The sequence below is a fragment of the Neltuma alba genome, unplaced genomic scaffold (genome assembly GCF_004799145.2).
Source record: "Neltuma alba isolate B1F8T4 unplaced genomic scaffold, ASM479914v2 tig00011563_pilon, whole genome shotgun sequence".
NCBI lineage: Eukaryota > Viridiplantae > Streptophyta > Magnoliopsida > Fabales > Fabaceae > Neltuma > Neltuma alba.
The window spans coordinates 103,302-175,390 of NW_021636221.1; the positions used below are offsets into that span (position 1 = coordinate 103,302).

Here is a 72,089-nt window from a genome sequence, read left to right on the forward strand (position 1 = left end):
CAATGTGCACTGTTCATGTGGTCAATTTTCAAATTTCTAGTATTTTAACCCAATTTTGGAAGGGCATAACTCTTAGCACACTCTCCAATTTTAATGGCTTATGACTTGTTTTAAAGTTAAAAATGAGATCTACTTTCCTAAGAAATTTTAGGTCCAGATTCCATCATTTGCTTATTATTTTATGTGTCACAAAATTAGCCTCTTTTAGGGTATTTTTATCCCTTAATCCCATTCTTTTTTAATTTATTTCCCTTTTCCCTCCTTCCAAATCCTTTTGATATTGCACCATCCAATATTTCAACCCTTGGACATGTCATACAAATATAATTTAATGCATATCATCATTCATAATTTATTACAAACTTGGCATAAAGTTTGGTAACACATTACATGACATTCTAAAGTAATAAAACATTCACAAAACTCTCTTATCCTAGCACTAATTCCTTGTCTTGATCCATAGATAAGCCACTTCGTAAATGATAAATAAATTGACATAGGAGGAATGAGATTTCATAGAAATCTCAGTAGCAATTAAACTATAATTATCATGTAAATCAAGCAAGCTACAATATGACATGCTATAAACTTCAACACATCCTCAAGCCACATAAAATCATGCTCAACATCATGCTAGGAGAGGAACATTAACACTTTGACAATAACATAATTCAGCACATTTGGCCAAAGCATAACCCAAAGTCATCCAATCAACCAAGATCACAATACAAGTTTCTCAATCCAAACAAACAACATAATCACATTAAACAAGCAAGATAAATAATCAAATTATAATTCAATGCTACCTTTTTAACACTTGATAGTTTCAGTCTCCTTAAGGGATAATGATTCTCCTTGATTCCTCCTTACAAAGGCTATAAATTCAAGCATAAATATAAACTATATTAATAACCAAACCACTTAAATATAATACTTTATCTTTAACTTAACATTTTCCTACTTTTTCTTTGATTTTTAACAAAATAATTTCTCCATTAGAATCAATGATCTCTTAGCTCAATCCTACACAATTTTTCATGAGAAATCCAAATATCCAATCATTTTTTCAAAAATCAAACTCCTTTCCCATGAAACTGGTTTAGCCGAATAGGGTGTTCAAGCTCCCAAAAATTCTATTTTTGATTTCAATGATTTTAAACACTTCCCAATAGTATATCTCTACACAAAAACACATTTTAAACCCATTGGAACCATGAAATCAATGCAAAACAGACTTCTCCAGCAAGAACATCCCTTGGCCGAAATGACTCATATATAGCCTTAGATTGATTTTCTTCCAAAATCAATCCATACACCACTTAAACAAGCTTGTTCCATGTTATATTTAAGGTTTCTATCCTTCCCTAATAGCCAAGCATGTCAACTGAATTTGTGCAGCATTTTTTCTTAATTTTTCAAGGCAAAAACTCTAACTAACTAGCTTGAAACTTAAGGATAAGAAGGCTTAAGCATACCTTGATGTTTTCTTAATATAAAATGAATGATTCCTTGCTCAAAACCTCCTCAAATTCAGTCTCCTCAAGTTTGGACACAAAGTGGTAGCACCTCTCCCTCTTTTTCCAATTTTCCAACATTTTCTTGTATTTTAGGGAGGGGTATTTATAGACAAAATAACCAGCCCTTCTCCCCTAATTTTGGAGGCACAAAATGGAAGAAAATAAGGTGAGTTGCCAGCCATCAAGTGCATCATAACTTCAGATTTAACCAAGTGTCCAAACTCTAGATTTTTCCAAGTTTTATCCAGAAATTTTGCATTTTATTTAATTAAAAATAGTGCTATCCAAAAGCTGCATGAAATTGGGCTTGGATTACACCTAATGTGGGTCCCACAAATGGCCTAGGCTAGCCCAAAAATATGGCCCACAATCTAAATTAAAATCCCAAACCAATTTGAAACTTTATCAGTTACTATTTACTAGTAACATTTCATAATTTTTTTAGACCTCAAAAAATTTATTTCTCCCCATGAAAATTCACTTTTTAATATGAGAACATGATCTAAAAATTTTCAGAATTTATTTCCACCTCTAGGTATTTATTTTGAATTTTCTCTGATTAGGCCTTTATCGATATCACTGTAGGAAAATAAATCCCCTAAAATTGATTCTGGAGCTACCAAGGCCTAAAACCAATTTTATAAATTCAAATAAATATTTATATAATTTATCCATATTTTTTTAAAATTTATTGAGGTCTTTAAATAATTAAAATAATTATTTTCCTTTGATTTTTTGATATTTTTTCAAAAAACCTTCGTTTACGGGAAATTCCATAACAATTTATTTTCACAATAATTCCACCTTTCGGGCCTCAACTGAGTTTTCAAAATCTCTAATTTATATTTTCCCTATTTTTTAAGAATTTTCTAGATTTTTTCTCAAATTTTCCCGTTTTGCCTTTCCTAGGCCAATAATTACAAAAATGCCAATCCAGACCTTATTGGGGTTTCTATATTGGCTCCTATCCCAATTTTTAACTCCCTATATCTAGATGAAATTTTTGAGGATGTGACACTGAATCTTCACCTTAGGATGTGATTTTATGAGTTTTGATACTTCCATTAGGTTTAAAATGAAAAATGGTGTAGGATAAACCTAAAGAACAAGCTTTAGAAGCATTGGAATTAAAGTTAAAAATTTAAGACTTTTGTATCATACCATTCAGTCAACACTGTTTGGGAAGGAACGAATTTTCTTTTCATGAATCCAAGCTTATATTTGGATTCTGCATGAAAAATTATGTAAGATTGACCTAAAAAGATAATTTTTAGGTTACAGGAATTAAAGCTCCAAAATTCAAAGAATTAAGGGTTAAGGGTTTACTTAAGAATTGTCAACAAGTCTTGTGTAGTTTGAGTTGTGATATGGTTGCTCCTTTCTAATGTGATGTTTAGGACTTAACATTTACAGACAAAAAGGACAAGACCAAAGACCAAAAGAGCACTTGGATCAAGGTAACAAGATTTAATTATTGATGCATGGATGATTGCCATTATGTGGTTGAGCTATAATGAATGTTTATGTAGCTACTCCTTGCATTGGAATGTCTTGGCTGTTTCATGTTAGAGATTGCCTTATGTATGAGGAAGAATTGGTTCCCTAATGATAGCAAATGTTGAAATGCTTGGTGATGATGCATGTTTGATTTTATTGTTGATTTTATTTTGCTATTGGGATTTCAATGAAATCTCATTTCTTCCAAATGTAATTAATTTTTCTAGGGCTAAACCATTTAGGAGGAAGGAGAAAATGTTGAAAGAATGATGTATATTTGTGAAACTTTCTTGACTTTTGTCAATGTAAATAAATGTATGCATAGATGTTATAACCGTTTAAGCTGTTATTTTAGAGCTGTAATTTGACTAAGCTTTTGTCTGTGTTAAGTTCTTAAATTTGGCATGATTATAGTTCACATCTTAAGCTTTAATCAATAGGTAGAATGTTCAATTTGGATATATGTACGAATTATGGATATTTTTCAAAGTTAGGGTTTGAAATTTGAAAACAAAGTTTTGACCAATAGAACAGTAGAAAGTTTCATACAAATCTGGCATTGTTCCACACCAAATTGTTCCTAAGATTATTTTTCTTTTAAAGAGCAATTGAAGAGCTTTTAGTAAGACTTGGAACCACTCTGTTTCAATATTTTTAGAATTAATTATGAATTTTCAAAGTTCGACAGAAATTCTGGATCTACATAATAAACAGTAAATCCTTAGTAATGTTTCAGATCTTTTTTTTTTACAAAAAAAAGTTTAAGGCCACCCAAAGTGGTCTGAATTAACATAAAATGGACTCTAATGTATTATAGAAGTAAGATGTAATAAAGCCAAACTAGGGGCAAAATCGTAATTTTATGAAGTTTCATGAAAAAAGACAATGACGGAAAATAGGCCTAAATGCCTCAAAAATTTTTTAGAAAAATCCCAAAAATATGGGAAATGACATGTTAAGACTTGTATGTGAAGAAAAATTACAAAAATACCCTTGAATTGACATTAATGGAATTTCTAAAATTATGGCTCATTTTAAGGTATATAGTCAGACTTAATTATTTGAGCCATAAGGAAATCTTAGAAAAGTAAATGAAAATAGAAATTCATGAGCTACAGAAAATTATAAAATTAGTCTTATCCACAGAAGGCTAGCAGAATGGCTTTGAAAATATTTAAAAGCCAATTATGCCATTTAGGGGCATTTTATAGGAAATTCAAAAAGAAATACCTACGAGTCGAGTTATGGTCTAAGAAAATTCACATATTTTCTCCAAATTTAAAGAAATTTTATGGTATGGATAGATAAATTTTTGGAGCTCTGGATTGAGTAAAACGCTCCAATCAAATATTAAATAAATTTTATCCCCTAAATAGGAGACAAAATCAAGGAAAATATTTAAAGGCAATAATAAGGGCCCTGAGTCAGCGTGCTAAGTCACCAAAGGGCATTTATGATACTATTGACTCATCTAATGAGTCACCAAAAGATATTTATGGATAATAAAAAAATCAGAATGCGGTACAGATACATGTTAAATAGTCTTTGTCCACCCAATACAGCAAAATCGCTACTATGTGACTCAATATGGCTAAATAGCTTGTCAGTAGAGCTAACTATTTTCTTCTATACTCCTCTTAGATAGCGCCATATGTGGGCTAATTTATTGGTTAGAAATTGCAAGAAAGCATGTGGAAAAAGAAAAGAGATTGGTAAAAGGCGAATGAGATCGGTAGATTGGAATCTTGTTGGAGAAGCTTTCCAATTCTCTTTTCTTCCTGTCTTTCACACCACATGTAAGGCTTCTCATTGGTGAAAATGTTACAAGAAGACACTTGGCAAGTTAAAAGAGACATGTGGCAAAATCATAAGCTTGATGCCTTAATCACAAAACATATGGCATACTTGATGTAGGCATGATGTAAGCAATGTGATGTCATAAGGAGTAAACAATCTAGAATCCTAGACATATGGCTTGATAAAGATGGAAGATAAGAGATAAGGGACACATGGCAAGATCATAAGGAAGGATTAAATGAATGGCCAAGATTTAGCTACCCATTTACAAGATCAATGGCCAAAATTTAAGCTTGCTTATTATAAATACCCTCCCATTTATGTGAGGATTTTTGGCCAAGAAGAGAATCAAGGGGGGAGCATGAAATTTCTCAAGGGAAAAGGAAGAAGAAGAAGTTCATGAAATTTAAGACAAATCCAAGCTCCAAGACAAGGTAAGATCATGGTTTTTGACGTAGTTTCACTTGCTTTATGTCTTGTTGAGGTTGGTTAAGGGTTTGAATGGTTTTTGGGAGCTTGAAACCCTAGGGTATGATACTGCACAAAATTGTTAAGTTAAGAAAAATATGAAATTGATGTTAGAATAATGTTTAAAGGCTTGAAAGGAATGAGAATTAAGTGGTTCTGTGATGAGTTTCAAAGAAATCCAACTTTTCCTAATCTGTGTATTTTTTGGCCACACCTAGGGTTCTTAATAGGGTTGAATTTTGATGATTTTGATGCTTCCAATGTGTTTAGAATGAAACATTATGTGGGGTAAAGGTGAAAAAAACAAGTTTGGAAACATTATGTTAGAATTCAATGTGTTGATGTTAGTTAAGGCCATGAGACACTAAGAGAGATGAATGACAATGTTGATCAAGCAATTTTGATGGTTGGAAGCAACTAAAACAAGAGGAAAACTTAAAGGTTACAAGGTAGTGAACTTACCCTTTTGAATGCTTGATATGTATGCTCGTGTGTTGATGATGTTTGATAATGATTTGAAAGCATGATTGCTTAGAATGAGAAAGATTTCATGATTATGTAACTTAAGTAAGGGTTTTGACCAAGCTGGGATTTATGGCTTAGGGTTAGATTTTGATGATTTTGATACTTTCAAGGAGTTTAGAATGAGAAATTATGTAGGGTTACATAGAAGAAACAAGTTAGGAAGCATTAGAATTGAAAATAGAATTTTTGAAACTTAAGGGCATACCTTTCGGCCAAATGGGATTCAAAGGGAAGGGTTGAATTTTTAAATCTAAACTCATATTTGGATTTCTCATGAAAAATTGAGTGAAAAATGATCAAGAGAATGATTTTAGAAATTAAGAATAAAAAAGTGAAAAGTTAGGATTAAAGAGGAATCAAGTTTGAAAGTAAGAGTTATTAGGGATTACCATGGTCCTATTTAGTTGGCTATTGATATGTTGATGCATTTAGGGCCATGAGACATCAAGGAAGAGAAATGGTGAAGGTTGAGCAAGCAACCTTAATGGTTGGAAGCAAAGGAAGCAAAGAAACCTAAAGAAAGTGTAACATCCCAAATTTTAGGCTTAGAAGTATCGGAATTAACCTGAAATGGGTAAACTACCAGACCCTTTTTGGCAGAGGTCTCAGAGATTCCCTGGAAGGACAGAGATTCCTAGGGACTGAATCACAAAGGGAAAGTTTTCTAGGACTGAGAAAAGAGGAAGTTAGATACTTGAACGAAGTCTCGAGGTCCAAGAATAAGAAATAGAGATAAATGTAGGCCAAAGGTTATGTTGGAGGCCTCAATGATTTGAATTTTGATGTTAAGCCAAATCAGGGGCAAAATTGTAATTTTGTAAAGTTTCAAGCTGACAAGGGCAAAAATGAAAATTATGCCAAAAAAATCTTAGAAAAATCCCAGAAAATAGGAAATGGTAGGTTAAGGCCTGAATACCTCAAAAAAATTCTAGAAAAATAGGAATAAGGTTTAGAGGCCTGTATGAGGCTAAAAATGATGAAACTACCCCTAGAAAGAATTTGCGAAATTCCTAAGGTTTTGACTGATTTGGAATATTTTTAAAAATGAATTATTTAAAGTATAGGGAGGCATCAGATAATCAGACAAAGTGGGGGAAAAAATACTTGAGGAATTATCACAGGTTTTAAAAATAATTCTATCCCCAGAAAGCAAAGAGGTTGGCTTTAATGGAATTTAAAGCCTATTTATACACTATCCGAGAAAATTCAAAGTCAAAGGTCTAGAGGTTGACTTTGGACTTAAGAAAAATTAGAAGAATTCTCTGTGATGAATAAATAGTATTGGTACCTAGAGACAAATTCTCGGAGTCATAGACCGGTAGAAAGAATTTAGTCAAGTTCACTCCAAAATAAATATGATTAATTATTTTAATTATTTTAATGGAAAAACAAGGGAAGAGCATCACTCTCTCTTTGGGCATGTTATATAATGCCATGTGGATGTATTTGAGGTGAGAAAATGGTGCCATAACATGTCCTAGTGATCCTGGGAAAGTCAGGACCCGAAAAAGTACTCTATACGGTACAGAATGGCAAGATAGGTAGAGGAATGCCTAAGGGTTGTATTTTATACGAATTTTATATTAATTTTCTCCCTATTTTAATTCTAAAATGATGAAGGAATATAGAGGAGACAAGCGTACGGTTAGATGGTAAAAGAAGGATTTACGTGTATGGCTGGATGTAAGACACGTGTACGGTCAGATACAAGACACATGTACGGTGGGATTAAAAGCATGTGAATTGATGATGTAAGCATGATGTCATCATGATGACGTAAGCATGATGTCATAGGATACTTGTCACTATAAGATTAAAAGATAAAATGGACGGTCCAGATCAAGCCACACATTTTTAAGATCAACGGCCCAAATTCAGTCTTATTTTCTATAAATACCCCTCTTCTCCCTCATTGTCGTCCAACCTAGAGGAAACCTTAAGGAACCTTTGGGAAAATGGTTTCTAGAGAGAGAAAGAAGAGGGAGAAAGAAAGGCCAAGTGGTCATAAGCAAGATCGAGCTCTAAAACAAGGTATGTCCATGGTTTTTGATGTAATTTTCACTACTCTTGTTGTTATTGAGCTTGGTTATGGATTTTAATGATTTTTGGGAGCTTAAAACCCTAAGGGAGCATGCTGCATGAAATTGTTAAGGATAGGGGAAGATGAAATTGATATTAGAATAATATTTAAAGGCTTGAAAGGAACACGAATCAAGTAGTTTTATGCTGAAATTGGTTGAATTTCATGATTGTGTAACTTGAGAAAATATTTCATCCAGACCTGGTTCTTATGCCTAGGATGTGATTTTGATGATTTTGATGCTTCCACTGTGTTTAAAATGAAAAATCGTGTAGGGATAAGATGAAAGAATGAAGTTGGAAGCATTGGAATCAAAATTAAAAATTAAGTGGAAGATTTTGGTTTTGGCCTAGAACTAGGGGAAGGAGCTAGATTTTGATGGATCTAAGCTTATATTTGGATTCTTGGACAGAATTGTGTAGGATTGGCCTAAGGGAATAATTTTTACAAAGCTAGAACACTACATTATAAATTAAGAAAAAAGGGATTAAGTTTAAGGATATTAGTCTTCCATGTTGTGTAATTTTTGGTCATAATGAGTAATGTGACCCTTGTGCTTGTGATTAGGATCTTGAGGCATCCAAGAGAAGGTTTGGATGTGGTTGAGCAAGCTACCTTAACGGTTAGAAGCAAAAGGGAGTAAGAAGAAAGCTTAAGAACACAAGGCAGCAAACTTTACCTTACTCTTATGTGCTTGGTATTTGCTTGCATGTATGACATGTTTTGTGTTTATATGATTTTACGAACTCATGTATTATGATTGTGAATATGTTTGAAATGTGTCATAGGCCTATGTGTTTTATGGTTAATGCATGATGGTTACCAAACATGTCACTATATTATAGAAATGTTAAGTTGCAAGCATGTTATAAATGCCAAGCTTGCCATGTATGTTTGGGTGGTTATTGTTTGCTACTGAGATTCTCTTGAATCTCACCCCTCCCTAACAAACCATTTAGGTCAATCAATGATGCACAATAATTGCATAAAAGAAAGCATGAGAAGGAAGGAGAAGAAAGTGGAGAATTATTGATGTTAATGATTAGTTAAGGATTTATGTATAATTCTCCTATTATGTAAATTATGTATATGAATGCAATTGCAAATGTATAGAAAAACAAGATATTTGGTTCTATTTCTCAAAAATTTTGATACTATGAAATGCAAGATTTAAGTTCAAAAACTAAGATCTACGAGAATCGACCCAAATCATAATGGTGAGGAAAACCAATTACTGGGGAACCAATTCAATGGCTTCCCAGCAACAGCACCATTGATCAAGGCCGGACTGTCGCCTTTCGGATTGTCAAGAAAGTGAGTTGCACCAGAAAAAATGCAGTATAGGATACAACCAATCATTCTTCTCGAGGAGCTTGTTATTGGAAATCTAGTCTAAGTTGGTTTTCAAAAACATTGTAAATTTGGGTGAGTAAAACGGGGGTTTTAGTTGTTTTAAAGGTGGTGCAACAAATGTAAAATGCAGAAAGTTAAAATTTTAAATGAATGATGAAGAAATGTTTTGGATTAAAAGGGAATTATGGTTAAACAGTCTCTTGATAATGAAAACTCAGCTATCACTTCTCTTTAGAATGATTGGGAGTTTTAGGAAACCCCTAAGTCTGAAGAAAATCCCAAGTAATCACTTGGGTCTAATATCTTAATTAATGAAAACTCACTTTAATCAAAGTTAATTAACATCTCTTAAGACACTACTGAAACCCACTTAGAGTGTAGATGAACAGATGATACAAATGCCCTCTGAATGTCAATCGACAAACATAGAATACCAAGCATGCAGATTAATCACAATAATCACTAAAAATCAAACTGAACACAAGGATTCAAACTGAAATATTATATAGATTAATCAACATTAACATCATCCAATCTAAATACAATAGAATAGTCTAAACACCAAATTTACAATCATAAACCAAGTTTGATACAAGTGCAGAAAGCTCTAAATCTAGAAATATTCAACACAGTATTAACCAAAGATTTAGACTATAGAAAAACTCCCCGATTAGGTCATTGAACTCGAGCTTCATTCTCCATCACCGAGAGGCTAAGGGGTTTAGCCTCTCATGCCTTCAAACCAATCGCAATCGCTCTAGGAATGAACAGCCATGGTTAAAGCTAAGAAAAAAAGTTGGAAAAATGGAGAAGAAGGGTGTTGGAGTGGTTTGATTGGTCCAGTAATGCAGAAAATGATGAAGAGATGAAGAAAAATGGAATTTTTGGGTACAGGATCAATGGAGACTTGAGAGGAAATAATGGTGGCTCAACCTCGTGCAAATCTGCAGAATAGAACAGTGACTTTTCGTGGTGGCTACCCCCTTAGGTATAGAAGCTCAGAAATCTATTCCAAAACACATAGCTTCACTTACGCACTCAGGTCGTGACCTCAAGAATGTAAGGTCATGACTCAGTGGGGTCAGGTCGTGACTTGATAAGTTCCATGTCGCGACCTAGGGAGACAAAGAGCTTTCATCTTGACTCGGGTCCAAAACACATAATTTCACTAAGAGGCATCCAAGTTGCGACCTTAGGAGTCCATGTTGTGACCTGGGGAGGCAGAACACTCCTAACTCTCGTGTTTTGGTCCTTGTAACATTTTGGCTCCATCTATGCTCCATCGTGGTTCTTGGGTCCTTCTCCAATTGCCTGAAAATCACAACAAAGAGCTTTGTAAAGACCAACTGATTACAGATCAAGGTAATTAAAATTGAGAAGAGAAAAATAACCCTTTTTACCTCTTAAACAGAAAAATGCAATGCATGATTCAATGTAATCAAATGGATATAAATGCACGCATAATGAGGGTAAACTTGTTGCAAAACATTAGGAAACACTTGAGAAAGCCATATAAAGACTAGGTTCTGTCAAATGCCAATGATACCATGTATTTGTTTAGAATGGTTATGACATGAATGGAAATGTATGAGAATGAATAGGAAGGGATAAGGCCAAGTTATTCATGCCAAAACAATAAAAAGAATTAAAGTAAGAATTGTTTAGTGGATAAAACGTGGGTCTTGGAGCAGCCAACTTTCAGCTCCAGTTTGACTATCAAATGAATGAGTTAAGCTATGAAATTTGGTAGACATGTTTTACACATCCCAAGCTTTAAAGTGATAGGTAGGTCACCTTAATTGGATGTATACACAAGGAGATATGAATTTCCAAAATTGAGGCATGAAATTTGGAAGTTTCATATTTTACCAAATGAACAATAATCTTTATTGATTAAATTATATGAATTGGGTAACGATAAGTCCAATTGGATATTTTTCCCTTAAAGAACAAACAAAGAGCTTTCTGTAAAATTTTAGAACACCTAAATACAATATTTATAGATTTAGTTATGATTTTTCGAAGCTGGACCTGTAATCTGAAATTTGAACAGTGAATAGTAACCTGAGTAATTATGTTGGAATTTTAAATCCATGGGCTTGTGTCATGATCCGTTTGAACCATAATGCTTACGAATGCATACTCTGAGGAGTAAAAGGAAGTATGTTTCAGAAAGGCTCAAAGACACAAGATGGTAAACTTATCCTATTTGTGTGCTTGAGATAGATGCTTGTATGTTGATGTTGCTTGATGATGTTTGATATATGCATGATGAAATATTGCTTTGTTTCTTGCATATTCTATGGCCATGTGTGTATGAAATATTGAGCATGAAAACATGTCATTTTAAGGCCAAGTATGTCATCCATCAAGCAATTCTCTTACATGTATAATGGGTGTAGTTTGCTACTAAGATTTCCCCTAAAATCTCACCCCTTCCATATTTAAATACACCACATAGGGGCTACAATATCAAGAGGCAAGGTAAAGGAATGGAGATGCAAAAGAGAAGCTTATGTATTTCTTAGAACTATGAATATATGTGCCTTGAGTTTTATGGCTTGTAATTATTGTGAATGGATATAATATTAAATGATAATGATAGCATGTACAGTTGGCGATGACGATGTATGGAAATGGTTAATGTATTGATGGGATAAGATTATGCATGGAAATAATTAATTATAAATTATTAATGCAAGTAAAAGGGATAAGCTACCCCTAAATGAGCCACGAAATTGTCACAGAGTGGAAGTCAGGCAAATGAATGAATCTGCCCATGCAATTTGGTGAGCATGTAAAAAAACATCCTAAGGTTAAAAACAAATAGTAGATCACTTAAATCGGATGTGTGTGCTAAAAGCTATGGTCGCTCAAATGTAGGGCAAAGAATCTTTAAAATATTGTTTTGACCAAATGAACAGTAAAATTCACATAATTAACTGTACGAATTGGCAAAGGTTAATTCCATATTTATATTTTTTTCCTATAGAGAATTGAAAGATATTCAAATAAAATTTTGAACCACCTTAATACGATTTTTCTAATTAGTTATGAATTTTTAAATTTAGACCAAAAACATGAAATTTCCTAGTAAATAGTAACCTAAATAATTAAATGCAAATTTTCAATTTACGGGTTTGTTTTGTGATTCGCTTAAACCATAATGCTTCCAAACTAGGCTCTAATATCACTTGATATAAGGGTACAGTAATGAATCGGCTAAAAACAAGTATAGGATGGAAAGAAGAAGAAATGAAAACTAAATAAGAAAATGGGAGCAACAACTATAGAAGCAATAAAATAAAAAACAAAACATAAACATATAGAACTTGAAATCTACCAAACCAGGCTTTGATACCACTTGATATGAGAGGATATACATAATAGAATGAGATGTCAAGAGAATCTGCCTCTTGCAACCCTAAACCAAAAAAACCGAATAGACGATCAAGGTAGGACCTTAAGAGAGCATGTCTCTTACAACCCTAGCCATGAAGACACCACAAGATTGATCACTCACTTGATATTATCGAGTATTCTCATGAGAATATGAGGATGCAAGTAAGGCTCATACAAAGAGAAATAAAATTCTCATATTATTAATTATTTAATCATCTCTCCTCGAAAAGAGTACACATGGAATTATTTATAAACTAAGACTCTTGAAAACCCTAAAATAAAAACCCTAATTGATAACCTAAGCCTTAAAAGCTCAATATAAGCTATTAAAAACATAAAACACTAACTAAATAAAATGCATAAAAAATAGATGCAAAAATACAATAAAAATAGGAAAAATCGAAAGACTTTTTAGAATATCTAACTTGCTAGTTGAGATAGAATAATCTAGATCACTCATTACCTAAAAAGATCCCATCAGTAATGAGAAGGATATTATTTGACTCTACTAATTAATGAAATATAGACTAGGCAAGTCTTTGCCTTCAAGAAGCAATCAATACAAAATAAAAAACTAATTAAAACAAACAGAATCCTAATTAATATCATATAAGATCATCCTTGATGCTTCTTAAATCTTTTTAGACCTTCCAAATAGATCTTCATAATTGCAGTTCACGTCCATAAGCATGTATAGGCCTTTTAGACATCTATTTAGGCTTAAATATGGTTGAATCACATTCTGAAACTCCCATAGTCTATAACACAATGCATTTGGACCCCAATTTAAAAGATTATAGCTCCAATAGACTCTTCCATGCACATATAATCATGTTAGGCTTTCAACAATATGGGAAATGGGTTTAAATGCTTCCTTTAGGCTCCTAGAACATACTCTTATCTTTCTCAAGATTGAAGTATTGATATTCTAATAACTCACATGCCATGGTGGCTTTTAGGGTGGCCTTTGATATGTTATGTCAAGCTCTGCATATGTCCACATCCTCTATGCAATGATCCATGTTATCTTCCATGTAAGTATTCTCAATCTAGAGATTCATTGAACACTTTGGATGGCTTGTTGGATTTTAGGACCTCTGTATGGAATGCCTCCTGCTATGCTATCAATGTTTCACCGAACATCCTTTCTTGGTGTTTTCCTATACCATTTCATCATTTAAACACAATGGAAGTATCAAATCAATTTGAATCAAAATCTAACCCTTATTTTTTGTTTTGGTCGAAATGTATATATATAATTAGGGGGTTAAATTTTCTTCTGAAAATCAATCATAATCATCAATATCAACTCATTTCTATTGCTTACACATTATTCAAATTTCCTAGCATTCTTTTTTTTTAAAAAAAAAAATTTGGGCAGCATTTTCCCTTAAGAAAAAGCCACTATACCTTCATGAAATCATCTCAAAATAGTCCCAAATAATTCCAATTCACAAGTCCTAATCAACGCTAAATAATTCACAAAGGGAATAGAAGCTTACCTTGATGGGAGGTCAGTCTGGTTTGAACTTTCTCTCACTAGAATTCCCTTTCTCTCTCTTATGATTTAAGAACAAAACATTCCTCCTCAAGTACTCCTCTTGGCCGAAATATAAAGGGGAAGGAGGAGTATTTATAGTGTTTCAATTAACTCTTAACCCTTGAAGTTTCATGAAATTACAAGGGGTATACGGCTAAATTTTAACTCCATTTTTCTATGAACAGTTAGAAGCATTCAAATTTTTTTTTCATTTAGAGCTTGAAAATAGATTCTATATACAAAATTATGAATAGCATGTGAATTAATTTTAAAAGATTGGAAATCAGTTTAAAGTTAGTTATGGCTATAAACTAAGAATGAATGACAAGGTTGATCAAGCAATTTTAATTGTTAGAAGCAACAGGAGCAAGAGGAAAACTTAAAGGTTATAAGGTAGGGAACTTACACTCTAGAATGCTTGCCATGTATGCTTGTGTGTTGAAGATGTTTGATGATGATTTGACAGCATGATTGCTTAAATGTTGCTTTATGTTTTGCTTAATTCATGGCCATGCATGTATGTAATATAGAGCATATGAATATGTTACTTTTAGAGCATGAAAGTATGTGAAACCAAACAGGTCATACACTTGCATTTGTCTTGCATGCATTTGGGTAATATTTACTATTGAGATTCTCCCGATCTCACCCTCCCTTAACCAAACATAATAGGTTTATGCTCAAGGGAAAGCAACGCTTGGAAGAGAACAAAGAAAGAAAAGAATAAATGTAAGATAATGCATTAAATTATGTTATGTAATGATACATGATTATGAGATTATATGTGCCAATTAGTGATATGTATTGGAAATAACGTTATTAGCATGTATGATAGACTATAATGATAAATAAGAATGATTAATGCAATGTTGTGTTGGTATTGCATATGTATTGAATTTATTATGAAATGTTATTGCAAGTTAGAGGATAAAGTGTCCCTAAATATGTAGTAAATTTGGTGATCACGTGAATTTCGGCAAATAGAGGAGTTTGGCCATAAAATCTAGCAAACTTATAGATCTTATTTTAAGAATTAAAATGAGTAGCAGATCACTCAAATTGAAATTTTGTACGAAAAGTTATGCCTATCCTAAGTTAGGTAAAAATCCTGAAAATTGGAAAAATTTACCAAATGAACAGTAAACATCGCAGAATAAACTATACGAATTGGCAAGGGTTAAGTCCAATTTGATTTTTTTTTTCCTCCTTGAAAAAGCTTCAAATAAAATTTTCAACCACCTCAATACGATCTTTTTTATAATTAATTATAATTTTTCAAAGTTGGATTGAAAATATGGAATTAACCAATGAACAGTAATCTGAGAAACAAGTTGCAAATTTTTAATCTATGCGGTTATTTCATAAATTGCTTGAATTGTAATGCTTCCAAATGTATACTAAAAGGGGTTTAAGGAAGGATGTTTCATGTAACATCCCAGATTTTTTGCCTAGAAGTATTAGAATTAGCCTAAAATAGGTAAGCTATTAGACTTCTTTTGGCAACAAATCCATAAGTTCTCTAGAAGGGTAAAAGGATTTTTAGGGACCAAACTGCAAAGTCAAAATATCGAAGGCTTGAGTTTGGAAATTGGAGATGGTTAAGGACCAAAGATTATACTGGGAACCTCAGTGAGACGATTTATGAGGCTAAACCAGAGTAAGGACCTAATTGTACATTCAGAAAGTTTCAAGCCAGAAAGGGTAGTAATGAAAAGTATGTCCAAAAATTCCAAAAAAATGGGAAATAAGGTTCTAAGGCTCGTAGAGGCTAAAAATAACAAAAATACCCCTCGAGTAAATTGATAAAATTCTTAGGTTTTGGCTTATTATGAATATTAATTGAAATTGAATTATTGAAAACATGAGAAGGCCTTAGATAATTGGAGATAAATGGAAAATAAATACTTGAGAAATTATTATAGGTTTTTAAAATGATTTCTTTCTTAGAAAGTGAAGATGTTGACTTTAACAGAATTTAAAGCCTATTTGTATAATATCCGAGAAAAATCAAAATATGCAGTCTATGGGTTGACTTTTGATCAGAGAAAAATTAGAGAAGTTCCTTGTGATGAAAAGACAGTATTGGTGCCCGAAGATAGATATTTAGAGTTTGGACTAATAGAAAGAATTCAGTCAAGTTTACTCCAAAATAAATATTATTAAATATTTTAATGAAGGAACAAAGGGAAGAGCATCCCTTCCTTCGTATATATGTTATATAAGATGTTAAGTTGCAAGCATGATATAAATACCAAGCTTGTCATATATATTTGGGTAGTTATTGGTTGTTACTGAGATTCTCCTAAATCTCACCCTCCCTTAACCAATCATAATAGGTTTATGAGCAAGGAAAAATGGATGCAAGGTATAGAATCAAGAAGAAGAGAAGAATTTAAGAAATGTCATGTTGTATTATGTTATTTTATGTTATGTGATTTCTTATGATGATGTATGTAATGAACATGCTTATGTTATGTAAAGATGAATAATGATATTGCAATGTATAAATAAGTTTTTTAATGCATGGAATCATAGCATGCAAGGTAAAGAAAGTTTATAGCATGTTAATACAAGTAAAGGGATAAACTTTCCTATTTTGAGCAATAAATTTATGACATAGTAAAGGTAAAGTAAATAGATAAATATGCCCATGAAATTAGTTGAGCAGTTAGTACACATCCTAAACTTTAAAACAAGTGGTAGATCATCTAAAATTGTTGTGTGTGCTTTAGAGATATGATTGCTCAAAGTTAAGGCAGAGAATCTAGAAATATACTATTTAACCAAATGAATAGTGCTACTTCATGTATAATTCTGGAATGAATGAGTAGGCAAATGAACTAATCAATTTTTTTTTCTATAGAGAATTAAAAAATATTTAAATAGAGATTTGAATCACCTCAATATGCTTTTTTTTTAATTGTTGGTTATGAATTTTCAAAATTGAACTAAAAATACGGAATTTAATAATAAATAGTAACCCAAGAATCAAATTTTAAATTTTTAATCTACAGGCTTATTTCATGATCCGTATAAACCATAACACTTTTGGATGCATACTAAAAAAGATAAATAAAAATATTTTTCCCCTCTGAACCTTGGTTTACTTTTGATAACCTTCCTTCTCACAAATGGATATAGGAATGTAGTGTTTAACCAAATGAACAGTTTTACTTCACACGTAATTTTGGAATGAATAACAAAATGAATTAATGAATTTTTTTTCTATAGAGTATTAAAAGATATTTAAAAGGAGACTTAAATCTCTTCAATACGATTTTTTTTAATAGTTAGCTACGGATTTTCAAAATTGGACCAAATCTGGAATTTAATAATGAATAGTAACCTAAGAATCAAATTTCAAAATTTCAATCTACAAGCTTATTTTGTGATCCGCTTGAACTGTAATGCTTTCAAACACATACTAAAAGGAATAAATAAAAGGATTTTTCCCCTATGAACTTTGTTGACTTTTGATGACCTTCCTCCTTACAAACAGAGATAGGATTCATGAGCTTAGTCCTTGGATTGATTTGCAAATGTCAAAACATGATATAACTCTTCAAGAAGTTTTGATAGAATTCCTTTTGAAGATGACAATGAACTTAAGAGAATGGTTCCAAAGCTTTAGTGAATATTAGAAGTTACAGGCTACTCATCTCCCTGATGCTACTTCATTATTGGGAATGAAACATAACGAATTCATTAATGACTTTAATCTCATGGGTAGAAGGAGTCGCCAAGAATACTTTGAAACGAAGTGTTGTTCTCTTGATCATAGAGGTTTACAGAGGCATTTTCAAAGAATGTTTGAAAAATATTATATACTGAGTAGACTTAACAATGTTAAACTCACGCATGCCTCCATTTTTTCCTTATGAAATTTTTTAAATTGTCATTTTTAATTCTTAGATTGGATTGATATTTGCATTATATTTGTACTGAGATACTTACTATAATTTATGTTTATGAATCTTTACATTGTTAATTGAATTTATAATTGAGTTTTTGTTATAGATTTAATTATCAATGTAGTTTGAATTGCAAATTTGAGTTCTTTTGCCTCTCGATTATTTAATTGAGTTGGTAAATTATCTAATTATTTGATTGGATCATTTTAAGCATAATTTTCAGAATTAATTTGAAGTATTTGTCATTGGTTTTAATGAGTTTAATTAACCAACTTTATGCCAGTATGAGTTCTCTAATAGTTTAAAGGTTTTTGAAATTAAGGGTTTCTTTTGTTTCAAGTAGATAATTAAACTTATTAATTCCACTTTCTTATAACTTTCCTTTGGTCTAATTAATTGATTTGGGCTATGAAAGTTAATTTCATGCAAATCCTAAGTTGTTCCCTCTATTGTACCTAAAGAAAAACCTTTCACTTTCACTTGTTAATTTTGTTTGCTCTCTAATTAATTTTCTTTACTTATCATTTTAATTTTTCCTTCTAAAAAACCCCCCTAAAAATTGCATTTGCATTCATTTATTTTAATTTAACTTTCATGTAGATTTGGGGTATTTGCATATTGCATTTAGATTTAGTATTTTGCATTTTAGTTTAAGTCAATTTTACTGCATTTTTTATCACATAATTTTTTATCTAAAGAAAACCATAACTTGCTTCTTGGAAGTAATGACTTAGGCTGATCCTAAACTACGAATTAATTAGGACCTAGTTTAGTTAAGTGCTTTAATGACAGAGGCATCATCAATTTTGGTACTATTGCCGAGGAGCAATGGTTAGACTTTAGGTTTGAGTTCGAGGTGATTTCTCTTATCTTTCCTCCATTTTTTTCTTTGCATTTTATTTTCTCTTTATTACTGATAGAACCGATTTGTTCTATATTATTTCATATCATTTTCAGGGTTTTTATTATTGATTTTGGCTCTTTTTGATGATAATTGTGCTTAATTTAGATTAAGAGTCTTTGCTGTGAGTTAGTGTTTTTTTAGGGTAAAATTGTCATAATTGGTTATTAATTGCATTCAATTGATTTTTAGGACAATTGATACTTCAAACCATTGTTTTTCATTGTAGGATACTCAAAAGCTAGAGCCAAGATTAAAGACCAAGAGATTGAAACACACAAGATCAAGAGTATCAACATTAGAAGAGTTCACCGAGGTGAATGCTATACTTTGTCGCAACGCAACATGTCAATTTCACCAGCGATCTCTTGGGAATGTTCATTTCATTGTGACAAATACATTCATTCGTCACAATGAAATTCCTCATATCAATCACGTTAGATTCGGGTCAAACGGGAAAATGGAGCATCTACTCAAATGATCTGACCCAGATTGACCCCCAAAACCCTTAGGAACCCTACTTTCGTCCCATAACTCCATTCTATCATCTCCAACACCTCTATTCTCTCATCTTCTTGCCTCTCCATCTCCAACTCCTTCCCCATCCATTTCCTTTGCTTTTTCTTCATCCCACCTCATCTCCTTCATCTCCTAGCTGCTATGGCTGAAGATTCCACTCTGGTTGGGGCTGTTTCCAAGGTTATGTTAGGCTAGGGTTTCTAACTCTTGAAAGACGGTGGAGTGGCATGAGTTTCCATACACTAGTGTATTAGTGCTTTGCAGGATAAAAGTAATATTTCTTATGATTCTACTTATATTATATTACTTGTGCTCTTGACATAACAGTTATCAATGAGTATGCTATTGAGAATAAGTATGGGGGAATCTTGAGTTAGATGTGCACTTAAATGGTAAAGAAACGTTGCATAATGAGACTTCACATGTAAAAGTTATGTTGTGTAATGATGGTGGTAAGCATAGGAAGACCATTTTGAGTAATCACTTGTCACTCTATTCTCTAACAAACTTGACTCTTGCTAAGAAGAGTCATATTGAATTTGTGGGTTGTTCAAAATATTTGAGAGGTTCCAACTCTTTATTTTGATAAATTATTTTGAGATCTTCCTTAATTGCTAAAAAGTTTGTTGAGTTTATTGATTATATTTTTGTGAGACAAGATATTGCTTGGATTTATGGTTTTGTGCAAGTATATAGATTGATTCCTCCCATTCAGACACCCTATGTACTTGAGTTAAAGCGTTTTTTTGAGGATCTTAAAGAAGGAGATTATCTATTTTGAACATCGAAAACAAATACCGATGTTGCTTTCATGTGACTTGCCACCAAAGAAAGGAGAGATGCCAACTCCACTGCTTCATTTGGGTCTTTAAACTTCTGCTCATTCGGTCATATTCCTTCCTTCCTCTTTCACTTGCATTGCTTGTTGTTATTGGTTAGATGTGCTTTTCGTATTGAGGACAATATGTGGTTTAACTATGGGGGAGGGATTCTATTCTTACTTTTGGTTTTTGTCTTTTGTTTTGAAAATGAGGAAAAGAAAAATATTTTGGTTTTTTACTTTGGTTTTTGTTTCTTATTTTCAAGAAAAGAAAGAAATTTTTTGTTTAGAAATTTTTTTTTGTTTTATTTTGAATGGAAGGATTGCAAGTTTTAAGTGACTTAAGTATGATGCATTCTTAATTTGAAAAGTGATTAATCATGTGTTAAGTAAGTAACGTAAGTGGCAATGGATTTGATTTAGGTGAATTTATGCTAGTAATCATATACCTAGTGAGGTTTTGAGCCTAAAGCATATTTTCTTTTTATGTGTGTATATCCTTATCTCTTTTCTTGCTCTAGAACTTGAATCTTGTTTGAGACCATATTTGTGCTTTGCATTCATAAAGATGATAAAGGCATTTATTTTATTCTTTCAGCTAGATAAGCCAAACAGCCTGCCATTTTCATGCATTTACCCTTTGCTTAACCCCTTTTGAGCCTTTATCATTTTTTGTCCTTCCTTCATCATTTAGATGGAAGAACATATTTGGATTCATGATTTGGGTCATTTTGAGGGGAAAAAAGAGATAGTATGTAATAAGTTTTTGCTTCTCTAGTTTAAGCCGTGCTTAGTAATCAGGGATCATCATCACCAATGTTGTTCTTCGCATCAAACAGCCAATAAAAGCTATAAGCGTGCTAGTAGCATCTTGGTGCCAATGAGTTATCCATGCTTAAGTAACCAAGCCTTTATATCACCAAGATGAAGGTTCACGTCAAAAGAGCATATGCATAATGGCCTAAGAAAGTTTTTTTAAAAAAGTTTGAAAACAAAAAAAAAAGAAATAGAGAAATGGAAAAAGAAGAATAATAATAATGACCCAAGTTAGTTTAATTTAGTTTCTTTCATTCTATTATGTCTGTTCATTGATTCTCTTTATCTTCCAAGATATTCAATTTTGTTTTCTCAAATACTAAACCCTTTCTTTTTTAACCTTAGCCCCATTACAACCTAATAAAAGTCTTTTGATTTATGCTTGTAATTGCTTTACTAATGGTGAAGAATTTAAATTCTCGTCAAGCCTATGGAAAGAGGATTGGATATGATGGTTTGGAGTGCAAACACAAGCCAATACACTTTTGAGTGATGAGTGGCATACACATTATCCTTGGTGAGAGATTTTTGGCTTAGATTCCCTTTTGTCAAGTAAATTGCCATGATGTTTGTTTTCTTGATTCATGAGAAGATTACTTAGATAAGAAAGGTCTTAAATTCTTTGAGTTGCTTTTTACTTGTAATTGGAACATTCACTTTTGTTTGGTTATCTTTCGTTCTTTTACTAATTGTTGGTCTTCATTTACTTGCCCAGGAATGCAAAGGCTAAGTGTAAGGGAATTGATAGAACTAAAGTTTTTTATATGATTTAGCCCACATTAATCTAGGATTTAAATGATAATTTTGAGCTTAAATGGATTTTTATACATTATTAGATTAATTGATTGATTTTTGGATTTTTATAAAAAATGAGATTTTGGATTGAAAATATAGATATTTTGTGATTTCTTATTTTTGGTTTGAAATTAATACTTTCTATTTCTTTGAAGTCAATTCTCATATTTTTGGAAAGTTGATTTTTGAAAAATTTTTCAACACCTTGCCTTATTTTTGGTGTATATCTAATCTTTAATTTTGGTATAGATTAGATTATATTATATTTGAATATAATCTACATTAATAGATGTACTCAAATTCTTGTAGGTCAAGAAAGAGTAAAAGAGGAAATCCAATGATATAAAATTATTTCTTAGAGTTCAAGCACAATTCAATGGCTAAATTTGGGCTTAATCTTATATCTAAAAGCCCTTATTGCTCCTATAAAAAGAAGCATTCTCTCATGAGAAGGGCAGCCACCTCCCTCTCCATTCATCAAGTTTCATTCCATTTATTCACCTATCACCATCCTCCATTATTCCCTGAGTTTCACGTCATCCATGGGAGCTTGAACTTAGTTAGGAGACAATTTGAGAAGAGCATGGAGGAAGCTGAAGCCTTGGGCTAACACTTTAAGATCCTAAGGAGTGATATTCCATTTATCTTTTTAATTTAAAGACTTAAATTTTTTAGTTTTAAATGATTTTGAATTGTATTTTTGTGAGACAATTTAGTTTTAGACTGTCATTTTTATTCTTGGCTTAGATTAATATTTGAATTATATTTGTACTGAGACACTTATTGAAATTTATGTTTATGAACTTTTACATTGTTAATTGAATTTATAATTGAGTTTTTATTATAGATTTAGTTATCAATGTGGTTTGAATTTGAGTTCTTTTACCTCTTGATTGTTTAATTGAGTTGGCAAATTATCTAATTGTTTGATTGGATAATTTTAAGTATAATTTTCGGAATTAATTTGAATTATTTGTCATTGGTTTTAATAAGTTTAATTAACCAACTTTATACCGTTATGAGTTCTCTAATGGTTTAAGGATTTTTGAAATTGAAGGTTCCTTTTGTTTTAAGTGGGTAATTAAAATTATTAATTTCACTCTCTTATCACTTCTCTTTGATCTAATTAATTGATTTGGGCTATGAAAGTCAATTTCATACAAATCCTAAATTATTCCCTCTACTGTGCTTGGAGAGAAATCTCTCACTTTTACTTGTTAATTTTCTTTGCTCTGTAGTTAATTTTCTTATCATTTAGTTTAATTTAATTTTCACATAAATTGTAGGGTATTTGCGTATTGCATTTAGATTTAGTATTTTGTATTTTAGTTTAAGTCCATTTTATTGCATTTTTTATTATCTAAATTTTTATCTAAAGAAACCTATAACTTGCTCCTTAAAAATAATAACTTATCTTAAACTACAAATTAATTGGGACATAATTTAACTAAGTGCTTTAATGACAAAAACATCATCACTTACTTTCTTTATAACATTATCAAGTACTTGTCTACGTGATTATCAACTCGAGCTCTATGATTCCTTCTCTTTATCTAATATTTCAACTCCATAAACTTTTCAAAAACTATATTTGCAATTCTATTGTATAACAAGGATTTTGAACATTTCACAATAATGCTTTTGAGTAATCTGTTTTTCGATAATCTACTTGAGTTTTGGTCCTAAAATTTCAAACATCATTTTAGTTATCAATAATATTCTCAAATACTACGTTTTAAGACTCTTATATTTAAAACAAGCTTTTCAAGTGTTTCTCCATAACCTTATCGAGTAATCTTCTTCTTGACTAAGAACTCGAGTAAAGCCTTTTTGTTTTTGAACCTTAAATTCTCTATGAAAAAGCTTTATTCAGTATGTTCTTGAGAACATTTTCAAATAAGCACTTACCTGAGTTAGAGTCCATAGCTTTCATATTCTATTCTAACCTTACTCAAAGAGCAAAAAAATTGTATCAAATGTTTATCTCATGCTTTAACTAACTATTATATTTAATGAGAATATCTTGTGCAGATTGGTCAAGCAAGGAAAGGAGGTATCATGTTGAATTTTACAATGTTGGATGATCAAGAAGAAGAAGAAATGAAAGCGCTCCACTAAGGAGCATACTCGATCATGTCCTTGACTAAAAGTAGCTAAGAATGGAAAAACTAAAATCAAGTCATCTTTGCAACATTACTTGATAAAGTAATTGAATAATATCTGACTAGACAAAGTTCTTGACTAAAAGCATGAACAAGAAAAAAAAAAACTTGCAAAATCAAATGAGAATATCGAGATTCAAATTCTTAAATTTGATATTGGAGGTTGCCATGCTCAATTAGAAGTTAGAGTGTCTCAATTGGAAGTTAAAATGCTCAAGCTAGAAGTTAGATCATCATACATTGATTCATACTCCATCAAAATTCAAATATAAACTTTAGAGATGATTTTTACATGTTTTACTCAAGTATATCTTTGAGTTGCATGTTACTCCGACGCTTATTCTAGTAAACACATACTTTGTATGCTCTATTCTCCATTCAACTCTAACTCATATTTGGTTTTTCTATAATATCTTCTAAACTACAAATCTGTTTGATGTGAAATTTAATTCATATGAAACTAGACTCAGAACATGATTTATGGACACTAAGTTCAATTTCAAAAAGTTTCATATGAAGGAAATATACTGCTCAAAATATGCTACTGAGATTTCATGCCTTGTCTTTGACCTTTAGTGATGAAGTTGAACATATCTTCATATTACAAAGAATTTTGGAATGGGACTTCTTGCATTAGAAAGTAAACTTGAAGATCTTTTTGTTAATAAGTCATTTGCCAAATTTGAAGTTAAAATGAGCGACTTATGACTACTTAAAATTGACCTTTGTTTTGCTTGCTTCAGACTCAAAGATACTCAAACATCTCCTCGTGTTAGACCAAAAGTTGTGTTTTCTAGTTCTTACATGAGCACATACTCGAGTAACTTCGAAATGGAAAAGTGAATTTACTCAAACACTTATTTGAGTCATCCCTCATTTCCTACATGATTCCCAATCTCACTCAAACAAATAATCGAGTCAGAGATAGTCTCTTTGTACTCTATTTCTCTAATGGGTTTAAATAAAAGTTTAAATATTTTAATACTCCATCTAAACATGGTTGATGCTTATGAAATGTCTTAAATCATCTAACAACATTTTTAGCAAGAGATTAAGCAGATTAAGTCACAACATATTGATGACATTGCTAATTAACTTTTTGTTAGAAACTTCCAATAGCTAGTTTCAATAGTCATATTCTTCAGGCCAAACAGGAAGATGTTCAACTGTCAAATCCTCAATATCATCTATAAATAGAAGAGCATTCAATTTGGAAAAGAAGAGAGAGCAAGTGCATACACAATGTCAAAATTATGAGATTCTTACTTCTACATTCAAAGCTCCGTAATTATGTTCTCATCATGCTTTCATGTTTGAGAAAATCTACAAAAGAATGCTTTCATTGTAAACATTAATCTTTGAGAGAGTTGCTCAAGATAGAGGGATCTTGAGTGGGAAACAAATTTTAGCCTTACAAGTTATAAAAATGAGTGGTTCTCAAGTACCCGCAGAAAACTTGAGGGAATTGTAGTGGTTCTCAAGTACCCAATTTAAACTTGAGAGATATAGTAAATTAAAAATCTCAGAAGTGTTTTGAAAACTGAACGTAGGTCTATGGAGAAATCTAACCAAGATAAATTATAATTTGCATCTTCTCGTCCCTTACCTCTTTATATTTCTAGCTAAACTATTTTACTTCTCTGATTGTGCTTCTATTGTTCATTATTTTTTTGCTTTGAGTTTTTTATGGTTCTCACTATATTGTGAAAAAGGTTTTTGATTTTAATCAATACTCAATTTACTTACCTCTTAGGTGATAAACCATTCTAACACCTAGGATGTTAGAACCAAAACAAAAAGACCTTCCAGATAGCTAGCTACTTCAATAGAAAAACTTGTTCTCTTCGTATAAATTCACAATTTGGCACATCAAAGGCAACAACAACTCCTTTGCAGATTTTCTCTCAAGACCCTAAAAACAAATATAACTCATTACTCCTTCTCATACTACTCCTTCCCAACCTCTTTATCTGTTAGCCATAACTAAAATGTCTGCCAAGGCAAGAGTCAAAACCATTTTACCCCAGGCTCTCATCCAAAAACCATAAAGAAGTTCATCAACTAGCTAAAGGAAGCTTATTCTATTGGTTTTACCATCTCTTTAACAAGACACAGATTTAGCCATATCCTGATCATTTTAATATTCAACTAGTCACCTGACTCTTCTTTTTATCTAGGGTCCTATTCCTGATGAGTCAATGAGGTATTTATTGACCTTCTATGCCTATGTCTTTGCTCTTCCTCCTCTTTGAATTTATCATTTTAATTTCTTTACTAAGATCTGAAAAAATGAGTGCTCCAATCTGTGGACACTCCTTGGGTGGTTCTCACCATTACCATAATAGAGAAAAGATCTTTATCAAGTCCTTGAGATGCATAGCCTGCGGATGATCCCTTTACAAAAGCTAAAAAAGTCATTGCGTTTTTACAGTACACAAGCCTTAAAATATTGACTCACGTGGTCAATTTTATATGGCTAGTTAAAATACCATGGTCACTCTTAAAATGTTCTTATGAGACCTTAATAATCAACAAGGTAATGATCCTGAATTGAAGTGTACTTCTCTTAGTCCTATACCATTTGAGTATTCTATCCCAAGAGAACCTAGAATGCTAAAGATAGACACCTCTAATGAATAGTGGTTAGAAATGTCTCAACTACAAGTCACAAAAGCACAATCATCAACTATCCATAATCAGGAAGCACTACGACTCTTCCATCCAGATTCTCAAGACCCATATAAGCTAGATATACGATATACATAAAATTATCCTGCTTGTTATAACTAAGAAGCTAAATGATCAAATCCTAGATGAATAGGAAGCAAAAAGAGCGATGGGACTTTAACACAAGTTTCGGAATAATGAAAAAAAGAAGTACTCTAATATCTCACATGACTAGAAACCTATCTGCAAGACTGAGTGGCGATTTGATTCCCAGCCTCCGCATGACTTATCGCATAAAAAGTTGCCTTCATTACTATTTACCTTTCAGCATCTTCATTTGTCCCCTTGTGAAGACACAAGTGTCATAAAACTATGTTGCATGTATTTTTTAGTAGTTATTTGTATTTTGTCTTTTAGTGTTGTCTTGATTATAGGGTATGCATGAACCTTGTAACTTGGAGTTTCTTGTGCATAGGATGCACATGCATGCATTGGATGTAGATGCCATAAAAGAAAAAGTTGTGGCAAGAATGAATAGTGTAAAATAGGCTGTCTAAGGGAAAAGAAGTGATCTGAAAACCGAACGACTTGCACATTCTCATATAAAAGATGTTCTAGTGTGTTTCCATGAAATCTATTTAAATCTTCTCTTTTATGAAAACTTGAAATTGTAATATCTTACTTTTGTCTTCAGAGATTCAAGTATGCTCTACTTATGCCAAAGAGATTGATGTCCTAATGTGGCCTAGCATTTGATTTATTAATGAGGCCTTACTTTGGACTCAGATCTCTAAGCACTTGGACTGTGTTGTCTTAAGTCTAGATGACTAATTTGATTTAGACCATATAAACAAACATCCAACAAGTAAGACACCAGTAGTTAAAAAATTAAAAAAAACATAGTTCAGTCCAGAAATCGTATGAGAACTAAATTGGGTTTTACATAAGAGAAGTGGACATTAACAGAGCACAAAAGAAGTACACATGATAACTATCTTCAGTTTCTAACTTTTCAAATTATGCGTTAGATTAAAAAGAGGGTCTTAAACCAATTGATGGAGATTCAACATGGTTGAAGTGATTTTTACGTGCCTTGTTAAATAGATTAGCTTCGGCTTGGTTCCATCTCGGCCAGCCCATTTACAAGTCACATTACTTCACCTTAGAGGCACCCTCTAGTGGTCTTGAAATTTTTCAACCGAGGTTGAAGTTTACTTCTTACCCCTAATATGAACATGATAAATTTATGCATTATGCATGGCAATCTAAAGAGCAAGTCCTGAATGCATATAGTCACTCCAACATTTTAGTACAGATTATGGAAAATTTTCCATTGTTATATAGCACATGTTGTTTTAATGTCCTGAAGTAATCCCTCCCCGCCCCCCCGGGGCCCCCAAATCCCCTCCCAACCCCAACCCCAACCCCAACCCCAAAAATTAAAAAAAGGCTAGTTCATTAGCAAAAACCAACATCTTATGGCCCAAAATCATAAGAGAATATCCAATTTGCCCCTAGTCAGTTCATCATCCAAAAACATTTACAAGTCAACATTTCTTTTAGAGCTTGATCATAGACTAGGGGTGCCAATTCGTTTAATGCATTCGAAATAAATCTCCCAATGACGCTTCCATTGTAATCTGATCGTAGGACAATAGTATATTGGTCACTTTTTCAAGTCCAATGGAGTCAAGTTCTCCAAAATAAGCAAAAATCACAAAATCAGATTATGTGAACTTATTTTCTTCATCTTCCTAATTTCGAAAGGGCTTTATAAACTTACAAATTGAAAATTCAAATTCAACATTCATCAACTTTCAAGTTGTTACATGCATATAAAATTGAGCTTCCAGCAACAATTACAGGACGATTTGCACTAACCATGACATACGAACAAACTAATACTTAGCTCATTTGACAAGGACAAAGACCAATTTGACAAAATGAAAACCTCGAACCAAATTAACAGCTTGGAACGTTCAAGGACAAATAGTAAGTAAACATCGCAGAAACAACCTCCCATCCACCCAACCTCTTCAAAGAACAAAAAAGGTTGCTATTGACGAACGAGATATCTGAGGTGAATAGAAGAGAGGGAAAAGGGGGGAAGGGGGGACATTACTTCAGGATGCAGTGGGTTCAGCCCCATCATGTAGAGCACAACAAATTGTAGCTTTATGATGACCTTGGTAAACCCTAATATCTTCCCCAGTTGACATAGACCAAAGCCTGGCTGTTGTATCAGATGAAGCTGCAATAACAAGATAATGTTGGCTTAAAATAATTCAGAATATCTTTGATTGGAAGAGGATGAAATGAAAGGGAAAGGGAAAGGGAAAGGGAAAGGGAAGGGAAAGAAAAATAGTTGGTAGGTGGGATGTGAAATGGCACTTGCCTCCTTGCTTTAAAAAAATCATACACTTATTTGCTGTGTGCGCGCATAGTTCATTAATGATAACACAAATATAAAGGACACTACCTCCAGTCTTTAAAATAAAAGCTAGTTTGATATTTCATTTGGTCCTAAATATAAGATCTCAATCCATTATCTTTTATATTTATACATTTTTTCCAATATAATTCTTGTAATAATTGTACATGTTAAAAATTCCATCAAATGATAGTTTTAACTAATACACATGATTAGTAAAGGTATTTAAAAAAAAAAACAACACATTTATTACAAATAACTAAAAACATTTCTTAATCTACTCAAATTAGTCAACTGCCTCTTATATTTAAGACTGGAAGTAGTATTACACAATAGAAGTTTTCCTCTTTTCTTATCTCACTCTTCCTTTCAAGGGTCCCAAAAGTGCCTTCATACATTCTACTTCGTACAAAAATTCTCAATATCGAAATTGACAATTTGACGGTCCAAGGAGGAAAGGCAAGGAATCAAGGAAAAAGAATAGACAGAATTAATAATTATCAACCCCTGTTTTAAAACATCTCATTAAGCTCTATTATAGTTTGTTTCATTACCACCTAACTAATGATTTTAATAAAAAAAATCAAGTCAAAGTTAAATCGATAAACAGTCTCATTATTGGAAGCATGTATTGTTTCCATCCTTTAAAACTAGTACATGGAGAAAAATGATATTTTGCCATGGAAGCTATCCATTTTAGCACTGTAACATCGTGAAGATGTTCAACGTATATATGAACCAGATGTTTAATGATGAAAATGTTGATCCATTTAAATATTTCATAGGGTGGTTATTTGACAGTAAAACAAACTACTCATCCCGCCCTTAATGTAAAATCTATTTGTTGAGCTGACTTTGATTTTGAATATAAAACCTATTTCTCACATTTATCAATTTTTCTTAAATTACTCCTATTGATACTCTTTCAAACATAATCAAGTAGGAGAGGGAGGGAGGATATTAAGGAAGATGATTATGGTGTTTTAAAAAAAATCATGTTTTTTATAATTAACTAACTTACTTAACTTCCTCAATCTAACCAAATTAATTAAATAGGTCTTATATTAAGGACCAGAAGAGTAATATTTTTGAGTCTCAACCACGAGGATATTAAATAACACACTTTGGACTTTAAACTGCCCTAGGGCAGACTCATAAGTGCAACTGGATAAGCTATAAGTTGCACAAAGTAATATTTATAGTTGACTGAAGTATTTAGTCTTCGCAACTTATTGAGGCCGCGAAGCAATATTCCTAGTCGACTGAAGCATTTAATTTTGGCAACTTATTGAGGCCACAAAGTCGCTGTACTGTTCAAAAACTACCATGTACCTGTAATTAGGTAGGCACCATCCACAGAGAAGACACAATCCCACACCCAGCGCTGGTGACCTGCAATGCACAAATTATTGAAGGCAGTTAAAATGCTTCGGAGAACACGTGAAGCAAAGAAGCACTAAATGTGCAATTGACTTGATGAACTACCAATCAGAGTCTTCTCTAATGTGAAACCGTCAACATTCCATATCTTGACAGTATGATCAGAAGATGCAGTAGCCAAATACCTAGCAAAAATGAAGTCAGCCAAAAATTTCAATAACAGTAACACTATACCGGATCTCTCCAATAAGGATCTCACTCAATAAATCTCAGTAGCCAAGGATAAATTCCATCACGAATGAATGAAGTAAGAATCTCACCCTACACACCCTCAACAGCCAAGTCAATGGAGAACCTCCAATTAATGCAAATGATATTTTATTTCTCAATTCTAATCCATAGGAAATAGCTGGGTTATTTATAAAAGATAAATATAACGGAAACACAATCTGAAAATCCCTAGGACATAGAAAACAATCTCTCCTAAAACATAATTGACGCTGGTGGACCTTCTAACTGCATAATGGTCCGTTTATTTCTCAACAAACTCTAAAAGTAATTTAAAATAAAATATCCCAGTAATTCATTAATAATAAATTTTGACTCAGTCAGCCCACAGAATCAGTTTCATCCACTTTCATCTTTTTTTGCATCTGATGAGTCCTTAGATGATAGCTTGGGATCGTATCAGAGATCATGACACGTTCTTAATAATGGACTCAAAAGTCTTGTGCGTAGAAACTCGATATAAGCAAAAAAGAAAATCATTATAAAGTCTACCGAAACAGAAACTTATTATAAGCAATTATACAATCCCAAACCTGCCTTAAAAGAAAGAAGGAAAAAATTACGTCGTAGAAAAATTGAAGTTTCATTTGTTAGAATTCATTTAACAAAAGATTTTGTACATGACAAACTTTTAATCAGTAATCATTTGCACATTTTTTCTTTTGGGACAGAGTATGTAGACCATTTACTAGACCCTGACTCTTATTGATGACCAAAAGATTCTCATAATATTTTAGTCATAAGTTTGTCATGAAAGTGTCTCACTGATTATATCTTAACAAGTAGTTATTGTATTGATGACAAGTGGTCAATCAATCACAAAAGATTACCAGGTCTTGATAGGTTTGGCAAGGAACAAAAAGAAAACCCATCAAAGTATTAATATGCACAACCTGTGGGGTTCACAGAACTCAGGTGAAAGGAGACATTTGAGAATGTAGCCCCTGTGTGCTTGCAGCTTATGAAGTGGCTCAAAGTTTGTCATTGTCTGCACGAAACTCCAAAAGAAAAAATGAGTTAAGTTAAAGGCAAGACAATGTGGATAGCTTCAATGTGTAAAAGGGCACAACCTGAGTTCCACGCAAAAGACGCCATACATAACACGTCCCATGATTATTTGCCGCAACTACTAAGCTTCCATCCCACATTACTGTTAAAGAGCGCACGGCTGTGTCCACTTCTGGCACCTACATTTCCTCAGGAGGTTGATGATAATGTTTCATCCATATATCACAGAAAGAGAGAAGATACAACAGAATGCATTGAAGACAATATACCAAAATTAAAGAGATTGTTCCATGACTTCCCAATTTCCAGCCAGGAATATAACTATATTCCGACACAAAAAGACATCCTGTTGGCGTAACATAATTTTATATATATATATTATATGTGAAGTCAAAGTTATGGCAACATGTGCCTGAAACACTCACACTTATAAAGCAGCATGGTTTAATGTCAATATATTTCTTTCACTCCATCTATATGATAACAAAGAATGGATCTAATATTTTAGAACGAACATTCTACAAGACAAAACATCCAACAAGATATGTCATACCAATTCACAGCTGCATGAGTTAGCTGTCAAATCCCACACACGTATGTTACCATTTTGGTCACCAGATATTAGTTCAGTCTGCCATATCAAAATGCCAAATGAATGATAATTGCGAAGGAATTGAGATTAAAAGCCTAATTGGAGAAAGATAAAACAAGAGACCATAATGAACGGAGAACATTTAAGACATAAAAGTTGGCAGAAAACAAATGACACTAAAGCATGACCGCAATGTAACCATGTTAATGCAGGCCTCGGAAGCGTAGACATTGGTACAGACAGGGACTCAAAACTGACAGAGACAGAGCAACACCACAACATCTCAAGTGTCTGTATGCAATTTAAATTCTTGCAATTTCTCTAATACAAGTGTAAAACATGTATTGGACATGGACCCAGCTCCCTTTTGAAGTGTACGTGCTTCATACACTGGTCACAATCCATTGCATACAAAGCCAAGTAAAAATCCACAAATGAGGATCAATCATCTTAACAAAAGTCGGTTTCACAGTCTCAAGGTAGCTCAAAGGATCTTTTAAATCTAGAGAGACACAATAGGCTATTTTGTCATTTTTTTTTAAAAATCAAACTATATCAGCCAAAGCCATCCCCCAAAAAGCTAATAGCAAATTATTTTAGCATTAATTAGACTATGCTTTCTCAAACTTCCCATCGTGTTCAAATGACAGTCCAACTACTAAGTTCTAATATGAATCGCCATTATTTGCAGCTCGATATCTTGCAAAGACAAGCCACCAAACCACACTTATGGTGAGCTATTGCAAGAAGTAATTAACCAACATGCCAAAAAGTGGCAAGTAAATTAAATAAAACAAAGAAAAAAGTCATAAAAACCTAATAGGCAATATGTAGAAAGATCCCTTTAGCCAAAGCTATTATGAAATTCACATCGTAATTATCACGCATTATCTCTCCTCAATATTTGTGTAGTCAATAATATAATTCGAACCCAGAAGCACCTTCAACTTCCCCAGATAGACGGTCAAACATAACCTGATTTGGATGTAGCACAACAGTATTCACTGCTGCACGACTTTCATATTCTCTCTGACAACCTGGTGCCCTGCATTTTTCATCGAATTAAGCCTACCACTAGCAGATTTTAAGAGCATGAACTGATACTTCAGAAATGCATTGGAAGAGATCAGATTCACCTTAAATCCCAAATCTTAACTGTGCCATCCTCTGAACCTGAATACATCCAATTTCCATCGCATTGGAACCCAACTGCCATTACATTATTAGTATGTGAATCATAGCTCATTACCTGCCACACAATTGGGAACAGAATGCTCAGGAGCCAGAAAGGATGTTGATTCTGAAATTATCATATTAGTAGAAAAACATACTGGTTGAGTGGTATTTGAGTTAACATCAAATAATCGTATGTGAGGATTACCCGCTGCTGCCAGGTAACGTTTATCTGGGGTTATTTCAAGGCGATTGACTTGCTACATGAATCAGATAAAGAAAAGTCAGTAGCAATATGTGGATCTTAAAAGCATCATAAACAGTTCCTCATCATAAAGCAGAAACATCCTAAAAGTACTGTATCAACATGGAAGCAAAACATGACACAATAAGAATTCTGCAACACAATAGAAAATGCAGTTTCTAGTTGCAACTCAAAGTTTTGTCATGCATTTGATACAAGTTTCAGATGCGAGACAGAATATGTGCTTTTCAGGCATTGGCACTTCAAAGGTAACAACATTCAACAATAAGAATACATCAAAACAGATAGTTTTTTCACATCAAAATTTAACATTAAACATACAAGTTTAACTCATTCAAGTTATTCATTTCCCTAAAAAAATGTGGAAATCCTCCACGATATTAGGAGATACCGAATTGGGCTTAATACCCAGATTTGGTATTATAGGCACTTAAATGTAAATATTTTATTCTTTATTTCATTGTATATTCCCCGATTTGCTCCCTCAAATCTCGGCCTCTCACTAATCGGCCAAACCCCTCTCTAGTTGTATAGATCTCAGCCTCAATATGTGAATGACATGTAGTTGAATCAGACTACCTCATTCTTTTTCATGGTATCAGAGCAACCGAAGAACACATCCTCTATTTCATCCAATTTTTCTTCCTCTAATACGGAGTTGAACCTTCGTTCAGACATGTCACATTCAATGTCGTTTGGACTTGAGGGTTCCTCAAATTTGAATGAGTCTTCATGACTTGCCTCAATGAGTCTGGAGACTTTGTTCGTGATGATCATGCCCGAGAAGCTCACCAGCGACAATTACAGAGATTGGGCCCAATCCATAACTCTGGCTCTCAACGGCACAAGTAAGCTCAGCTACATCATAGGTGATAATAAGGCACCACCATCGTCGGACACAAGAATTTCAACTATGGAAGTCTGAAAACTCAATGGTCTCCTCGTGGCTGGTGAACACAATGATCCCATCGATCAAGAAAAGCTTTATGTTCTCCCCTCCACACGTGATATGTGGGAAGCTGTGCGTGAGTCATATGGAGAGAACGGAAACATCTCACAAATTTTTTATATTCAGTATCAGCTATGGCAGGTCAAACAGAATGATAAATCCTTAAATGATTACTATCTTGAAAAAACCTCTCTCTAGCAGGAATTAGACTCTCTTACAAGTAAAGTCCACCATTGTCCTGCGGATGCTGCGACAGATCATAAAGAAAAAGAGACAAAACGGCTATTCAAGCTTCTTGTCGGGCTTAACTCGACTTATGATGATATCCAGGCCCGCATCATTAGTCAAGAGCCTTTACCATCCATCCGTGTAGCCTTTGCTATGCTACGAAAGGAAGAGTCTAGGTGTAAAACGATGTTGAGAGAAGAGTCTGTCCCTCGGGTTGATGCCCTTGAACCCTCTGCTTTTGCTGTTCGCTCAACTAAGCCACGCAACAATAAAAGTCGTCCTATGTGTGATCATTGCAAGAAACAAGGACATACCAAGGACACCTGTTGGGATCTCCAGGGTAAGCCTCCTGATTGGAAACCACAGAACAGACGAGGCTATGGTTACGTTAATGAGAAGAATGAAGATGTGACCACCTCACAGGTTACGCTTCTCAAAGTGACCTGTTAAACAAAATCCTCGAGATGCTCACTGCACTTTAGAATACCCAATAGCCTCGTAAGCAACCAATTGCTATAGTTGTCAAATGAGGTAATTTTCTAACAACTCTCACCACTATTAAGAGTAAATGCACAAGAAATTGGTGGATTGTCGACTCTGGTGCATCTGATCATATGACTGATGACAAAACCCTATTCACATCCTATGAGCCTACTACTAAGCGCCTTACAGTTAAAATTGCTAATGACTTTGATTCTGTTGTGGCTGGTATTGGTACTATTAGAGTTTCCACTGCACTTACTCTTCATTATGTTTTACATGTACCAAACCTTAAGTGCAATCTGCTATCTGAGAGTCAATTGGCTAGAGAAGAACGTTGCCATATTGACTTCTTTGCCATTTATTATTTCAGGATCTGCTGACAAGGACAACAATTGGCAATGCAAATGAGTTTGATGGCCTCTATTACCTAGATGAAAGTAAAGTAAGACATGTCCAATCCTGTAATAAAATGTCTCTTCCTAGGACTGGTGGATTGGAGCTATAGCACAAAGGGTTAGGTCATCCAAATTTTAATCATATGTCTCAAATGTTTCCTTCCATTTGCTCTAATAAAAATTCTTCTGAGTTTTATTGTGATTCATCTGAGAAAGCTAAACATCATAGAACTACTTTCTCTCGTATCCCATATCAAGAATCCAAACCGTTTAGCACTATTCACAGTGACTTACGGGATCCATCACACATTCCAAATCGAACAAAATCAAAATCGTTTATCACTTTTATTGATGACCACACACGAGTAAGCTGAGTTTACTTAATGAAGAGAAAACTGAGGTCCCACAGATTTTCATCAATGTTTATAACATGGTTCATACCCTATTTCAAACAAAAATCCAAATCCTTTACACTTTCTGCTTTCCTCACCTCTCATGGCATTATCCACAAAAGCACGTTTCCAGACAGCCCTCAACAAATGGCATTGCTGAGAGAGAAAATCGCCACATTGTTGAAACTGCAAGAGCAATCATGTTTAGATTTTCCGCCTCTTTTCGGTTCTGTTCAAAGGAACTCAGCAAATATGAGAATCCACCCAACAGCCCTCATGTCTGGCACTAACTCCCAAACACAAAACAATAGTTCTTCAACCTCTTCCACCTCAAAAACACCTGAAATAGTGTCTGATTTGTCATCTACCACTGAAACTCAAATTATGGTAATTAACCATAAACTCAATGGCAGCAACTACCTTCAATGGTCACAGAGTGTATTGATGTATTTGCGGGGAAGGAGAAAGGAGAAATACATTAATGGACAGGCCCCTCAACCTCTTCCTAATGATCCTACTTTTGACACATGGTTTGCTGAAAATAATCAGGTAATGACTTGGTTATGTAATTCTATGACTCTTGAAATTAGTGAAGGATATCTTCTTGCCAGGACTACCAAAGAGATATGGGATGCAGCTAAGCGCACATATTCCACCTTTGACAATACCGCAGCCTTGATCCAACTGAGAAAACAACTCAGAGATTTGAAGCAAGGTAACTTAACTGTGACCCAATATTATAGTAATCTTATGCAGATTTGGCAGCAACTTGATCTCTTTGAAGTTCACCCATGGAAGAATGTTGAAGATGCTCAGTACTATAGGCAACTGGTTGAAAAAGAACGAACCATTGAGTTCCTATTGGGGCTTACTGATGCATTTGAGGAAGTAAGAGGGAAAATTATGGCATTAAAACCCCTACCTTCCTTGTTTGAAGTCTTCAATATGGTTAAGTTTGAGAAAAGTCGAAGACAATTTACTCAAGGCAGTCAGATTCCTGGGGAAGGATCGGCCTTAATCACAAAAGGTCCACCATCAGCAGAACAAAATGAAAGGAAAAGCAACAAGTGGTGTAACCATTGCAACAAGAAAGGCCACACCAGAGATGAATGCTGGGAATTGCATGGAAAACCACCTAATGAAAAGCAGAAACAGCAACAAGATGGAAGACGCTATCAAGCATCCTCGGAGGGGAAAGGAGAAGAGGACGATCGCTTGACCAAGGAAGAACTGCAAGCACTGCGCAGAATCCTTGAAAAGCAGAACAAATCAAAAGCAATTCCTAATGTCAACTTGGTGCAATCAGGTAATTCCATTATAGCCCTTAATGCTATGGTGACTAGTGAAGACACTTGGATTGTTGACTCTGGAGTTACCGATCACATGTCTGGTAACAAATCCTTATTCACAAAAATTAAATATTATCATGAAAACCTTAGGGTGAAAGTGGCTAATGGCATATTTACAAAGGTAGAGGGAATTAGAATTGTTGTTTTATCTGATGATTTGGAAATATACAATGTGTTGTTCGTTCCTGCCCTCACATGTAACCTAATATCTGTGAGCAAATTGACTCACAGTCACAATTGTCGAGCCATTTTTTATGCTAATCACTGTATTTTTCAGGATTTGACATTGGGGAAGAGGATTGGGATTGCTGCTAAAGAATGGGATAGACTCTATTACCTTGAAGGCACGAGCATCAAGAATAAAGGAGCTGGAAAGGCGCTGGTTAGCTCTAAGTCTCATAATACTGATATACTCTTGTGGCACAATAGGTTATGCCACCCTAGTTTTAATTATATGAAGCATGTGTTTCCTCATTTCTTCAATAAAGATTCTATTCCATTTCAGTGTGAAACTTGCCAAATTGCAAAACAAACTCGATCCTCCTATCCTAAACAAACCTATAAATCGACTACCCCCTTCACAATAATCCACAGCGATATATGGGGACAAGCAAAGATTAAAACTTTGAGTCATACGAGATAGTTTGTTACGTTTATAGATGATCATACCCGAGTTACATGGGTTTACATGATGAAGGAAAAATCCAAAATCCTACAAATATTCAAAACTTTACATTCCTTTATAAAAAACCAATTTCAAAGCTCTATTAAAGTATTCCGAAGTGACAATGCCAAAGAATACCTTAGTGGATTATTTCGGGAGTTCCTTGATCAGCACACTCCCTTGATCAGTAGGGGATTCATCATCAAACCTCCTGTGTTTATACACCTCAACAAAATGGTGTGGTTGAGAGGAAGAACAGACACTTATAGCCCTTATGATGGAACGAAACATTCCGGATGTGTTTTTGGGAGATGCCGTGTTAACCGCAGCCTACCTTATTAACAGAATGCCATCCAAAATTCTTAACTTCCGTACCCCTATTCAACAACTTCTCGAAACCTATCCCAACTCACCTCTCATAACTTCTCTTCCCTAAAAGGTTTTTGGATGTGTTGTCTATGTATAAGCACGATGGAGGAAAATTAAGTGCAAAGGCCGACAGGTGTATCTTTCTCGGATACTCCTCTACTCAAAAAGGCTATAAATGCTATTGTCCCACTACCAGAAAACTCACCATCTCCAAAGATATTGTCTTCTACAAAGACGATGCTCATTACCCCAAATTACCCATTCAGGGGGAGAACATGAGCATAGAATGGCTAAATGTGGATTCTACACCCAATACACTCACTCAACCCCTCAACCTCCAGCTCAACCTACACTCACTCAACCACCTCAACCTCCAGCCCAACCTACACTCACTTAACCACCAGCCCAACCAGAAGTTCCAGAACCAGAACCAGTACATAACCCACCTACCTGCGACCACTACAAATCCACAAAACGCACCCCAAACTGAGGAGACTAACGCTGAGATTGAACTAGGGAAACTGAAGAGTTGAATCCTAGAACAGATAGAGAAGATGTTCAGCAGGATCAGGAAGACAACAACAATAGTAGAGTCCCTCTCATTCCAAGGCAACACCATGACTCCAACCCAATATCAGATCCTGAAAGTTGGCATGGCCTATTGCACTCAAAAGGGGGTAAGGGCTTGTACTCAACATCCTATTCAAAGATTTGTCTCATATGGCAATTTATCAACTAGAATGCAGAATTTTGTGGTGAAAGCTCACAGATCAAAGTACCAGATACATTTCAACAGGCCATGGCTAACCCTAACTGGAAACTAGCAGCAGCAGAAAAAGAGTTGAGAGCCTTAAAAGAAAACAACACATGGGAAATCACAGCTCTTCCCAAAGGCAAGAAACCAATAGGGTGCAGGTGGATTTTCACTCCCAAGTTTAATCCTGATAGAAGCATAAACAAATACAAAGCCAGGTTGGTTGCAAAAAGGTACACCTAGACTTACGGAATTGATTACTGAGAAACTTTCACACCAGTGGCAAAATTCAACACTATCAAAGTACTCTTGTCGATTGCTGCCAACTTAGATTAGTCTCTACATCAACTAGATGTGAAGAACGCATTCCTAAATGGAGACTTAGAGAAGTAAGTGTACATGGAAATCCCAAAAGGAGTATTAGCTCCACACAATTCAGTTTGCAAGCTCAAGAAATCTCTATATGGGTTGAAGCAATCTCTGCGAGCTTGGTTTGATAGATTCACTAAAGCTGTCAGAGAGTTAGGCTACAACCAAGGACAAGCTGATCATACTCTTTTTGTCAAGCATGATAATGGAGGAGTAACTGTCCTAATTGTGTATGTAGATGACATAGTCATTTCAGGGAATGATGAGGAATCTATCGTCCAACTAAAGAAGGCCTTGGCGAAAGAATTCCAGGTGAAGGATCTAGGACAAATGAGGTATTTCCTCGGAATGGAAGTAGCAAGAACTAGAAAAGGTATCAATGTGTCTCAGCGAAAGTATACATTGGATTTGCTCCAAGAGACAGGAATGCTTGGCGCAAAACCAAATGAAACTCCCATGAAGATTCATGTAATCTTGAAGTCAAACCAGAAGGAGTACCAGTTGATTCTGAAAGGTACAGAAGACTTGTGGGAAAGCTGATAAACTTGACTCATACTTGACCGGACATCAGTCATTCGGTTGGAGTAGTAAGCCAGTTCATGCACCAGCCTCAGGAAGAGCACATGGAAGCAGTGTACAAAATCCTAAACTACCTCAAACTCAACCCCAGAAGAGGAATCTACTTCAAAAAGGGAAGCGTAAGGAATATAGAAATCTACACAGATGCCAATCATGGGAGGTCTATAGATAATAGAAGATCAATTACAGGGCATTGTACCCATGTTTGGGGAAATCTTGTTACCTGGAGAAGCAAGAAACAAACAGTGGTGTCCAGAAGTAGTGTTGAGGCAGAGTTAAGAGCAGTGGCCCTTGGGGTGTGCGAGGGAATCTAGCTAATCAAACTTTTGAAAGAGCTAAAGATTCCATATGAAGGACCACTAAACCTGTGGTGCGACAACAAAGCAAGTATTGAGATGACAAGAAATCCAGTGTATTACGATCGGACGAAGCATGTGGAGATTGACAGGCACTTTATTAAAGAAAAGACAGAGGGTGGCATCATTAATTTGGGCTATGTACGTTCAGCAGATCAGATAGCAGACATCATGACCAAACCTCTGGCCAGAATTAAGTTTGAAGGGCTTCGAAGCAAGATGGGAATGATTGACATATACTCTCCAGCTTGAGGGGGAGTGTTAGATAAAAGCCCATGATCCTATCCTGATTGTTAGCCTTGATTATAGGAGATTTTAAAAGGATACTTTCCCATCTTATCTACCTAGATTATCTTCTTTGATTTTGGTTCATTAATATTGATTGTGATCACCGGATTATTCTCCTCTTAGTGAGATAACCGGATGCCTATATATTGTAACACTTTCTTATCAATAAGACACACGAGTGAATCATTCAGCATAGCAAACAGTGATAATACTTCTACAATCAAAATTATAAAAAATCTTGTACACAATGACAGGATGAAGCATGCTAAATTAGATTGTCATTTTATTAATGAAACTATTGAAGACAAGAAAGTCAAGGTCATGTATACACCATCAAAGCGACAATGTGCTGATGTATTGACAAAAGCGTTATTTGCAGCCAAGTTCAAAGATCTCACTAGCAAGCTAGGATTGATGAACATCTATTTTCCAACTTGAGGGGGAGTGTTGAATGATGATATTCAAAGGCCCAAGCCCATTAGGGCTCATTAATCCAGTAATTTATTTAAGCTGTTTGTTACTATTGTTATTATTCTTAAGAGATTTAGGAGATAAAATCAGAGCAAATATAATCTGATTTTATATATAAGATTACTTTTTTATACAGAATTAAGTAGATTAGATATTTTGAACTATTTTCTTTTCCGATATGTATGGACGAAGTACCTCAGTAAAGTTTTCAAGCTGAGAAATCAATTGCTCACTCGATCCTAATATCTTCAGATAGTATCCTCACTAGCTCAATAGTTATTCATGAAAAGGTACGATCAGCATCGCAATGTTAAACATGGGAGTTATGAACCCACCATTTGTATTAATCTGAAAATTGAAAAAGCAAATCTATTCATAATCCCCACAGCCATGAGATTAGTCCAGCAATAATGCTTCATTTATTAATAAACCACAAAAAAGTTGCAAATAAGAAAATTAATTTTTAAGCCTCATTGTTATCAAGCCACGACCTAATTCAGTATAAGGTTTATATTTAGATGCTCATTATATGACTACCCTTCAAGTTTAGTATTGCCAAGAAAAAAATTGTATTTTGCCCAATCAATACAAACAACACAAGCTTGTAAGTGGAGAAAGTTTAGAATTATGTCAAACCGAATCTGGATATTGAATAGTTCGATAGCAGCGCCCACTTTTGGCTTCCCAAAAACGAATAGTGTGATCATAACTTGCTGTTGCAAGTATCACCGTTGGCTGGGTCATTGTACTCTCCCAACCAACATTTAGCAACCTAATAGAGAAAATACCAAACAAATAAAAGCAGTAAATTTTGGCCCAAGAAAGAAACCAATCAAGATAACATCTCCAAGAATAAGTCAGAAATTCTGGTGAGTACGAGCATAGGATTGAATAAAAATTAGCTTGCATATTAAGTTTGCAATAGCAATAAAATTAGGAATATGGTTCCAGGGAAAAAAAATTACTAGCTCTGGCCTATAATATAATAGCAAGATAACTAATTTGGAAATATTAAGGAAATTAGTTAAGTTGGTTAATTGTAACAAATGTGTGTTGACTTCCCTAAAGTACCCTCTTTTATCATGTGCATTGAATTTATTCCTTGGTGGGAATTCCTTACCATCAATAGGGATAACTTTAGAGAAAATATTATAGATTTGAGAGACAAAATTGATTGAAGTCTCATATTTAAGACAAAATCAAACTCCCTAACTAGCTCTTATATTAATTAAAGACTAGAGGTAGTATAAGTACTGTACTGTGCAAAGATAATTCTTTGAAGGTTATCATATTGGCTCAGAGACAAAGCTTGAAAAACCTACACTTGCTCCCTATTATCAAAAACTTGGTTTCTTCTATCTGTAAAATTTTAAATTTCTCAAGGTCATGCCAATGTAGAATGATACATATGCGGTGACAAAATCTGCAAGTGACCAAAAAAATATTTAACTCCATTGGCCTGCTGCCATGTTATAGAATGTCTAACCAAACCCCAGACCAACCCAGAAAGCCAGGCTCACCAGGGGTTTTAGTGACCGTCTTTCAAATAGAATGGAACAGGTTATTTAAGAAATAAGGACTAGGAAGCAAATTATCAACTCAAGACTCAAGATCAATTTGCTAGGCATGTCATCGTCAGTATCACCATATGTTGCCATTTGGATGCTAGCCATATCACATTGCATGAGTAAGAAAGAGATTTCATCAACCACAAGATTTATATATATATTTTTCCCGGTAGCTACTAATTATATTTGGACATGTTTTACTTACAGTTTGCTAACCCTGACCTGGAGTTCCTAGGAAGACAGATCATTATAGTTCATCAAAGCCAAACCGCCTTCCTTCCCATTAATAGAAATCGATAGAGATTTATTCCTAGACAAAGTTATGTAGGATACACAGAAATCACTGTGTGTGTGTGTATATATATATATATATATATATCTCATTAAATACCTAAACTTGGACAAATGAGCTTCAGCTTAATCGTATTGCATCGTAAATTCCGGTCACCAAATTAAGAGGGGATTTAAAAAACTAAAAATGGAAGTATCAAACTCACTTCAAACATTAAGGCTTCAGAAAGGTCCAATTTTCTATTATTCTTGTATTCTTTCTTCTTCCTCTTGTACTACAAACTTATGGAAGATCAAGAATCCTCCTAAAATACTCACCTGAAAATTTAGCCTACTAAAAGAAACAAAAAAAAAAAAAGATAAATTTTGGCCATTGCTTTCACGGTGACAAACTTGTAACATTCATCCCTCTTAAGCTTTGACTCAATTCCCATAAAAATATATGCATAAACCCGCCCGCTGAGACTAACTAATGCACTTCAATCTTTAAGTTAATTCCTTGTTCGGCATCCGCTGTTCATAAGTATAATTGAATGATAAACTATACAGCCATTTGAAATTCCAATTAAGATATACCTGACAACGCACCTTGGAGCTGCGATCCTTTTTGACGAAGGCCGACGGGAGAAGGGTCCAGCAAAAAAGCCTAATGCTGTGGCGGCGAATCAGGATTACTACACAAGTCTGCAACTTATGAAGTTCGAAGGAGAAGAAGCAGATGGAGGGCGGGATCAGCCCCTGCAGCGGAATCCGTCCGCCATCAACGCGCTGGTGGTGGCGGCACTGCCCTTCTTTTTCTCCGTGAGTATTAAGGAACGCGCCGTTTTATGATTTTGGGAGAATTAAAGCCACGGCCGAAACCCGTCTTCCAGTGCAAACAGTAAAAATAGAGGCAAATTTGGGGGGGGGGGGAGAAAATCCCATAAACAAACCATTAAAATGTATAAATGACAAATTAGGTGCTCAATCTGCATAATACCATATCAGGTTAGGTGACCCAATTTGAAATATTAAAATATTATGAAAAGACAAGAGTGCCCCAAACTTAAATAGAAAAGAGGTTGCAGTGCGCACAAAAACTTTAGCACACTCGCAAGGGAGAGAACATGATGGGAGCGACTAGTGGGAAATAAAGCAAGAGTTCGGTAAGTGAATATTCAACATTAATCTTCCTCTCTTAATCTTGTGATCCCTATGTCACTATTTTTATGGGTTTTCATCGGTCTGTTTGATGGTTTTGGTTGGTTGGTAAGGATTTTAGGTTGAGAAAGAGGTGAAACGAGTAACATTAAATTGATGGGAGGACATATATCTTTTCTATTGGTTTTGCATTATTTTGATTTGGGCAAACTGAAACCTTTATATATACTTGTTGTTTATTGTCTGATATAGGGCTTAGGTAGATTATTCATGAGGAATCTTCTATCGAATTTGCGTGGTAGTAAAATTTCATATTATTAGTGAGGATAGGGAATAGGGGAAGTGTGTTCACAACAGGTAGTGTGTTGTGCTCAATACCTAATTTGAAGTTGTTAACGAGCATGGGTGGGGAACTGACATTTTGATAAATGGTGTCGCGCCTGAATCCTAGTCATCCCACAAAAAAGAAAGAATGAGGAGTCGCCGTCAAAATTTTAAAAGATTAATTTTGAAAACCTAAAAAATATGGTCTATAAAAACCAAATAGGATTCAGGAGTTGATTATGTGTGGGAAAAGTGTTAGGCACCCCACAACACTCATTCAAAAAAACGGTTACCCTAAGTCAATTACTCAAAATTAATATGACTTTTTTATTATATTTTAATGACCCTAAAAAAATAAAGATAGAAACAAAGAAAAAAATTTTATTTACAAAAAGGGAAAAAAATAAATTTTTTATAAAGTTGGACTTGACCCAGCCTAAAAACCTAGGGTCTACGTACCCTTTAGAGGGATCAAAACCCATATAGTTCATGGATAAAAATACGTGTCACTTGATTGGTATTTTTTAAAAAATATTTATTCAATTAAAAAAAGATGTTTTTTATGGGTTGGTATTTTTTTATATATGAAAACAGTTTTTGTATTTTTATTTAGAAACTATTTTTTAAAAGAAATTTTGGATTACTCTCCCTGCAGAGGGTCCCATAACCTCATATAGGAGAATAATTATTCAAGCCTGTGAAGGTTCTAAAACCCTCACACAAAAAACATTTTGAGATTATATATATATATTTAAAAAGGGACTTTTCATTTTATTGTTTATTTATAAACATGGGCCAAATTTATTTTCTTTCTTTTTATTTCAAAAAGTAAATTTGTACAACCACATTAGTATTCCTGCAGAGACTCCCATATTCTCACACGGTTTATCAATGAATCTAGATACCTGCGAAGGTTCTAAAACCCTCACATAGTATGGATTTGAAAAAGAAAGCACTTTCGAAAATAAAAAGAAAGAACACTCAAAAGTAATTCAACATGAAACTTAAGTTAAACATAATAGATAAGAATGAAAATTCATATTTGATGCTCCACTTATCAATTGGCTAAAAAAAGAAAAAAGAATACATTATATGATAAGCCAATAATTAGAAAACTATATATATATATATTAGCAAAATGACAGGGATGAAAACAAAATAAATATAAATAAAAAAGGAAGAAAATAAATATCAAAGTGAGTACATATGGGAGATAATAGATGAGGGCATATTTCAAACAAATCAAAGAAAATGGGAGTAGTGAGAATTAATTCAAATCATATTTGCTTCAACTCTCTAGCCATCAATGTTTAGGCTCACAAATGTGATAATAACCACAAGAACATAGGCTTTCCTTGGGTAGAAGAAAGAAAGAGATAAACAATGGACTTTCCTCTAGTCTCTACCTTGCCTTCTTTTTCATCGGAAAAATTCTGAGTGTCTTCCTCCAACCCTCATTCTTTTATTTATAGGCTCTACCTAGGGTTTTCTAATTTTTTTCTTACTTTCATTTTTTTTAATTTTCCTCAATTATGACTCCTAATATAGCTTCCTATTTAAGCACCAAATCATCATCAAATTGTGATTTTTTATTTTAATTTTTTTCAAATTTTCATAATTATAATCCCAAAACATATTTCTAAATTGAGGAGTTAATCATCTTAAATAAGAAATTTTTATTTTTGAACTTTTTATTTTCTTCTTTTTAAAGACTCCATCTCGTATTTCCTAATTTGAAGGTCAATTGATTTTTAATTCTTATCTTTTATTTTATTGCCATTCATTGTAAGAGAGATATTTTTATTTAATTTTTCTTTTTTTTTATTTGCCACATGTTGGATTTCTCTAACTTAGCTTCTAAGAAAGAATCAAGGAGGATATTAATCTTTTATTTCTTTTTTATTTATTTCATTTACATTTAATATTTCTTGTGGGGCCCAAAAAAATTGGGTGTTCACAAATGGTTAATTATTTTTTGCAGGTTTGGATGCAAAATGGCATCTAACTATAGGTCAACATCTTCGAAGAAACTATTTTGTTATTGGAGGAAGATTTGTGAATAGTGATGAAGGTAGAATTCAATATGATTAGGGAAGTGTGAGGTTGAAAACAATAGAAGAAGGGATGAAACTTGAAGATTTAAAAGCAATAATATCATCACGGCTTGGGATTGACTATAATAGTTGTGAGATGAAATATGCTATGAGCTTTGATGAGAGGACACTAACAGATCTAATTGATGATGGTGAACTTGAAAACCGTTTTCAATATAATGATAGAAGTAGTCATATGCATATGACATGCAAAGAGAATGAGAATGTACCAAACATTACGAATGATCCACAAATGTAAGTATAAATTTGTTTGGTTTATTAGTTGTCATTACTTATAACATTATTGTTAATGGGCTAACATAAGTTGTCATTTTTAATACAGCATTGAGAAATTCTTAGTACTTTTACAATAGAAGTCTCTCCCTCAAAGCAGTATGGAAAATGGCTATCAACTGGGTGTGTTATGAAGATGATGTTGGATGCCTAACATATAAAGCTAACGAGGGACATTGCAACCTATAATGTGTAGTAGAGAGTACACCTAATCTTATTCCTCATATGAACTCTATGAAATAGAGGGAATTATTTTTAGGATTGATGCAAACTTTTAGAAATGTTGATGAATTCAAAGAGACATTGTACAAATTTAGTTCCACATAATTTTGAGTTCAAATATGTGAAAACCACAAGATATCTATGAGATGTAAAGTTTTTTGTTGTCCTTAGCATATAACAGCTAATGGGGTGGGAAAGAACAGTCTTATACTATGTGTGACAAAATTCATAAATGATCATGCTCATAATGCTAAAGATAATCTCCAAGTAACTCATAGTGGAAGATCTACCTTGACATTATATATCATAATTGAGATTAGGAACCACCCAAACAAACATCCAAAAGAAATCAGAATTTGCAAAGGGATTATGGTGTCAATCTACACTACCAAAAAAAAAAACAAGCTATAGCACTTATTTCTTTTTTCTTTTTAATCTTTGTAGCGTTTTCAAAATGCTACACATGAATCTACTACAGAAGGCAAGAAGAACAAGCTAGTGCTAAAGAATATTTTTATAAATTTTTAATTAGCTACAGAAGGCAAGTTTCCTCTAGCCCTTCCTTGGGGAAGCACTACAAAAGGTTGCTTTCTTATAGCGCTTACCTAGGGAAACACTACAGAATGTACATATCTGCTGTAGTTTATTTGTGTTTCTGTAGCTTTTTTTTAGCGAGGCGCTATAGATGCAATTTTCATTTTAAAAAAAATTAACTAATATTCTGTAGCTTTTTTTTTTTTAAAAGAAAGCTATAGAAACTTTTTTTCCAAAAAAAATAAATATTTTTATATAATTCTTCTAAACCATTTATAGCAGCTTTACAAATAAATTTATCATCAACAACAAAATTCAAAAAATAAATATAGACAAATATCTACAAAAAGCACAATTAAATAATTATAAGTAATTATAAACTAACTTATATATCTAATTCTACAATGAACAACATATCTAACAATCTTGATTACACTTATTAATGTTATACTCTTGTCAAGCTCTTAACTAATGCCAAAATATAAAGGAAAGGTCAAGGACCAATCTACTTATCTATTAAAGCATTATTGGAATACATATCTACACCATTCTTCAGTGACTTCATTTACTTTGTCGTTAATATACTTTGCGTACCATGCATCTTCATAATACTGCTCTCAATAGTTTACACAACAAATTTAAATCCCTAAAAGTTAACTATTGGACAATAATTAATGTTAAAAACATAGAAAGTGAAACTAAAATTACTTATATTGTGAAGAATATGTGTGGGGACGGGGACTCTGTGTGATAGGGGTAGAAGAGAGATGTGGGGATAGGAGAGTAATATGGGGTTGGGGATGGTGAACTTGGGTGGGGAATATAGTAAAGGCAAGCTGTGGGGTAATAGGGGTGAGGGCGAGAGTTAAAAATTAAAAGAAATAGAGGTATAGGGTCTATTTGTTGGTGGGGTTAGGGATAAGGAAGAGAACAAGAGATGAGTGTACGCAGGATACAGAGAGAAGGAGAAGACTGAAAAGAGAGAGAGAGAGGAAAAGATAAAAGAAAAAGAGGGAAACAATATTTTAAAAAAATTCCTATTGTAGCATTTATTGAGCTAAAATGTTATAAGACGTTTTTCATTTTTTTTTCAGTTGTCTTAGTGCACCTGTTGTAGCATTTTTTTAAAAAATTCCTCTAGCACTTTGTTCAATAAACGTTATAGGATGATTTAATTTTTTTTAAAAAAATATAAATACCCTTGTTGTAGAGCTTTTCTCAAAAAATGCTAAAGCAAATTTTACTTTTTTTAGTTAATTAAATATTATTCGTAGCACTTTCTTTAATAAGCACTACAAAACACTTTAAAAAAAACTTTGTATTAGTTGTAGCGTTTTCCTAGGAAAATACTACAAAACGTGTAGTATTTATCCAATATTTTGTAAGAATATACATAAGCATAGAAGGCTAAGAAAAAAAGCAATATCGGACACATATTGTCATCCCCTAGCTATAGACCATATTTGAGTTCATTTTATATCAATTGGAACCACGTTGGATGGCTTACAGCCCAAGAAAACAAATCTGGAATTTTTGCTTTCTCGGGTACTGTTCATTTGGTAAATCCAGGTTTTTCGGCCAACTTTAAAAATTCATAACTAATTTTAGAAAAATCAAAACGAGGTAGTTCTAAGTCCCACTGAAAGCTTTCAAAGAGATCTCATGAGAAAAATACTTTTAGGGGCTAACTCATTATAGAATAGTGCCACCGTTTATATGGTCAAAACTGCGTTTCAGGTTTAAAGCATCGACTTTGAAAAATCACCATAATTCGCACACATCTCCAGTTCTAGTGAATTACTCATGGAATTAAAGCTTAAGATGTGTATTTTATGCATACAAAGTCTTATGGCCAAATTCATACAGCAACTATTTCAAAACATTTATCAAAGTTTACAGCTCCATAAGCAATCATTTCCAGCATCATTACATACATATATCAAATTCATACCATAGAATGTAAAACTATGAAGCTATTCTTCCATTTTGCTCTTCCCTTTTCAAAATGCCTCTGCCCCTAGTTGTATCATGGTAAATTTGGAAGGAATAAGATTTTATAGAAATGCCAATAGCAAGATAAAATCAACTAAGTATTAACAAGCATCATTATCACATAACTTTACTAAAAGCCATTGTTAGAGAACTAAAACTAACTCATACATTGTAAAACTCTAACATGCAATAGCCAAGCCATAACATTGCAAGGAGCAACCACAAGTCATACATAAATATTCATATAGCTCAACCATCCAATCGCAATAACATAAGTATAACAACAATGCAGTGTTAACAACAAAGTTAATTAAATCTTGCTACCTCAAGTGAAGTAAGCCTTAACTCTCTCGTCTTGTTCTTGGCTCCTTCCTTCATAAATATCAAAGCCTATGCAATAAAGGGGCATAACTATTACATTCCATATCATAACAAAACTCAATGTTTAAATTGAATAAAACCCTTAATCTCTTTCTCTTTAATTTTTTAGTTTTGTTTTCATCAACTTATAACTTATTTTCTTAGGCTAGTCCTACATGATTTTTCTCAATTTTTTCTAAGGCCTTGGAGTACATGAAATAATTAAATTTGACTACTTTTCCTTAATTAGTCAAATACTGTGAAAATTACTAGAAAATTAATATTAATTAATTTCCTTCATATTTTTAACTTCTAGGACCATCATCCTGTTATAGAGAATTTTCTCCAATTGATGGGGTTTTCTAGCAATTTTCAAATCTTTCTATCATATTTCTCTAATTTATACTGACTTACTCAAAACATTAAAAATTTCACTTTGGTCCCTATCTTGATTTCACATCAAAAGTTGTGCAATCTACATTAATACTAATATTCTGGCTCTTAACCATCTTTAGATTAATTATACCTTAGTCACAAAATACTGGATGTGACATACACGGTAGACTAGATATGTTAATACCTTAAATATGTCAACGACGAAAGAAAACAGATGATAAAACTGTAGCCAAATAGGTAGTTAGTGGAAATAACACATTTGAGCATGTATTTATATCTTATGGTTGTTGGCTAGAGGGATTCCTGATTGGTGGTAGGCATATTCTTTACATAGATAGAACTCATTTAAGTGGATCCTATAAGGGAACATTATTGTCAACTTCTGCATATGATGTGAACAATGAATTGTTGCCATTTGCTAATGCTATTATAAAGGAAGAGACATATAAATATTGGACATGGTTCTTGTACATAATTAAAAGGATAGTTGGGTCAATAAAATTTAACAGTTGTGTTAGATTGTCACAATGTTATAGTAGGAACTGTGCAAACAATTTTTGGAAATAAGAGACATGTATATTGTTATGGGCATGTGAAAGAGAACTTCAATGTAGAATTGCTTAAATTAAATAGAGGTAAGAGGAAGACAAGTGGGTAGATAAAGCAAGATGGACTAAAGTTGCTTCATGATGTGGGACAAGAATAATATTGGTACACATGCAAAATCATTCTCGTGAGTTATATGAGTGGCATCTTAACTGAGGATGCAAATAAGTTTTAAGTAGGTTTTCATATAAAAGGTGGGATAATATCACTATAAACCTTGCTAAGTCATTTAATACTTGGATGGTAAAAGAAAGCAGACATAATATTGCCTCATTTGTCTATGATTATTGTGAGAAGGTAGTGAAGAAAATGTATGCAGTAAGTATGGTTATAAATAAATGGAGAAACAAGGTAAGTCCAAATATTGATGCAAAGGTGATGGAAAATGTGGCTAAAGTTGAGGAACTAGATCCTTTACTTTATGAAGATAGCAGATTTTGTTTCCATACCACACATGAAGCCTTGCATATGCATTTTGGTTTGCATAATCGTAGTTATGTAATGTGATAAATGTTAGGGATTTTGGGTCCACACATTTGCGTAGCCGTCAAGTTTATGCATGACAACATCTATGATTATGTTGATGGATACTACAAACTTACATCCCAACAAAAGGTCTACACCCTGACCATGACTCCAATAATGACAATTGACATGCTACACCCAAATGATTATAGGATGGAAGATATATTTCAGTAAATCTTCCTGGTACCACCTTAAACCACTTGACCTCCCAAAAGGCCTATAACTAAAAGACATGAATCATAATTTCAAAATAAGAAGACATACTGCTGTGTAAGATGTCACTAAAGAGTTGCCCTTTATAGTCACCTCATGGTCTTCAAAAATCAAATTGAATTGATGCAATACAATGCATAACTCGAGTTGTCTCTCAAGGAGCCTTTTGTTGATTCCTAAGTAATCTAAGTGATGAAAACATGATTGGAAAGGGTTGAAAATGATTTTTTTCTCTTCAATTAATGCTATTTTACAAAATTGTAAATTAAAGTGTAGTAAAAGGCTTACTTTTTATTTTTTGTTTATTTTAAGATGAATGAGAATGGATTGTTTGATAACTTTGATGACAACTCTCCTAGATCAATGTACTACTCTATCCTTGTTTTAAAAGATTGGGGTTGTAATGCTAGAATCAACAGATGTGTTCAAAGACCCTTTGAACTAGATTCAGCTAGGACAATTAACCAATTCCACACCAGGCCTTGATTACTATCTTTTGCCAAATCTCAATATGACCTTCTAGTAATTTGGAAATTAATAAAAATGCAACAACACATAGTGAACAAGACCCTTGAATACTTTAAACACACACATATATATAATCTCAAGATCCAATACAAGACTTAACCAAGTTAAATATAAGAACTTGAAATCACAACTAAGCACAAGTGTCAAATGCAAAATTGATAACTCTAAATACATCTGATAGAACCCAATCTTTATATAGTTTTTTTGAGTGTTTTTTAATGTTTTGCAACACTTTTATCCTTATTATGCATGCATTTATATCCATTTGATTACATTGAGTCATGCATTGCATTTTGTTGTTTAAGGGGTAAAAATGTTCATTTTTCTCTCCGTAATTATAATTGCTTTGATTTGTAATTAGTTAGTCTTTACAAAGCTTTTTGTCATCATTTTTAGGCAATTAGAGAAGGATCTAAGACCCAAGATGGAGCATTGATGGAGCCATGAAGTTACAAGGACCAAAACACAAGTGTTGGAGTGTTCTACCTCCCCAAGTCATGACATGGACTTCTGAGGTTGCGACCCGGATGCCTTTTCAATGAAATTATGCATTTTGAACCTGAGTCAAGATGAAAGCTTTCTGTCTCCCTAGGTCGCGACATGAAACTTCTGAGGTTGTGACCTGGGCCCCCCAAGTCGCGACCTGACACTCTTGAGGTCACGACTTAAGTGTGTTAAGTGAAGTTGTGCATTTTGGAATAGGTTTTTGAGCTTCTACACCTAAGGGGGCAGCCACCACGAAAGGGGAGTCTTGTATTCTACAGATTTGCAAGGATACTAGCCTCCTCTATTCTCTCTCAAGCCTCTATTGATCCTACACCCAAAACCTCTATTTTTCTTCATCTCTTCATCATTTTCTGCATTTCTAAACCGATTAAACGATTTCAACCACCTTCTTCTCCATTTTTCCAACCCCATTTTTAGCATCAACCATAGTTGTTCATTTCTGGAGTGATTGCGATCAGTTTGAAGGCATGAGAAGCCAAACCTTAGCCTCTTAGTGATGGAGGACAAAGCTTGAGCTCAAGGACCTAATAGGGGAGTTATCGATCTAAACTTGTGTTTGATTCTATGTTAGAGATTTCTAGATTTAGAGATTTTTGCATCTATTTCAGACTTGATTTATGATTGTAAATCTTTTGTTTAGACTATTAGATGTAGTTGGATTGGATGCTGTTAATGTTGATTCATATATATATACATATATCAGTTTTAAATCCCTGTTTTCATTTAATTATCAGTGATCATTGGTGATTAATCTGTATGCTTGGTATTCAATGATTGTCGATCGACTTTCTAAGGACATTTGCATCATTCGTTCATCTACACTCTAAGTGGTTTCCAACAATGTTTTTAGAGATATTAATTAACTTTGATTAAAGTGAGTTTTCATTCATTAAGATATTGGACCTAAGTGATTACTTGGGATTCTCTACAGACTTCGAGATTTTCTAAAACTCCCAATCATTTTAAAGAGCAATGATAGCTGAGTTTCCATCATTAAGAGACTGTTTTATTATAATTTCCTTTTAATCTAAAACATTTCTTCATTCACTTAAAATACCAAAAACATCTAATTCTCTGTACTTTTCTTTTATTGCACCACCTTAAATAGTTGAAAATCCCCCTTTTCTTTACCCGAGTCATTATGTTTTTTATTATCAATTTAGACTAGGTTGTTTTCCAATAAAGCGCTCCTCGAGAAGAATGATTGGTTGTGCCCCATACTACATTATTTAGTGTAATCACAATTTTTGACAACCCGAAAGGTGACATTCCAGCCTTGATCAACATCCAAGCTTCCTAATACAAAAGAAGCCTCATTGCACAATACCCTCATAAAATCAAAATATAATCCTAAGACCTAGAATCAAATTAAGATAATGTAAAGTGTAGGAAAGTTAGATAAAACACTCCTTTATGATGCTCCAAGCTCAAGATTCATCCATTGCCCTAGGAGAAGAGGAATCTAGCCACACCTCTCTACCATCACAACTTCACTATGCTCCAATGAAGATCCAGCCATAGTAGAATCTAAAAATGGGAAGATTAAATAGTGAAAAATGGAAGAATGGTGGTGGGGAATATAGAAAATAAGTGGAGAAGAAAATGGAAGTATAAAGAGGGTTGGAGATTGTAGCTGTGTGTTATTAGGTCAAAAATGAAGTTTTGGGGATGATAAAAGTTGAGCTGGGTCAGATCTTCAAGTAGGTAAATGGATTTTAGATTCAAAATTTGAATTTGGTGCTGTTACATGGCAGGCACTGTAGCAGATATGCTCATCCGCTACAATAGACGAGACAGAAAAATGAAGTGATGTGTTTTTATCCTCTGGTCCTTTTCTGTCATTTTTGAAATATTCCTTGGTCCTTCTCAGTAATGCCTTTAGTCCTTAGTTGTCATTTGTAATATCCCAAATTTTAGGCCTAGAAGTGTAACAAATAGCTTAAAAGGGTAAGCTATCAGACCCTAATTAGCAGAAGTCCCAAAAGTTTCTTGAAAGGATAGAAGGAGTCTTAGAGACTAAACTACAAAGAGAAAGTTTTCTTGGACCAAAGCACAGGGAAGTTAAAGATTCTAATAAAGTTTCGAGAGCCTAGTAAGAAGAATGACAATGTATATAGGCCAAAGGTCATGCTAGAAATTTCAAAGGGATGATACTTGAGGCTAAACCTTAGTAGGGACCTAATTGTAATTTTAAAACATTTTAGGCCGGAAAGGATAACGATGAAAAGTATGCCTAAAAATTTTAGAAAAATTCTCAAAAAATGGAAAATGAGGTTTTAAAGCCCATATGAGGTTAAAAATGATTTTAAAAAAAATACCTTTGGAGTAAATTATGAAATTTTTAGGGTTTTGACTAGTTATAGGTTATTAGCCTAAATTAAATTATTTACAACAACAAGAGGCCTCAAAGGATTGAGGAAAAAATGAGGAATAAATAGTTGAGAATTATTGTAGATTTTAAAAATAATTCTATTCCTGTAATGTATAGAGGTTGGCTTTAACATAATTTAAGGCATATTTATACACTATCCTTAGAAAGTTAAAATAAACTACTTACAGGTTAAAGCTTGGCCTGAGAAAAATCAGATAAATTTCCTATGATAAAAAGGAGTTAGTGATATGTAGAGACAGATTCTTAGATAGACTGGTAAAAAGAATTCCATTAAGTTTACTCCAAAATAAATATTATTAAATATTTAATGGAGAGACAAAGAAGTCTCTCTCCCTATGTACATGCATATATAATGCCATGTGAAGTTATTTGTGATGGAAAAGGATGCTAGAACATGTTCTAATATTACCGAGTAAGTCAGGACTCAGAAAAGTACCCATTACAATACAAAATTGTGAAATAGATGGAGGAATAGTCAAAGGTGAGAGGGAGCATGAATCTCTCCCTACTTTTCTCCCTATTTTAATGTTAATTTATTAATGAGGGGACATAGAAGGAATTATACAATTTGTCTAAGAGTATAATTAGAAAAAAAAATTATAATAAAATATTGTTTTATAAACACATGTGCATTAGGTGGCATGACATGGGGCAAGAGATCAAATGGCATAGTACAAGATTTGAACATATGACAAGAGGCTTGAATGGATGGTAAGAGATCAAGCCACATAACCCTTGTAATTTCAAGCAACTTCAAGGGCAAAATAGGAAACCCAAGACTGAAATTTGTCTGTAAATCCCCTTAATTCAAAATAATTTTGCAAAAAATTAGAGAAAATTAGGAAGAAAGGTTTTTCTCTTAAATTTGAGAAAAGGAAGAGAAAAAGAGAGAAGAGAAAGTAGAAAAGGCAAAGATCAAGCAACAACCAAGGTATCTAGTCTAGCTCTTGCTTCTTGTGTTACTTGTGTTTTTGAGCTTGGTTTTGAGTTTTGTGGAAGTTGAAAGTATGACATCCCTAAGAGGAGGTGCTACATGAAATTGATAAAGTAAGAAAAAGAGGAAATTGATGCTAGAACTATGTTTAAAGGATAAAAAGAACAAGAATCAAATGGTTTTGTGGTAAGATTGCAAAGAATCCAATTTCCTCTTAACCTTTGTGTAATTTTAGCTAGACTTAGGGATGATGATAAGATTGTGTTTTGATTATTTTGATACCTTCAATGTCTTTAAAAGGAAAAATTGTGTGAGGTAAAGGTGAGAAAGTAAGTTTGGAAGCATTGGAATTGAAAATGAAATTTTGTCCTAAACTCTATATGTCTTGACCAAGTTGAGTTGAAGGGGAAGGAGTTGGATTTTGTTAATTTTGTACTTAGAAATAGATTCTACATACAAAATTATGAAGGAGTAGTATGTTGAATTAATTTTAGAAAGATTGGAATTAAACCTCAAAAGTTAAAGGTTAAAGTATGTTAAAGAGCAAAGTATGAATGTTGTTGATTCCATGGCCCTAATAAATGAATGACAATAATGTGTTAATGTGATTAAGGCTATGTGATATCAAGGAAGTTGAGTCAGAAAATTTGAACAAGCAACCTTAATAGTTGAAAGCAAAAGAGAGCAAAAGAGGATAAGAAGAAAGCTTAAAGTTATAAGGTATTGAACTTGTCTTTTTTGTGTGCTTGATGTGTATGATATTAATTGATGATAAAATGAGATATGTATGAATGAATGATACTCTGTTTCTAGTTGTTCCATGGCCATGTATGAAGGTATGAAACATTGAGCATAAGAGGATGTTAATTGCTAGCATAAGTTAGACAAGGTAAGTATATTGTACACTTGCATTCATTTTTCATACATATTGGTTTGTTTGCTATTGAGATTCTCCTGAATCTCACCCTTCCTTAATCAACCATAATAGGTTCTATGAGCAAAGAAGAGAAATGCAAAATGTGGAATTGAAGAATGAAGATAAGAGATTAAGAAATGTATTATAGCATATTATAAATTCTATTATGTTGATGTATGATAAGAATAAGCCATCAATGTTATTTAATGATAAATGATGATAATAACATGTATAATTGAGAATAATGATGTATGAGTATGGTTTAAGAATTTTTGGAATGATTGCACACAAAATAAAGAAGGTTTATAGCATGTTAATGCAAGTAAGGGGATAAACTATTCCATAATGAGCAATTAAATTGAGACAGAGCAAAAGTATAGTAAATGAATGAATCTAACCATGAAATTTGGTGAGTAGTTAGTATACATCCTAATATTTAAAGCAAGTAATAAATCACTTAAAAATACATGTGTATTCTAAAAGAAATGATTTCTTGAAATTAGGGTAGAAAATTTGGAATTGCACTATTTAACTAAATGTGTAGTAAAATTTAGCAAATTAATTGTATGAATTAAGAAGGTTTAAGTGCAAATTTATATTTTTTTTGCTATAGTGAATGGAGAGTGGTTTAAATGAAGGCTTAAATCATATTAATATAATTTTTCTATAATTAGTTGTGAATTTTTAAAATTGAACCAAAAATCTAGAATTTACTAGAGAATAGTAACATATGAATCAAATTTTAAATTTCAATCTACGGGTTTATTTCATGATCTGCTTGAACTGTAATGCTTCTAAACATGTGCTAAATAGGGTAAATGGAAGGATGTTTCATCATTTCCAAATTTTGAGTTGACATCCCAACTGATCTGTAAGGAAGTTCTACAAGCTGTAATATCTAGAATTCTAAAAAGGGAATGCAGTTCACACTAAAGAGTAATCACAAGATTATGGACCAAAATATCCTTTGCCACGCCTTACTTTTAGACCCTTTTATACATCAAATAAAAGTAATTGGAACCACTTATCTAGTCCTTAGATAAAGAAAATTCAAGTTGCAAATTTCTTCTTCTTGGGTCATTGTTCACCTGGAATCTTAAAATAGGTCAAATTTTAAAAAATCATATCTAATTCTAGAAAAATAAAAATAAGATGGTTCTAAATTTTATTTGAAGCTTTTTGGATTTTCTTTTAAGGAAAAATAGGCACTGGATGATTGTTATTAAGATTTGACCCCATTATTCATCCAAATAATTACTGTTCATTTGGTCATTTTGCAATTTTTTTAGTATTTTTGCCTAACTTTGGATTGGCACAACATCCTGTGTAGATATCCAAATTGGACAAAATACTACTCATTTTAAAGCTAAAAAGGAGCTCTAACTACATGGCAAATCTTGTGGACAAATGCAAACAGTTATCTAGATTTTTGTGGAGTCCAAATTTGGCCATTTTAAGGTTATTTCTATATCCCCTAACTACTTTAATTTTGCATGTTAAGATCATAGTTCGTCATACTAACCATTTACTCATACAAATAGGCATTATGGCATGTCTTGACATTCATATACATCAAAATATTACATAAGGTCACCATACAAGTGAAATTACCAAACTTCACATATTTCGAAGGAAAAGTTCAAAGCCATATAATGTCACAGGACATGACATTCCTTCAAAACGCACATGCCAACAAGACATGACATACAATGTGGGAGGGTAAGATTCCATAGAAATCATAGTAGCAAACATCACAATTAAAATGTCAACAAGTAAGGTATAACATGCTACATGTCACCAGCTATTTCATGCCTCTTCTAAACGCACATGCCATGGAAAGGTAACAACATGCTTTCTCAATCATCAAACTCCACAGCCAAGGCATTTTTTGCATGGAATTAAGCATATCATCACATAACTATCTCAACCACCTCATGGCATAGCAAAACATAGCATACACATAGCCAATATACAATGCAAGTTAACATTGAAATTGTAAATACTTACTACTTCTTGATTAGTTTAGCCTTTTGCCTTCAAGTTCCTTCCTTGCTAATTCTCCTCCTCTGTTGATGCATAGCCTATTGGTAAAATAATATGAAATCACAAATTACTAATTTATCCAATTTAAATTATCAACATAACCCTTAACCCCTTTTCTTTTGATTTTTGGATTATTATTTCTAGCTTTGATTCATTGAATCCCTTAGTCCTTTTCTACATAATTTTTCATGTAGATTCCATATTTTAACTTAGATTTATCAAAATCCAATTCTTCCCTCAGGAACCATGGTTGGTCGAAACATTGGGTTAGAAATTCCAAAATTCTATTTTCAATTCTAATGCTTCCAAACATCCTTTCTTAGTGTTTCTATATGCCATTTCATCATTTAAATACAATGAAAGTATCAAATCAATTTGAATCAAACTTTAACCCTTCTTTTTTACTTTGGCCGAAACACATATATATATATAGGGTTAGGGGTTTGGATTTTCTTCCAAAAATCAATCATAACCATTAATTTCAACGCCTTTCTATTGCTTACACATTGTTCTAATTTCCTACCTGGATTTCCTAATTTTTTTTTTTTGAAATTTGGGCAGCATTTTCACTTTAGGAAAAGCCATCAAACCTTCCTAAAAACTATCTCAAAACAGTTCCAAATAATTCAAATTCACAAGTCTAACCAAAGCATAATAATTCTAAAGGGAATATAAGCTTACCTTGATGATAGCTTGGTTTTGTTTGAGCTTTCTCCCATTAGAATTTCCTTTCTCTCTCTTACAATTTAGGAGCAAACATTTCCTCCCTAAAAGACCTCTCTTGGACAAAATATGAAGGGATGAAGGGGGTATTTATACTACTCTTTTTAGCTCTTAACCCTTAGAGTTTCATAATATTACAAGGGGCATGTGGCTAAATCTCAACCCTCTATTTTTCTCTTTACTACACATAGACAAATCCTAGGCTAGGAGACTTGTGATCTTGCTCATGGTGTGTCATGGTGTTGATGTCATGATACTATGTCATCCAAGATTAACCAGCTTAATCCTAGGTTAACCCCCTTAATCCTCTTGATTAACATCCTTAATCACTTTCTAGAAACAAGATTTTTATTTTATTTTTTTAATTCTTTCCCATATTTTGATGGCCAAATGGTATGAAAATGTCTAGAAAAATTTAGGGAAAAATCCACTTCCCCAAGTATCTTGTCATTCCCCTAAGCATAGGTGCTTGGTTAGACGAATTTTTCCCGTATCCTGTCCAATCCAATGTCTCCAAAAATTCACCTCAATATGCTAATAACCTCCTTTTAATATAAGGAAGTTCCATGATTCTTCTTGGAGTTTATTTCACTATATATCTCTTCAAATTCCAGTTCTTCTAGAATTAATGTTTTACCGACAAAAACTAAGCTTTAAATATTATTAAAGCTAACCTCTTTGCCTCCTAAGGTTGAAAACAATTCTATAATTTATAATAATCTTCTAAATAATTTTATCCTATTTTTTAAGAATTATTGAGGCCTCTAAATATTTTAAATAATTAACTATGTCTACCTTTACTTAGCGCAGCCAAAAATGCTTGGAAATACAAAAAATTTTATATTAAATTATTTTCCTCCTGTTAACACCTCTGGGGCATCAAATACTATTCTAGACCCTTAATTCTATTTTTCATGATTTTTCAAGAATTTTTGAAAATTTCTATCCTAGCTTCGTAACTAGTTCTGTCTTTATCTACTATTTTAAAAATATCAGTTTGGACATTGCCTGGATCTTAATTCAAAAGTCGCGTCATCTATGCCCCTTCTACACTAACTGGCCCTTGGTCTATTTTATGTTCCTCATTCCTCGGGTTAAAATCATCAAGATGTGACACTCTTAAATAATCTAAAGTGATGCAATTACTCAAAACTCCTAAGTAACTAAGCTAAAGCCAAAATAACTTATAAAAAAAAATAAAAACACCACTAAGATTCCTAAATTAACAAGTAAATATAAGAAAATATCAGTCACCAGCCTAGTCACAGAAGAAGGACATGCAAGAATCCAAACCCATCTTGAGATTATTTATTGTTAATAGCTTATCGATTTTAGGCAATAGCTAAATAAATTTTGTTCTCCACTGTGGTGCTTAAAGTTCTTATTAAGGAACTAATTATTATTAATACTTTATTGGTTTAGGCAAGAGCTGAAAAATTTTTGTTATTCACTTTCATGTTTTAAAACTTAAATTTTTACCTAACTATGAACTCTTTGTGAAAGTTGTTATTGAGGAATTGATTATTGTTAATACTTTATTGGTTTTAGACAATAGCTGAATAAATTTTCTTATCCACTATGCCATTAAAAGTTGTTATTAAAGAATCAATTATTATTAATAGCTTATTGGTTTTAGGCAATAGCTGAATAAACTTTGTTATCCACTATGACATTAAAAGTTGCTATTAAGGAATTGATTATTGTTAGTCACTTATTGGTTTTAGACAATAGTGGAACAATTTTTGCATTCTACTTTCACGTTTTAATAGTTCAAATCCATTTTTAGTTTTTTCCATTGAGGAATCAATTATAATCATTCATCAAAAACTAACATACTAATTAAATTCAAATTAATATTTGAAATAGTTTTAGCAATAGTCACTTGCAAAAAAAAATCCCTTTAAGTCATTGTATAATAAACATGTCAACATCAAAAAATTGCCATAATAGTATATTCATTCAAATATGGCCACACTAGTTCCCATCGGGAAGGACGCTCTCTCTTACTTATTCTCTCATTGTTTTGCTCAGCCAATGTAGTCTTCACAGTGTTACGCCATGTATTGGTTGAATGATTGACCAGCCACCATATCAAGTCATGCTTAAATTGATTAACTTGTTCATACATAAAAATACACTTGTCTTAAACTAGCTATCTTAGAAACGAATAACTAACAATAAAAAAATTAAGAAATATACCTGATCAAGTGTCATATCCGGATGCCACACTTATAACCATACCATCACATAAACTCCACAATGTCTGTTCAACACACTACTAGAAAGAAAAACCCTTTTTACACCTTCTAATCTAAACCATTTATTGCGACAACAATATAAAAAATTAATTAGTGGTATTTTTGTAAATATTGACAAATATGCTTTTTACATCAGTTGTTTATGCAACTGGTGTAAAAAGGATTAAAAATATATTTTTAAAAATATATTTACAAATTTTTAGATTGGTTTCTCATACAATTGATCTAAAATATACTTTCTACACTGAATATTTATTACAATCAGTGTAAGAAGTTTTAACAATAGTTTTAAAAAAAATACTATTTACAACCTTTCAAAAGGTGATTTAAAACCTAAATGTTTAACTTCATTTTATGGTCGTCTCTTCTAAACCAAATTTCATTCTCTCGTAATCTCTCTAAGTTCTTTCATAATGTCCTTTCTATGCTTTATTCACACTAACCTCAGTACTAGTCCTCTTCTTTATGCTCTTCTCCTTTGTGTTGTGACGTCTTCTTTGTGCTCGTCTTCGTTATTGCACATATCTTCTTTGTACTCATCATCTTCTTCAGGTTTATCAACTTCTCCATGATCATTAAGTAGAAATCCATGCTTACACTATCCAAATCTGTGTCTATCCATTTAGATATTTGCTCATGGTGTCAAAATTTGTGGTCATCGCATTTAGATCAGTGCTATTTCAAGCTCTTATTGCTAGCTTTGTACTTGTCTTCATCACCACTATATTTGCTTTAAGTTTATACTCTTTCTCTGCTTGTCTGTTTAATGAATAATTTTGAACCTTGTCTATATTTTTATTGTATGAACCAATATAAATTGATATCATTTCTAAAACACTTGGCTAGATTTTTATAGTCTCATTAGATCTTATTGTTTCTACTCTTATGCTATTTCTTATTTGTTGGATTGTTGGATTGTTTATTAATGTTATAAGATCTAGATTTTATGAGATATGATAAAATCACAGCTTCTTTGGGATTTCATCAGATCTTATAAAATTATAGATCTTTTTCATTTTTTATTTTTTGTTTTATTTTTTACATTGGTTGGAATAACAAGTGTTAAAGATAAGATTTTCTACACCAATTTGCGACCAGTGTAAAGAGATCAAACTTTTAACATTGGCTATTCTGTATTGGTAATCTTTTTAATATCAAATGCCCATTCTAACTGATGTAAAAGACTTCTTTTCTAGTAATGATACATAAAGTGAATAATTATTACTTACTACTTGAAACAACATCTCGAAAATGCATGTTAACCATATCATTTATCACACTCATAGGTTATTTTGTTGTGCAACAACATGATAAATTATATCACCCATTGATTTCTTCCTAATCTACTGGGGCTTAACCAGTTCTATGATGTTATAAAACTAGTCTCGCTATAAAAAAAAAAAAAAACTACAGCAGCCCATTTAAGCCATGTATTTCCTAAATAACAACTATAGTGCATTATAAATACACACACATGCATTGTGGAACAAAGTGTTTGGGTTATCTATCATGAAACGTCCTACCTTTAGCCCCTTAGAGTACGCATTCGTAAGCATTATGGTTCAAGCGGATCATGACAAAAGCCCGTGGATTTAAAATTTCAACATAATTACTTGGGTTACTATTCACTATTAAATTTCTAGATTATAGGTCCAACTTCAAAAATTCATAACTAAATCCATAAAAATTGTATTGAGGTGTTCTAAAATTCTACAAAAAGCTATTTCAATTCTCTTTAAGGAAAAAATATCCAATTAGACTTATTCTTGCCCAATTCATACAGTTTAATCAATAAACATTACTATTCATTTCGTAAAATCTGGAACTTTCAGATTCTGTGCCTCAACTTTAGAAATTTGTATCTCCTTACGTGCACATCCAATTGAGATGATCTAGCTCTCATTTTAAAGCTTGGGATGTGTACTATGAGTTGCTAAATCTCATCACTTAACTCATTCGTTTGATAGGTCAAACTGGAGCTACAAACTCACTGCTCCAGGCCCTACGTTTTATCCCTTAACATCTCTTTACTTTAATTCTTTTTATTTCTTTGGCATACATAACATGGGCTTTACTCTTTCCCATTCATGCTCATACATTTCTATACATTCCATAAGTATTATAATTAAATACATGGCATCATATGCATCCATAACATAAATTACATAATAAGAGAATTACACAATGAATAATAATATCATTCATTGACATCAATAATTCTCCACTTTCTTCTCCTTGCTTCTCATGCCATTATTGCCCATCATTGATTGACCTATATGATTGGTTAGGGAGGGGTGAGATTCGGAGGAATCTCAGTAGCAAACAATACCACATAATCATGCTAGATGGATGCTAATGCACTACACGTAACTTGTTTATTCTCTTGTTAATTAGTGACATATTAGCATGCTCAAAGCTAACTTCTTGATGCATGGCTATGGAGACATAATCTACTCATCATGAATAGCAATTACAGTAGCTAAAACATGTCACAATAACATTCAATAACATGTACACGGCAACACACAAGCATACAACATCAAGCAATGATAATAGGTAAGTTCACTACCTTGCACCTCAAGCTTTCCTCTTACTTTTCCTTTGACTCCCTTGACTTTCCAACCATGTGGGCATTGGATGAACGTCATCAAACATCCTCTTGGATGTTCCAAAGGTCCTAAATATAACCATAATGATCATACAATCCATTAGGACCACTAGATTACATAAAGTTCAAGACTAGCTCTCTTGAACCTCAACCCTTTCTCTTAGTCTTAGGGTTTTCTTTCTAGCTTTCCTAACATAAATCTCATCAATTCCCATCCTTATGATCCATTTCTTGTCAATTAGGACTACTTTAGATGGCCTTAGATTCAAGAATATCAAATCTGGAAATTTTGGTTCGCGGGTACTGTTCACGTAGAAACTCCAGAATTTTTGCTCAACTTTAAAAATTCATAATTAATTCTAGAAAAATCCAAACTAAGTGGTTCCAACTCCCACTGAAATATCCTTAAGTTAAATTTAAAGGAAAAATAGTTTCAGGAACCAATTCTATGCTGAACAGTACCGGAATTGTACAGAACTCGATACTCTTCCAAAAGTTCAACACTGTTTCCAGATTTCAAACCCTAACTTTGAAAAATCACCATAAATCGTATACATATCCAAATGAAGTGTTCTACCCATGGATTTAAAGCTCATAGAGTTTACTTTAAGCATGAAAAATTTCAGAATCAGATACAAAGAGAAACTAATTCGAAATGGGCATCAAATTAGATGCTACAACCATCACATACCTTGATCTTGAAGCTTGAACTTAGGTGGACTTTCTCTCACTAGAAATAGTTCTTTCTCTCTCTAGATGCAAGAGCGGTAGAATTTTCCCTATAGAATCTTGCTTGGCCAAAATATGAAGGGGAGAGAGTGCCTATTTATAGCCAAAAATTTGGCTTGAATGGACCAAAATGCCCTTGGTGGCTAATAGAAAGGGTAAGGGCAATTTTGGAACTTCAAGTTAACTTTTACATCATCATTGCATCATCTTCTTGCATCATGCTTACCTCAACCTTCTAGAAGATGCCAAGTGTCATAAAAGTGGTGGAGGAGATGGGAGATTAGATCCTAGCCGTTGGATCAAACTTAATTCCTCCGACTTTACTTGGCCCACATTTCTCCGGCTTTCTTTATGGCCTTCCGGAGCTCAGAAAATTCTTCTGTCTACTCCATAAATTTCTTTTAATTCTAGAGAGTATCTATAAATTTTCTTAAGCCATAACACTTCCTTTTAGCCTTGCATAAAAATTCATTTACCAAAATGCCCTTTTATCGGCAAAACCGGCTCTTTAATTTATTAAAGCCACTCCACTGGCCTTTTGGTTGCGAGACTAATTTTATAAATTAGTACAACCTTTCAACCATTTAACCTCATTTTTGTATACATTTTTTAGGTCTCTTGCTATTTTAAATAATTACCTCAAATGGTATATATTTTACTGGTAATAACCTCATAAATTCCATTGAAGCTGTCTCAGGGGTATTTTCGTCTTTTCTCTTCACAGAAGAGCCTTAGAATATTATTTCCCATTTTTTAGGATTTTCTTGGAATTCTTTGTATACTCTTTCATTTTTACCCCTGTTGGTCATCACTTTCTGAATTTACACTTTAGTCCCTGCTTGGACTAAACTTCATATAATCCTCTCTTTAAGGCTTCTAGCTTAACCTTTGGCCTATATCTAGTCTCTTTTCTCTCTCTGGGTCTTCGAGACTTTACTAGAGCCTTTAACTTTGATTACACTTTAGCCCCTTAAAACTTTTACTTTGCAGTTTAGTCCCTGAAACTGCTTTGCTTTCCTTTCTCATCTTTGAGACTTCTGCTCAAAAGGGGTCTAGTAGCCTATTCAATCCAGGCTATTTCTGATACTTCTAGGCCCAAAAGTTTGGATGTTACATATCACACCCTTCTTTTTCTTCTTCTAATCATCCACATTCCACATCAATGAATCTAACACATAGAAGTTCATGGTCTATGACTCAAGTAAATAATAGAGCCAATATTGGTCCACAAGTGCTAGCCCCAATATCACCTCACAATCCCCTATATTTTATCCTAAATGCTCCTATAAGAGATCCTTCCTATTTGGAAAAGCTTTCCAAATAAAAGGGTTGGAGACTATTTTGCACTACAAAATATGACATTGTAATAATAGAAATTCACCATAAGAAACTATTGTTCAAACAGTGTCCATGCATAAGAAATTCACCATGAATTCAGTATCAAATATGTGTTGTCTAACTTCACCTATCGCTTGAATTTCTACAATTAATGTCTTGCACACCACAGATATCACCTGCATTTGACCACAAAAAAGTTTCAAGTGACATTTATATTGCAAATCTTGATAAATTATTAATTCAAATGTCCTAACCTTGTTACTTATTTTATGAATTCCATCCAATCACCTGAGCTCATCATGAGTTACATAGTCACCATCAATTTCAACCAATTTACTGCAACTCAAACTAATTACATGTTATAAATGAAGAATTTACATTTATTTAATACCAATAATAGACTTACCGTTCACCCTTAGGACGTTTGCATGTGTGAGAGATCATGTTGAAAAACATTTCCTTATCATCCACCTTCTTCGTTTTCTTTATTGCATTACAAAAAATCTAAAGGGATTGTAATGTTGGTTTCTTAGTCCTAGTTGATCTCCCATGTGTACTTCCTCTGTATCATATATATATATTAATAGGAGATAAAGGCAATGATAATTCTTCAACTGCTCCTCAAGAATAACAATAAGCCTTTTATGGCTTTCCTTAATAACTCTCATCATTGTTGAATGCACTTTCTTTAACTCCTGCATGATAATTAACATTTAATTATTCAAACAATTCAGTTAAATAATTAATCTAAACAATATGAAAGAAACCATATACCGGGTTGAGATAAGTTGCTATAGGGCTCTCATCTTTACTAACCCTCACTTCAACATCACTTCTTGAATATAGAATGCCCATCCAACTTTTCCTCTCTTTATTGATCATTTCCTTGATCCTCATCTCAGTACAAAACTTAACAGCCATATTGGGGTCATGCTCATTAATTTCAATTAAAGGAAAATGCTCAAGAAAATATATCTGTATTCCATAAAGTTTGGCACTTTCCAATAACAAAAAAATGGAAACAACCAAAATTTAAATACATACCACTAAGAAGTATAGGCATTCCTTCTTCTTCCTTACTACGAGAGAATTCTCCATCTTTTTGCATAACTTATTCTTCACATATATTGCCCAATCATACCACTCAAATGCATCTGTTGTCCAGCACAACACCTTTAATAATTCCTCACTTACTCTTGTACTAGAATTAGGGCATATAATAGTTCCAAGAGTATATAGCATAAACGAAAATTCAAACTTACATCCCTCTGATCCAAATTTTATCAATGCCAATGTAACATTCCAGATTTTGGGTTTAGAGATACAAGAAATAGCCTAAGACAAGAAGGTTATCTAACCCCTTATGGTAAGAGTTTCTGAAGTTTCTTAGAAGGGTAAGAGGAGATTTTCTGGGACTAAACCGTAAAGTAAGAACTTTTTGGAACTGAGAAATGAAAAAGTTGGAGACTCCGATGAAGTATGAGGAACTGATGAGTCAGGGCTAGAGACTATATGGTGAAATGGCTCCTAAGGTTAGAAAATAGGACTACATTGTAAAGTCAAAAAGTTTCTGGCCAGAAAATAGGCAATGTTGGAAAGAAGACCTAAATATTTCAAAAAAATTCTGGAAAATGGGGTTGATGTATAGAGGCCTATATAAGGTTAATAATATTGAAAATACCCCTGGAGCAAATTGAAAGGGTCCTAGGGTTTCAACTAGTAGTCGAAATTGAATTATTTAAAATAGGAGGAGTCTCAGATAATTGGAAAAATGGACCATAATAATTGAGTGATAATCACAGGTTTTAAAAATAATTTTATCCCTAGAAAGCGAAGAGGTTGGCTTTAACAGAATTGAAAGCCTACTTATACACTATTCAGAGAAAGTCAAAATAGACTATTTACGAGTTGACTTTTGACTTAAGAAAAATTAGAGAAATTTCCCATGATGAGAATACAGAGAAGGTATCTAGAGACAGATTGTTGGAGTTATGGACCAGTAGAAAGAATTTGGTCAAACTTACACTAAATAAATATTATTAAATGCTTTTAATAGAAGGCAAAGGGAAAGATATTTCTCCCTTTATGGCATGCATATATAATGCCATGTGGATTTATTTGAGATGAGAATAGGGTGCCTGTACATGTCCTAATGATACTAGGTAAGTCTAAACCTGAAAAAGCATCCGATACGATACATAATGGCAAGATATGTGGAGGAATACCTAAGAGCTACATTTAGCAAGATTTCTCTTATTTTTCCTCCCTATCTTATTACCAAATTGATGAGGGGACATAGAAGAAATTATATGAATTATTATCAGAAGAAGAATAAAATAATGTGATTAAAAATCACATGTTAATATGTGGCTAACACATGGTAAGAGCATAAGCCTTATAGCCTAAGATTTGCACACTTAGCAAAAGGGTTAAATGGATGGTGGGAGATCTAACTACCTACCTATTGTAATTTTGACCTACTTTAAGGGTAAATGCTTAATCACAAGTCTATAAATACCCCTATAATGTGCAAAATTCGTGCAAAATTGAGAAAGCTAAAAGGGGAAGGTTTTTCCCTTGAATTAGAGGAAAGGAAGATCGAAAGGGCAAGAGGACTTAGGCAACTTCAAGCATCCATCAAAGGTAAGTTCAAGCCTCTATTGTAAGGTTTTAATTGCAATGATTTAGGCTTGATTTATATTTAATTTTGATGGAGTTTAATGGCATAAAAATATACTAGGGAGGAGTTTTATTTTGATAATTTTGAGCTTGAAAATAGATTCTATATGCAAAATTATGGGAGAATATGATGTAGAATTAATTTTAAAAAGATTGGAAATCAAGCTCAAAAGTTAGAAGTCAATGTGATTTAAAGAGAGCAAAATATTGATATTAATGGTGATCATGGCTCTAATGAGTGAATGGCATTGTGTGCTAATATATTTAGGGCCATGATACATTAAGAAATAGAAATATTGAGGTTAAGCAAGCAACCTAAATGGTTGGAGGCAAAGGGAGCAAAGATAAAGCTTAAAGACACAAAGTAGTGAACTTGCTCTTATTGTATGCTTGATATGCATGCTTGAGTGTTGATGTCGCTTGATAATGATTTAGAATATGAAATATTGAATATTGCTTTATTTCTTATATGTTCCATGGCTATATGTAAATGAAATATTGAGCATTAAGGCATGCCATTTTATAAGCAAGAGACCAAGCATGTCATCCACTTAGCATTTGTCTTGTATATATGTGGGTAGTGTTTGCTATTGAGATTCTCCCAAATCTCACCATCTCTTAAACAACCCTAACAAGTTTTAATAAGCAAGCAAAAGGATGTATAAAGTGGAAACAAAGAAAATAAGACAAGAAGTAATTTCTATATCAATGTATATATGGATAGTGCTAATGATATTATGTAAAGTTAAATGGTGATGATGATGGTATAGATGATGGAACATGCTAATGTATGAAAATGAATTATGCAATGTTGGAATAATTGTATATAGAGAAATGAATATAAATTATTAATGCAAGTAAGGGGGATAACTAATCCTTAAATGAGTCACGAATTTGTGATAGAGTGAGTTAGGAAAAACTTAATGAGCAGCTAGTACACATCATAATCTTTAAAACAAGTAGTAAATAACTTAAAATGAATGTGTATTCTAAGAGATATGATTGCTCAAAGTTAGGATAGAGAATATGAAAAAGTACTGTTTGACCAAATAAATAGTAAACTTCCATGAGTTAATTGTATAAACTAAGAAGCGTTAAGTTTATATTTATATTTTTTTCTATAGAGAATTGAAAGAACTTTAAATGGAGACTTAGATCACCTCAATATGATTTATTTTATAATTATTTATAAATTTCAAAATTGGACCAAAAATCTAGAATATACTAATAAATAGTAACCCGAGAAATTAAATACAAAAGTTTTCAACCTATGGGCTTATCTTATGATCCACTTGAACCACAATGCTTTTGACACACGCTAAAGGGGGTAAATAAAAGAATGTTTTAGGTGTTGATGTGTTTAGTTGAAATTGTAATAAGAAAGACCAAGGATGGAATCAATACAAGACGGGATTTAGTTGAAATTGTAATAAGAAAACTCTTATACCCACAAGAAATAGAAGGTAAGAGGGCTTATTTGCATCTAGCTACACACACATTGTCAAATGAAGAGAAAATGAGTTTCTGTGGTTTTTTTTCATGGTTTTAAGGTGCCACAAGGTTATTCTTCTAATTTGAGGAAGCTTATTTCAATGCAAGATTTAAAGATAACAGGGATGAAGTCTCACAATTGTCACATGTTGATGCAATAATTACTTCCAGTGCCTTGTTTTAATGCAACATTTCAAGTTCCTTGATGCCAATATTGAGGTTATATATGGAAGTTTAGCAATTATTCACTCCATGATGTAATAAATAGAGCAGCCACTTACTTTTAAAATGCCATTAGGGGTTGTGGGTTTAGATTTAATATATGACTTCACCATTGACAAGAAGGACCTTGTTTAGTTTCTCAACTTTGAGGAGTTAGATATAGTCTTTATGTAGCTCGTCATTTTGTAAGTTACAATATCATTTTCTTATTTTATGTTATACTTATGCATGTCTTAATTTTTCTTATTTGAACAACATATACTTTACTTGCATCTAAACGGGTAAAGGACTTGAGGGAATATATAGCTTTATGTGTCTTTAAAAGGTGCAGTAAGTAATAAACACTACGGAAGCAAGATCAATCTACATGATAACCACAATGACCCAAAAGAAGAAGAAATTATATTTTGCACTTTACATTAAAGGATAAGTATATTATTGTATTTGAGACACACACAAATTATATATACATAATTATAATTAACACGATTTGTGTTTTGTAGTTATCATTAGACCCCCATTATTTTTACTCCCTTTGATAGCAATGTCTACTAGTTCAATATCCTTCGTAGAGCACTATAAAATGAAACCAAAAATGTCATCAACACGT

General features: G+C 33.1%; 1 protein-coding gene across 3 annotated transcripts; it reads right to left on the reverse strand.

The window, feature by feature from the left end:
- Positions 1-28,501: 28,501 nt before the first annotated feature.
- On the reverse strand, positions 28,502-44,219 carry LOC114715000 (target of rapamycin complex subunit LST8). 3 transcript variants are annotated; one of them, XM_028899799.1, is made up of 12 exons: positions 44,001-44,219; positions 42,813-42,912; positions 42,190-42,325; positions 33,801-33,902; positions 33,606-33,718; positions 33,445-33,514; positions 32,431-32,508; positions 31,940-32,056; positions 31,763-31,857; positions 30,687-30,766; positions 30,534-30,593; positions 28,502-29,021 (listed from the first exon to the last, which is right to left on the reverse strand). In XM_028899799.1, the coding sequence occupies exons 3-12, from the start codon at positions 42,295-42,297 to the stop codon at positions 28,894-28,896; spliced, it is 951 nt and encodes a 316-aa protein (XP_028755632.1). In that variant the 5' UTR covers positions 42,298-42,325; positions 42,813-42,912; positions 44,001-44,219; the 3' UTR covers positions 28,502-28,893. The 3 variants fall into 3 exon arrangements, with proteins under 3 accessions (XP_028755632.1, XP_028755630.1, XP_028755631.1); XM_028899797.1 differs by lacking the exon at positions 42,813-42,912; XM_028899798.1 differs by lacking the exon at positions 42,813-42,912 and having other exon boundaries at positions 43,989-44,219.
- Between the last annotated feature and the right edge of the window lie 27,870 nt (positions 44,220-72,089).

Excerpts from the sequence above, each read along its gene's own strand:
- LOC114715000 (XM_028899797.1), bottom strand. The coding sequence starts at position 42,297 with ATGACCCAGCCAACGGTGATACTTGCAACAGCAAGTTATGATCACACT. Across the intron at positions 33,903-42,189 it reads CTATTCAATATCCAGATTCG|CAAGTCAATCGCCTTGAAAT; the intron begins GTTTGACATAAT and ends TGATTCATGTAG. Across the intron at positions 29,022-30,533 it reads TGGTGCCTACCTAATTACAG|CTTCATCTGATACAACAGCC; the intron begins GTACATGGTAGT and ends TTGTTATTGCAG.